The 72,089-nt window shown below is 37.2% G+C and overlaps 4 protein-coding genes, 5 long non-coding RNA genes and 1 pseudogene across 11 annotated transcripts; 5 read left to right on the top strand and 5 right to left on the bottom strand.

Annotated features, from left to right (window-relative positions):
• Positions 1-7,653: 7,653 nt before the first annotated feature.
• LOC136254365 (uncharacterized) lies at positions 7,654-9,953 on the bottom strand. The gene is made up of 2 exons (XR_010700446.1): positions 9,488-9,953; positions 7,654-7,713 (listed from the first exon to the last, which is right to left on the bottom strand). It is a non-coding gene; the product is annotated as an uncharacterized lncRNA (long non-coding RNA).
• Positions 9,598-12,587, top strand: LOC136254368 (uncharacterized). Its single transcript, XR_010700450.1, has 3 exons — positions 9,598-9,732; positions 11,129-11,312; positions 12,069-12,587. It is a non-coding gene; the product is annotated as an uncharacterized lncRNA (long non-coding RNA).
• Positions 12,479-15,833, bottom strand: LOC136254364 (uncharacterized). The gene is made up of 2 exons (XR_010700445.1): positions 15,668-15,833; positions 12,479-12,778 (listed from the first exon to the last, which is right to left on the bottom strand). It is a non-coding gene; the product is annotated as an uncharacterized lncRNA (long non-coding RNA).
• On the top strand, positions 15,657-17,264 carry LOC136254366 (uncharacterized). Of its 3 annotated transcripts, none has more exons than XR_010700448.1 (9): positions 15,657-15,879; positions 15,931-16,079; positions 16,127-16,236; positions 16,461-16,516; positions 16,580-16,648; positions 16,702-16,738; positions 16,797-16,925; positions 16,980-17,017; positions 17,069-17,264. It is a non-coding gene; the product is annotated as an uncharacterized lncRNA (long non-coding RNA). The 3 variants fall into 3 exon arrangements; XR_010700447.1 differs by having other exon boundaries at positions 15,658-15,879; positions 16,697-16,738; XR_010700449.1 differs by lacking the exon at positions 16,127-16,236 and having other exon boundaries at positions 16,697-16,738.
• A 3,269-nt stretch (positions 17,265-20,533) lies between these two features.
• Positions 20,534-21,259, bottom strand: LOC136253675 (fibrinogen-like protein A). The gene has a single exon (XM_066046335.1). It carries the CDS (start codon positions 21,257-21,259, stop codon positions 20,534-20,536), a length of 726 nt encoding a protein of 241 aa, XP_065902407.1.
• An 11,772-nt stretch (positions 21,260-33,031) lies between these two features.
• Positions 33,032-33,776, bottom strand: LOC136253102 (uncharacterized). Its single transcript, XR_010699955.1, has 2 exons — positions 33,598-33,776; positions 33,032-33,399 (listed from the first exon to the last, which is right to left on the bottom strand). It is a non-coding gene; the product is annotated as an uncharacterized lncRNA (long non-coding RNA).
• Positions 33,777-35,763: 1,987 nt separating this feature from the next.
• LOC136254361 (uncharacterized) lies at positions 35,764-53,149 on the top strand. The gene is made up of 5 exons (XM_066047041.1): positions 35,764-35,852; positions 36,034-36,228; positions 36,689-36,802; positions 37,557-37,817; positions 52,385-53,149. Exons 1-5 carry the CDS (start codon positions 35,777-35,779, stop codon positions 52,984-52,986), a joined length of 1,248 nt encoding a protein of 415 aa, XP_065903113.1. The 5' UTR covers positions 35,764-35,776; the 3' UTR covers positions 52,987-53,149.
• On the top strand, positions 45,122-47,951 carry LOC136254445 (uncharacterized protein KIAA1958-like). The gene has a single exon (XM_066047134.1). It carries the CDS (start codon positions 45,451-45,453, stop codon positions 46,219-46,221), a length of 771 nt encoding a protein of 256 aa, XP_065903206.1. The 5' UTR covers positions 45,122-45,450; the 3' UTR covers positions 46,222-47,951.
• A 7,325-nt stretch (positions 53,150-60,474) lies between the features above and the next one.
• On the bottom strand, positions 60,475-61,662 carry LOC136254359 (protein AAR2 homolog; annotated as a pseudogene).
• Positions 61,663-61,704: 42 nt separating this feature from the next.
• LOC136254358 (uncharacterized) lies at positions 61,705-62,908 on the top strand. Its single transcript, XM_066047038.1, has 2 exons — positions 61,705-62,102; positions 62,158-62,908. Exons 1-2 carry the CDS (start codon positions 62,065-62,067, stop codon positions 62,906-62,908), a joined length of 789 nt encoding a protein of 262 aa, XP_065903110.1. The 5' UTR covers positions 61,705-62,064.
• Positions 62,909-72,089: the final 9,181 nt, after the last annotated feature.

Raw genomic sequence — 72,089 nt, 5'->3', positions numbered from 1 at the left:
AGCAATGTACATGCACTGCTTGAAGTATCTTACAGTGGTATATCCCCAGTATATGGAACAGTTAATTGTTTGTTATTTTAGTAGTTTTTCAGTAAACCCGCATTCACTGATGTTTTACTGAGAGTTTAAAACTTAGTAAAATAATTATGTTCCATATACTTAAGTTTACTAACACTTTACTATCAGTATAACTACAGTAAGGCATCTTAACAAATTAGTAAACTAAGAACCTTCAAGCAGTGGTAGCAATACTTGGAAAAGAGTAACAAAAGCTTTATTTTCTCTAGTTTGTAAGTTATTTACTACTGGAAACTTAGCTAGAGATGGTTTAATAAAAGTGGTGAGTGTCTACTGGTCATATCTGTACCTTTGCAATAGCTACCGAGTACCAATACCAATACCACTGGTATCAGCATCGATACTGATACTGGTATTGGTATCGGTTCACCTTTAAAAATATAAGAAACACATTGCTACTCATAAAATAGAGCTGGGCAATAAATCAATATTTCGATATGATTATAAGGTATTAATACACACCGAATGGTATTTTTGGTATTGTGATAATTGAAATACCGCAATATATTGCAAATACCAAGAATAATTGCAGGATACCATTGGCATAAACATTACATGTGAGCCATCCCAAAGCATTTTATCTGATTTGTAATTTCTAAATACTACAATTTTCCACTGAATATTGATATTCTAGTTTTACATACCTCCTTGCTTCAGTTTAATGTCCAAACTGTCCATTTAGATGAACATAATCACAAATGCCAATTGCAAAAATTATTGAATGACTTCAATTATTTCATTAATACTGTATTGGTTCTTAGAATTCTCAATACGGCTCATCACTAAAAAATATCAGCAGCTATTTAACAATTTTTAAATTATATCAATAAAACTGAAGCAACTACAGTATTATGACTTTCTGATACAGCTCAGAGGCATAGGAAGATATTTCGGGCAGGGGTGCTGAGATGGGAGGCGGACTCACCCGCAGGGGGTCTGGGGGCACAGCCTCCAGACGCTGACGACATTTTCAGAATTGTATGGCTCAAATCATTGTAAATTACATATTTATGGACAAAACAATGATTACATACATGCACATAGTACAGTAGCTACCTAAATTAAAAATTTGGATTAAAGCCCTATAACATTGTATTACAATAATTTACATGCAATTGTACTGGTATAAATGTCTCACTATGTATTATTATAGTGTGTATGTATTCTCTAGAATGGAAGAATGGCCTTGGCCGAATTATATAAAAATCGTCATTTATATAGGGACATACCAGTTATATTTATTGATTTATTTCCTAATGTTAAATGTAAATGCTTTAACAATTAAATCATCAAATCTGCTCTGAAGCAACAAGTTGTTCAGTTAGCATGCACCCCCAGACTACTTAATTAACATCTCTCTGTTGTAACTCAGTAACAGCTACCATCAATAAACAGGTAAGAAGGGTATACCCAACACACGTACTTGGGTAGTCTACTGACACACAAGTACACACCTTCTTGTTCAATATTATCCACATTATTACTGCTACTAACGGTGTTCTCACCTTCGTCGCTTCCGTAACCTTTATAACTGGAATAATTATGTTAACTATGATTGGAATCTTGTACTCCAATCCTATTTATCTCTGCACATGGAGATCGACACGTGACATCGTGTTGGATTGTGAATCCATCGTTTTCTATACTTCTTCTGAATCACAAATAATCGCGCTAGTGTTAAACAGCTAGAGCTGCAACATCGGAATCGTCATCGTGACGTCAGAATCCTATTAGCCTGATCATGTGATCTATTAATTACTTAGCGGCGCGCAGACAAATTTGTGGGGGTGCTCCAACATCCGTGCTTCCTACGCCACTGCAGCTAGGAGCTAGCTAGCTATTCATTGAGGCTGGAAGACGGAATCTGGCTAAAGGCTGGAATTACCATGAGAAAACATGGCACAACAAGCAGGGTTATGAACTATAGTAGGATCCGCAAACCAAAAAATCGATATCTTCAAATCGACTTACAAACTATAGTTATGTGTAGGGGTAGGTCTAATCAAGAAAACACTAGAGTGGCAGCAAATTTAACCAGAAATACCTTGAATTCGATCGATTTTTCGCTGTCGTAATATACATACAATGTTATTCTTTTGGGCCAAAACTCTCTCTCAAGCTTTGAGAGGTTGTCCACTCTTACTTTGGAGCACAGGTAGTTTAATATAATTAATTAATATTTGGTAGTGGCGTCGCGCGCATCGCCGATCGGCGAAAAAAAAAAGACGTTTCGTGATCTGGAGCACAGCAGACTTGCAGGAAATACTGCAACATTTACTGCAGGGATCACCTCCAAGTCAAGTACCTGTGTGCAGAATATGGTGTGGATTGAAGTTTGTTGACCATCTGGCTGAGACCAGCCTCGCCTGATTTAGCAAAATTCCTCCACGATCCAACAAATACTGCAGTCTCGTGCACATAAGTACCTTTAAGTGTGTTGAATTATGGAAATGATTACTCAGTACAAGTACAAACTTCCAGCGAAGGCTAGATTACGAATACTTTAATCAATTACGGCATGCGAAACGCGATTTATTGCACAAAACCAAGGTTCTCGTACCTAATATAATTTTACAAAAATATTGTGAAATATACTTGACAACTATATGTACTTTGAGTGCAGTTAAATAAACATGTTTGTGATTGTTAATTAATTTCAGTGACATTATGTATAAAAATCAATTTCTGACTGCATGTTCTATAGGAATATCTGACTGCTCAATTGGATAGTTTCCTTCATGCAAGTTATACCTATTACAGCTACGTGGCGTTGGTGTAAATTGACCTATATAATTAATTTTAATGTTGGCATATTGCATGCTGTAGTAAAATCATTGTGCCTTTTTCTGAAAATCTTCCTCCTCATACTCAACAAGGCTAAAAGGTATAGTCTAGACATAACATCTGCATTTTCATTTTGATATTTATTATTATTATTATTATTCTTATTAAATACAGAGAAAAAGGCATTATGCCTGTGAGTCCTGCTCATTACAATAAACAATTACATTAAGAATAAAAGTTATCAATCAAAATTTTAAAGTTGTCAGTAGAATTAGACGACACTACATAATTGGGTAAATTATTCCATGAATTGATGGTTCTTACTGAAAAGAATTTACTTCGAACATTCTTTTGGGCATGAGGTTTAAAAAGTTTGAAGTCATGTCCCCTTGTGGCACTTAACAAATTCAGGTGGAAAAATAATTCAGGTTGAAGATTAACATTCCCTTGTAAGATTATGATATTGTATACCATAATCATGTCAGCACGATGCCTTCGATATGACAATGTAGGAAGCTTGAGGGTAACCAGACGTTCATCGTACTCCAAACTGGACAGATCCTGAACACATTTAGTGGCTCTTCTTTGCACTCTCTCCATCCTGTCACAATCTCCAATATAATTGGGTCCCCATACAACATTAGCATATTCAAGGTGAGGTCTTACCAGAGCCTTGTAGAGTATTGGAAGGGTCTTTCTATTTAGAGTGTTAAATGATTTTTTGATGAATCCCAATACACGATTGGCTTTGTTTATAGTAGAGGTTGCTTGGCTATGGAACTTTAAGCTAGAATCTACTATTATTCCTAAGTCTTGATGTTCTGATACTACCTGTAGGGGTTGTCCATCCATATAGTATATATGACATGGGTTAGAGTTACCCAGATGCATAACAAATGTCTTAACAATGTTGAAATTCAGCAACCACTTCATTGACCACTCTTTTAGTAATAAGAGATCTTGTTCCAATTGAAAGTTACTCTGCTGGTTTACAATTGGGCAAAACAACTTAACATCATCAGCAAACAACAACACTTGGGATGATACTACACTGGGAAGATCATTAACATAAATTGAAAACAAAAGAGGGCCAATCACAGATCCTTGAGGCACACCACTGATCACATTACTTGTAGCTGATTTAACACCATTAATCACAACAGTCTGTTTCCTTTGAGAGAGAAAAGATCTAATCCACTGCAGAACTTTGCCCTGTATGCCATAAGCTTCAAGTTTTAAAAGTAATCTTTCATGTGGGACAGAGTCAAAGGCCTTACTGAAGTCCAAATACAGTACATCAACAGGGACGCCTTTCTCAAGAGATTCAGTCTAGTAATGTAGTGCAGTTAAAAGTTGTGTAACACAGGAGCGTCTTGGCATAAAACCATGCTGTTCATTAGCTAATAGATTATTCCTAAATAGATAGTCAAACATTTTATCTCTGATCACTGATTCCAATACCTTGCAAATCAGTGGAGTCAAACTAATCGGTCTGTAATTAGATGGGAGTTTACGGTCACCCTTCTTAAACACTGGAGCCACGTCTGCTAGTTTCCAATCATTAGGAACTATACCTGTGTCCAAGGATTTCTGAAACAATACCGCTAAAGGTTTTGACAATTCAAGAGCTGCTTCTTTGAAAAAACGGGGATGCCAACCATCTGGACCGGGTGATTTATTAGCATCTAAGTGACATAGCTTGTCATAAATATTGTTATCAGAGATCTGAATATCAGCCATTGGTACATCATTAAATACATCAGGTAAAGAAGGCATATTTCTTAAATCATCCTGGGTAAAAACACTTGCAAAATACTCATTAAGAACATTAGCTTTATCTAGATTTGAAACAGCTTCTCCATTATCACTATAGTCCTTAAAGTATCCACAGGTAATCTAGTCTTCATTTTAGAATTGACATATTTCCAAAATACTTTTGGATTTGTTTTGATGTTTGAAACAAGGTTTTCTTCATAATCAGACTTCAGCCTTCGAGTCAAACTACGAAGATCATTACGTACTTTAGCAAATCTATTGTAATCCAAAGTGCTGAGAGTACTACAATACTCATTCCAAAGTGACCTTTTCTTTTTACTTAATCGTATAACATCTTTATTTGTGTAAACATTCTTAAATTTAGGCTTGATATGTAATGTACTATTTGGTATGTATAATACTGATCCTACTTATGCATGGGGGCAGTATTAGCAATAATTATAGTAACTATCAAAAGCAGAAACCAAGGGTTTGCTCCAACTCCATAGTTGATGGTATAGGGAAGAGTGGCTCTGCTGACTACTAGCTGTAAGGATATGTAAAATAAAATCAAAAGTTGAGATATACGCCTAAAAGCAAGCTTCAAGACAACAATTTAATGTATGTACATATTTGTATATCCTATCTGTGTGGGCCATTCTTATACATTCCATGTAATGTTCCAAGCTACTAAAATTATACTTCAAAAAGTTCAAAATTAGGACCCAGTGCAGGACAAATTTTCAACTATTTGAATTCTGTGAACAGATCTATATTAGTATGACAAAGTCATTGTGATAGTTACTCTAAATTCAGTGACATGTGACTACTGCTCTTATTAAAATTAAGGTTGATCTAATCCATTATAACTATGTCGATTTTTAAGTTCCAGTAAATCATCCAATTGACATCTCATTATAACAATTAAAATCAAAATTTCTTCCAAATCACAAAATAATAAACTTCATTTTTAGAGATTTTGCATGTGTCGTCATGGAAGTAACACTATGTTTTTAATGTCTTGTACAGGATAGACATTATTGAGACTGAATAAGTTGCAATTGGTACTTTGGTACAAAATTAGCTACCAGGAAATATCACGGCTTTGTATGATAGTTTTCCATGCAGATGTGATTTCAAGGCATGTAAAAACTTGTCTGGGGAGCATACCATTTGACCTTGCATGCTACTGCATCTGAGTATCACATAAAAATAGATGATCAGATAATTATAAGCTCTAATTTAACTATCAAAAAGGTGTGCATGATTATAACTATGCTGCATGGCCTGCATAGCTATTATACTGTAAAAATTTAGTAGTGAATTGCTCTGCCACAATACTCACTATTTTTAAGTAGTGACGCTCACTACTTTTTGTAGTGAACGTCACTACTTTTTGAAGTGAACGTCACTACTTGGTGGTCAATGTAGTGACGTTCACTACAAAATTAGTAGTGAACGTCACTACACAAAAATAGTGAGTATTGTGGCAGACATTAGTAGTGACGTTCACTACATTTAGTAGTGACGTTCACTAGTTTGTTTTTACTGTGAATTATAGGGATGCGGCGATTATGCCGGCATAATTTCAAGCATAATGGGTATGTGTGGGAATCAGGAATTATGCTAGCATTTTGAGGTGATTATAAAGCTTTAACACACAGTAAAAACAAAGTAGTGAACGTCACTACTTTATGTAGTGACGTTCACTACTTTTAGATTCACTACAACGTAGTGAATTATCAAAGTAGTGAAGGTCACTACCAATGTAGTGACGTTCACTACATTTTAATTCACTACGTTGTAGTGAAATCATAATGTAGTGACGTTCACTACAAAACGTAGTGACGTTCACTACATTTTAATTCACTACATTGTAGTGAAATCATAATGTAGTGACGTTCACTACAAAAAGTAGTGACGTTCACTACATTTTAATTCACTACATTGTAGTGAAATCATAATGTAGTGACGTTCACTACAAAAAGTAGTGACGTTCACTACATTTTAATTCACTACATTGTAGTGAAATCATAATGTAGTGACGGTCACTACAAAAAGTAGTGACCTTCACTACATTAAAAATTTTACTATACATCAATATAACAGCATGTCAAGAACACTGTTACTGTCAAGAACACTGTTACTGTCAGTAACATTTAACATTGGTATATAAAGGACAGTTTCTGAGGTATCATAACAGACTATAAACCAAAATTGCAGGTTGATAGACTTCTTTAAATAAAATGTTACCTCTGAAAAATGACAACCTCTTTATAACAGTATGGTCACAAAGTGTCCACTAGAAGTATCATCTGCATATTTCACCACAACTATGTAAACTTGCTGTGTATTCACAGTAGTATAGGCTAAATGTAGCAAAACCAAACAAAATATCCGATTGTACATATGTGAGTGTGGGTGTGTGTGCACATGTGTGTGTATGTGATAACACTGGAAAACAGCAGTCATGTATTGTAGCCTCAGATTTTCTATTGGTAGGGACTATACAGTACATTTGATAAATTTCTAATTTGAAGATTAAGATTCCCACCCGAAGCCATTTATTGATGTGAAAAGGATGCTTATAAGAAGATACTAAGAGTTTGCACATGAAAGATCACGACAACCTTTAGAAATTTGCAGGGGATATGGTATGGGATGCTGCTGTCAATGCTAAGGAGCTGGGATTTACTTCACAAAGGACTTTCATTCATTGATTAGGTTCAATATGCACTTCTGCAGGAACGTCAATGAAGTCTTTGCAGACATTCTACTAGGCTGTAGTAAACCAAGTAAAAAAGTTTTGACTACTTTTCTGGACATGGGGAAACTAGGCAAATCTGATGTCAAACTGTACTCATAAATTTTAGTATGTAAATGCTATAAATACCTGCATTTATGAAACCACTAAACTTTCACATTCATGTAATCAAAATGGTAAATGTAAAATATTATATAACATCAACTATACGTACTGTTAAGTTTAACAATGGAATATATGTATACGTATAATGTACATACGTAACAAAAACACATCTTTGACCAGCTTCTGCTTTTCTTTTCATCTTTCATCCAGCAGCGGGCAGAACGAGCCTGTAAATGAAAAACAATATATCATGTACATGTATCTGGAAACATAGACATTTTGTGAAATGTGCCTTGTTCTGTATTTATTAGGGATGAAAAAATTACTCGCTAAGGAAATTCACTTAGACAGTAAAGATGTGTGCTTTCTAGAATCCACTCAAATTAGCTCATTATGTCACACGACCATACAAATCCCCTTCTAGCCTGAGTATTTCTAGGGTTTGCAGGTCGAGACATGGTCGGGGTTTACATTGTCAGTACTTACCCGGTAGGTGGGGAACTATAATCTTCAGTGATGCAAATCCCCACCTTGGCCAGGCAATAAGAATGTAAAGCTTCTCTAATTGCAAGTCCTGATTTTGACTTGAAAGGCAAGCCATGCAAATGGTAACCCAGAACCTTTGCATTATGCAATGTTTCAGAGTCTAACTGTTATGCTTTAATTTATAATACAAATACTGTATTGCCTTGAGTTATGCACCTATCAGTGTAATCCCCGACTACCACTGATACGGGGTGAGGTGGGGGCAAACAGGCTGTGTAAAATAGTTCACTTGTGAAGGTGGGTTGATATTTCCCTGGTTGAGAATATGTAGCTGACACAGATAGATAGTCTGGGCATGTGAAACTATGTTGGGTGGAGGTGCATGTGTGTGGAGTATTTTCTGTCCAGCTTTAGACTATAGAACAAGTGCCCGCAAACAACATATATGTGACCAGATTTGCGAAAAGGGGTCTTCTACACACATCTATTTTACCAAATTTAATGACTCATAACCAGACCTCTTAACTATCACAATTTGGTCATGAGACGTACGATTCCAGCCTTCATATCACGACCACTTGTTGATCTCACAATTTCCAATAAAATTTTCTAAGGCACACTAAATCTCCTTGATTTAAGCCCCAAAAGGTATCACGTGATCAGTTAATTAGAATAGTGGGGCGCCTCTGTATTTTGAGCTGAAAATTTTGGCGGTTTCCCATACTTTTGAATATGTCACGATCAAGTCACTTTGCTGCCAAACTCAATGAACTGAGCCCTATTTAAAGGTGAAATCCTTTGAGACTCAGCACACTGAAGAATTAGGTGAAATCCTACCAGTTGTGTTATTACAAATGTTTATTGCTTAATTTCGGTTGTTGTGAGGTGTACTTGTGTGGAAAATCTGTGCTGAACACTAAATCCACAGCTGGATACTGATTACTCAAGAAATGGGTGGTGATTTCAACAATGAATCACTGGTGAACCAGTACATCAGCTGAGTTGAAAGACTGATATCACGTGATTCAACGATGGAGCAAAATAGTAGGTTCTTCTCATACAGTAGGCTACACTATAGTACAGAGATATTATAAGCTGCGGTAAACAGCAGTACTGCACTCACATAGCTAGCTAGTTGTGCCTTTTAAAACATTTTTTTGTTAAAACAAATGTAGCTATGTGCATGAGCCCCAGCACAAAGATGGTAGGATTCACAGCTGCATGGGGATGGGTGGCTGGCTTTCTCACAACCAGATCTGCTTCCAGGTTGAGAGGTCTGTCATAACTTTAGACTGAAAAGGCTATTGATTACAAAATTGGACAGTAGTGAGCACTAACATAGTTTAGTGGATGGACAAATTTTCAAGTTAATACATTCCTTGAGCAGTGAGTTATGGACTTCTGAGTTCATAGAATTGGATGTGTGTGGAAGACCCCTTTTCATAAACCCATGCATGGCCAGTCACATACCGAGTAACCATTAATTATCTATGAAGGAACACACCTAACACTCACACTTAAGTTTCATGATGATTCTGTATAAGGCCACCCCATGTAGTTTCCCATCATCCGTCCAGCATCGTGTCTGGGCTCCACATATGTCCCAAAGTCAGCAATTGCGCCCTGAACTATTAGAATAGTAAAGTTGTACGAAAGTATTAGAATACTCGTACAGGATCCATGTATCAACAGATCAGTGAATCTCTAGACGTAGACTCGTATGAACCGAGAAGTTTATTACCATCACTAAACTGGCAAGCGTGAGTTACGTGTGCAGTTTGCTCAGTAACTTACATAGCACGGTAAATGTAACTGTATCGTCCCAGGACTGGGCAGAGTTTGCCTCTCTGCCCACTGTTTAAGTGTTTATTTATATTATTATCATTGTCAAAACTGTATCGTTGCCATTTCTAAGCTTTATAGTTAACACATTGATTCGAGACAATATAAAGTCAACTCATAAACTGTTGCATGGTATGACTGATCATTTTTTTCTCGGGCTAAATGGATTGTGGTACGTGCGGTGCCAGCAGCTGATCGAAGAGCGAACTTGTACATGTACCTGAAAGCCCATCCTTGGAGAGACATCATCTGATCAGCAAAATAAATACCTGTGGATGTTTTTCAGTATTAGCTCCTACTGTTTATCAGCTGAAACTTATAACAGCCCATTGCTTTTCAACTCCTTCTAGACAACAAAATCCATTTAACAGAGCCCGGTTGGGGGTAATGCATTACGTTATATTACTTTCTGCAGTAATTATGTATGTGCTGCATGACAAAGCAATGAGTAATGTAATTTATAATGGACATTACATCCGGAAATTGTAATGCATTACTTCTAATGTGCATTGTATCCAGCACATGATTGATTACATTTGGGCCTGACAACACTGATATAGTGTATGGGGAGTGTCCTTCTATAACAAAGAAGTTTTTATGGCTGAACTATACCAGAGAAAGTGTGGTTCACTGGTGTCACTTGTAGTTATAGGTGTCAGAAGGTTGCACTTAGTTTAAAGCTTATAGTGAACAAGTGTATAATGTGTAATAATAGTTACTGAGTGGACCCCTGTTTACAAATTACAACTACTATAGTATGTTCACGTTGAGCTGAACCCTCAAAAACATTTAATAACTCATGGATGTAATTACACACGATCTTGAAATTTGGCTCATTTGTAGTACTGCTTGACCCGCTAAAAATATTTCAAAATCTTGTTGTTCAAATGTTAGACATAATATTTACAGTCAATCAAAATTTTCACAATACATTTCCTATGGGGAAGCCATATAAGTACAGTGTCCAATACAGCCCTTTCCCAAACTTGTAATGGAACCAAATCGTACGTGTCTGTTGTTGACACCTTTGCTGTTACCAAAAATCATCTAGTTGGCTGAAATGTTAACTCTGTTGAGAAAAAATCCACTTTTAATTTTTAGGCGTTTTTCAGGATTTAGCTCAACGTGAACATACTATAGTTGTAGCCCTCAGAGTAATGACTTTTTCTGAGAGTAAACTTTACTATAATGTGTTCTACTGTTGTTGTCATAGTTGTTGTATATACGTGTAATATTTTGAATATGTGTGTTCACAACTAGTTGTCAAATACATGATATTTCAAACAGATCATTGTTTTGCGTTGCATTCCATAGGGCTTTGATACTGCCAACGAATGATAAGTGCTGAGTGTTTGTTGTCGCCGAACTGTTATTTCAGATGTACCAAGGACTTCATAGCCATGAAAATGATGATGATACATGACTGTATGCAAAGCTGATGTAACAAATAATACTTCTTCACATGTTACGATGATCTCCATTATCTTCCCAAAGGACGGTAAGTTATTGTCAAATTCAAGTATAACAGCCATATCTTTGTGATATCTTACTCCATCAGTTGTAATTTTGGTATTTCTGTAAAAACATGTACGTACATGTCTAGTGAGTTTGTGAAACAGTATTAATCAGTTTTGCCTTTCCTTTACTATGTACAGTATGCCTTAGCAATACAGTCTCATATAGCCAGGTCACTGTACTTTTCTTTTGTGTGTGGATAGGAAAAATGGGACTAAACCTATAGCGGACTAATTGTATATTGGGATGGGGTGCATTATATAGACATACTAGAATATCTATAGACTTGAAATGTTGTACAACAAAACTAAATGGTTGTCTTTGGTTTTCCAGAATTTAGTTAGGCTTATTGTTGATCCAGAGTGCTAATAAGGACCTATGAGTTGCAACCCACAGCTGAACAAATAGCTGGTCCTTTACAAGCAGTTAAGCCTTCAAAGCTGCTTTTAATATAGAAATGTAATAAAACAAGGTTGTTAATTTTTTTCTTTTATATGACCATGGCAAATTATTTGATCGGTGGCATACTAGTTGATGTAAGTCAAATTATATACACAAGCAATAATACTGCATGTGATGACATACAATCAAGATTTCATGCAATCATAATTTTGGAATTTTAATTAATACTTAGAGCACATGTCTTACAACAAATACATTGGAATGCATTCCCTCAGTATTTTGTATGTGCATAAGTACGCTAGACCAACTTATTGACATTTTTTGTTGCATTTGAAAGGATGGAAGCACAGAAGATGTGGTAAAACAGTTGCCCATGGCACAACCATGTATTGTTGTAAAGAGGGATGAGGAGAACAAACTACAACCTGCTCTTGTGGTTGAGAGATCAATTCTTTATGTGGTGCCACCAGAGCTGGCTGCCATCCATCTATTGGGTGCATTTTACATATTTTATATGCACTACACAGAGGGCTGCAGCAACTTCTACGCAGCCCTTGAATCCATTTTCCTTGGCTGCAATAAGCCAGGTAGAAAGACTCGTTTGGCTGCTTTTCTGGGGAGACTAGGCTACTCCAATGAAGAATGATACTAAACTCTATAAACAAACATGCAGTACTGTGTACTCATGGCAATGCTCATATTGTGTGTATGTACTCATAGCATACTTATATGCACTCTCATAGCGTATTCATTTACATGTACTTTCATAGTGTATTCATATTAGTAATAATGTACAGTACTCATGTAAACTTCATACTAACGTATTCTAAGGAATATACAGTATTTTATGCTCCATAGTATATACTACGTAAATAAACCACATATAGTCTAAAATTATAGTACCTTAACATCTAAGATAATATAATACTGAGTATCTAGTTTTGTTTTTAAATGCAACGTAGCCACCCTGAAGACACATCCTTTGCCAGCTTCTTTCCAAGTTACAACTTCTTTTTTATCTTTCATCATGCAGTGGCCATTACAGATCTGCAATAGAAAACAATACTTAAAACTGAAAAGATATAATGAAATAATTACAAATATTTTGTGACTGCGTATGTGATTGGCTGAGCAAAGACCGGTTATTTTCGCCCATTCCTTGGATTCTATTTTATTGCTTCTCCGTTATCTATAGTAACAAAGGAGTGGACAAAGAAGAAGACCATTCCAACAATGAAGTGACCATGGTAAACTTAATTTTTACCGCATCACCCATAACTCATATGGCTTCTGATGTATATACATGAAATAAAGATTGTCTTACTCCCCATGAAAAGGCAAATCTGATGGTTTATATAGGTTTTATTGATTCGTGCTTTGTTTCAGTACATAAAAACTAAAACATGCATAATTTTTTACGTAGCATGCATATTTTTATACTCAATACTTTTTTACTGCAAAATAGAACCACCATATAAAAACAGCTGGTTTTCGCTCACTATTATAACTGTGGATAATTGACTCTGCTATATCTGATTACTAGAGTTCCATTAGCTACAGTATTAAGTAACTCTTGGTACCTCCGAGTTTACCCTTAAAGCTTCTGAGAAAGCTGGTAATGTCTCAGTGACACTATCATTTGGCAGTGTTTCATGTAGGGCTGGTGGTGAGAGTATTCACGGCAGCAGGCAATCACATATTATATGTATGATTCAATTTGTGAATGGTTATCGCTATCATACAGAAGCGATCATGGAATTGAATTGAATAAAAAAGCCGATAGCATATAACAGGTTTAGCATCATCCTGTTTCTTGCAGTATTGAAATGTTAAATATTTGCTCAGCACTTGCATTTACTGGAAGTGATACAATACAGACTGGAAATACGGCTGGTCAAATATAAACACAGGGGCAGATCCAGGGAGTTCAAAGGGTTCCATGGAACCTCATTCTGGAAATTCCCCATGCTAAATCCGCCATTGCCTTGGTTCCATTCCAAGATGCCAAAATGCTCCAAATGGCTCTCTATAAATTCTCTCTTGAAAAGCACCCTAGTGATATGACTATGGTTGACAGTCTCACAGTAAACAATGAAGGTGCAAGATACTCTAATAGAGCATACCAATACTACAAGAACAATGGCTGGTCTCCGTAGTCAAGCGATGAATAGATGTTTGGTTCCCCTTTTGCATTGGTCCCATCAGCAGCATATGGAGAATATAGTAATTGTTTAAACAGAACGACTTCTGAATTTATTTCTGGAGGCCGCACAATGTAAAAATGTAAGGATTCCACCCATACCCTACTAGAAAGAGTACTACCCTGACAGCACCCACTCCTTCACAAAAAGAGGAAGGGTCTGGTCACTCTCACTATAACATTACAGAGTTGCAACTATGGAAGATAATTAAACAATGAGATCACAATGGCAGCAAGAATGGCATGTTTAACAACCATACGAAGTAAGCATAGTTATAGGTTAAACAAACTCAACCAAAAAGCACAACCAAAAAAATAGTTTTTATATTGATTAGGCATCACGAGTACATCAGCTCCAACTACATGGCCCTCTACCTCCATCTTTTGTTCTTTTAAAGAACACCCTATTGTTGACTACAAGCAGCCATTACATCTTCACAAAACATATTACATAATTCCAAGAGCTATTATTAACTCTTGATAATTCTATAGTATCAATGCATGGTAACTTAAAAAAAAAATTGTGATTACCAACAACATAATCTGATTGGCACAGCCTGTTTTCTGTAACATGCTACTGATTTGAATGCTAGAGTAACCGGACCAGGATGGGCACCGGCACATACAGTAACTGAATTAAAATAACTCGACCAGAAATGAAAATCTTCTAGCACTTGCAAAGTCGAGGCTTCATATTCTGGGAATGGCATTACAGGACCAGTGAGCTCTTTAGGATGTCTTCGGAGTGAGCTCCATAAAAGGTTATCACAAAATGATCTCAGTAGTATTTCTGACCCTTTAAAGAACTCTTAGATAACAAGGGAAGAACAAAAATTTTGGTCTCAACAGTTATGGTTAATACATTTTTTACCTCTGAAAGAGGAAAACCTGCAAAAAATGGATAAAAATTCTGGGTCCCAAAATGTCCAAAATAGCACATGAATAAATAGTACATGAAATCAGTCAATAGTGAGGACAAACCTTTCCATAAATATTAATTGAGGTCTGGCTGACATTGACCACAGTTGCAGGTCGCACAGTGGACTGGCAGCTAGTATCCTAATTAATGCCTGCACATCCACAAACTTTGGCACAGTCGCAACGTGTCATTGGGTTCAGAAAAGAAAAGAATGCCATAAATTCATTTTCCAGGTCAGTAGTCTGGCCATGTAAGTATATATATATATATATAATAATAATAATAGTGAGAGACTATTGACCACGGGCCATCAATAATAATGTCAGTAGCATATAGACCCTTTTGCAGGTGAGCTGCTGCCATAGCAACATTTACCATTTTGAAGTACAACCTGATTTGCAACCCTGATAGCATAGGGGAGAGTGTACGTTTCACCTACATGGTCAACCTTTGCTGTGGAATGCAGGAGAAGCAGCCCTAGGTATTGTTTTACTCTTATGAAAAGCAATGCTATCAGGTTTGCAAAACTGGTTGTACTCCAAGATGGCGGATGCTGCTATGGCAGCAGCTCACCTGCGAAGGGTCTATAGCCATACCAGGGATGGCGATGACCAGGGTTAGAGCCCTGGTAATCAGTCAAAGCACCGGTAATTTGTCAGTTTAAAGTGCTATTAGCCCTGGTAATAACATCTTAAAACCTTCGTAATTATGAAAGGCTGGCCATAGACAGTATATTGTACGTAGAATATACTATCTATGGGCTGGCTAACGCCGATTAATTCAATTATGTGTTTACAGTTACAGCTTGTTTACTTACGATTTTAAACAGACTAATCAGGAACGGTTGATTACAGACGATAAACACTATAGATCTTCAGATACAGAGTGCATAGCACTAAGCAGTAGCACCAGAGGTAGCACCTCGAGTAGCATCATGTCAAGGAAACTCTAAATAATGCCACATATAATTGATGACGTCATCTACTTGGTAACATCGTTGCTCACTTAGTTACGTGCTGTAGAAGTCGTGTAAGTGGAAGACTAATAATTGTTCTTTTACTTCTGTTTTCTATTCACTAGAGACTGTTTCGTAACTGTGACGTGCGGTCAGGTGGCCGCAGAGTGGTCTCCCGAGTCAACTGAGTAGGCTAGGCAGCTTAGCACTGCGTACCTCTCGGCGTACCTAGTAGCTGTTGCATGATTTAGCAAGTGGTTAACAATTCAGAAAAGTAAGTCTTAAATTGTAATTATTTGTTTTACACTTTTGCACACGTAGACTACCCCAGCCAGCAAAGTTGGCTGCCCGCCAATTTCCCGGCGCCGGCACTGTAGTACCAGAGCCGAGAGGTGATGAAGTTTGGGGCTTTCATTTTAATATACCATAAGGTATAGCACATAGTAACTGAATTGAGTGATGGAGTACTGACACTTATGGTGTGACTGGCGGTTGCTTACAAACTGGATCAGTTGTGTACACTGACGTATTTTAGCTTTCTGACATATCTGAGCTTCACATTTTTACCACTACTAGCTAATCACTTTTTTTGTTTTCTGTATGTATGCATGTTTGTCAGTTTTGTTCTTGTATTTACCTTGCCGTGCCCACACAGATCTTTTACTACGATCTGATTGTGGTTGCACGAGACTGAGCTAGGTCGCACATACTGTAAGTTATCTCTACTTATTATGTTTTCTCATTTATAATAATGATGGTTCTCTCTCCATGCAGTAGTCGATTGATATTCATTGCAGTGGTGTATACCTGTGGGGTACTGCTGTGTGTCTGCAAGTGTTTAAGGTTTGTAGCTTTAAACAACCATTCTGCAGTTAAAATGTTGTTTGGCAGTTTAGGTAATAATGACTTTCCATTGGTAGCAGTTTTAAACAGGTAAATGCTTTAGCTTATTACATTGGAGATTGTTTACGATCTTTGTATTTTGATATAGCGAATACTGTAAGACTAGCAAATGAAACAATTTGCTACCACTATACTGTGGTTACTAATAGGAACTGATCTAACATATCAGATGGTTATACCATGCACCCATCCCTTACGCACAGTTGTGCAATAGTTGGTAAGTGCATATATGTTTATCTCATATTACATATCAACAATTATTTTATCACAGCATAAATCATGTACATCTGCTCTATTGTAGCTATCCTGGTAAGTTTTATTTAGCTACCATAGTTTGTATTATATTGTTATATCTTGCAGTTCAATGAGAAAACTTGCAATATACACTGCACAGTATCTGATGCATCTTTGCTGCTACAGAATCTTCTCACAAGAAATTTCTGGACTAACATGTATGCACCTATACAAAAAAAAACTGACATTTTGTATACATGTATTTTTACTTGTATGCAGTATTATTTTTAATGGAATTCTATGGTGCATGAATGCATAAACTGGATGCAAATGCGATGTAGTGAAATCACCGCAAATAAGCAGTGACGTTCACTGTAAAACAGTAGTGAAGTTCACTACTAATGGCACTGCAAGTAGTGACGTTCACTACAGTTAGTAGTGACGTTCACTACAGTTGGTAGTGACGTTCACTACTTTTTTGTAGTGACGTTCACTACAAAAAAGTAGTGAACGTCACTACACAAAAATAGTGAGTATTGTGGCAGAGGTTTCACTACTAATTAGTAGTGACGTTCACTACTTTGTTTTTACTGTGCAGTAGGAAAATCTACAGACTGCACATTCCGTTAGAAAAGATCGAGATATACTCTAATAGAGCAGTCAGAAAGTCTAATAGAACAGTCACTGAATATTATTTACTGTAATAAAGCAGTCACGTTGACATGAATACTCTAATACAGCAACCAGCTAAAGAATTCAAGACTATTTGAAGCTTAAGGCCACTCCAAATAAATTCTCTGTTTCCCGTCCACCGCCCGCGCATCTGGTTACTGTCAGCTCTAAAACTTCCATTATTCCGTATTTTTCCATTATTTTCCGGTTATTCTTGCATACTTACAGGCTCAGTAAAAGCTATCTCGAAGCGGTGTCAGCAGTGCTATCAAGTTGGCCCACACTTCACGCTTGTGTTATTTTTGCAACTTAAAAAGGAAGGATAATGCTTAATAGACTCTTTGTTCCTAGAGTAAACAACAATTATGGGAAAAGAAGTTTTTATTACAGGGGAGCTATGATATGGAACAGTTTACCATCAACTGTTACTGAAGCAACCAACTTATCTAAATTTGTACGGTTATATCATGATAAATTTAGTTGATTGTATCTGTGTAGTTTTGTGTACTGTTCTTTGTATACCCTTTTGTGTTGTATGTTTATGTATGTATGTATGTATGTATGTATGTATATATGTATTTGTGTATGTATGTATGTATGCTTGTTTCGCAGGGCTCCACTGAAAATCAGTGTTTTTCACTGAGTGGAATCCCTGTTTAAATATTACAATTACAATACAATTACAATACATCCTTTTATGCAGCTTTTATGGTTGTGCCAGGCAAATAATGGCTTGAAAAGCTGCCAATCTTATAATGAAATAATGGAAATGGACCGCCCTCCCGCATGTAAATATGCTTGAGTCCAGGACGGGAAACAGAGAATTTATTTGGAGTGGCCTAAACATCAATGAAAATGGTCTGATACAGCAATAAACTGGTATTATTAGCCAATTATGGTGGCATAATTTTGGGAATAATGGGTAATTCTCCAAAGCATAATAGGTGATTTTTTTAGCACTGCTCAAAAGCATAATGCTCAATTTTTGGAGCATAATAGTCTCATGCCTAATAGCTATAGCTATATAGATCTGGCCATGCACTCAAGACCTCTGGACTCCATCCTTGCTACAGAAATGATCATCCTACTGCATGTGCTCACAGTGATTTATAATCATATCAAGTCAGTAACATTATGCTGAATTCCGTAGAACTTTCATTACAGGAGTTTTAGTTTTGCACCGGAAATAAATTGCATTATCGGCTAACTGTAAAATTTTCCATCAGTAATCAAGCCATTGCTGTTAGTTTATGCTAGCTCTGAGCAATCATTTCCATACTTCAGCACACCTAAAGGTGTTAATTTGCACGAAACTGCAGTATTTGTTGGATCGTGGAGGAAATTTTCGCTAAATCGGGCGAGGCTGCATGGTCTCAGCCAGATGGTCAACAAACTTCAATCCACCATATTCTGCACACAGGTACTTGACTTGGAGGTGATCACTGCAGTAAATGTTGCAGTATTTCCTGCAAGTCTGCTGTGCTCCAGATTACGAAATGTATTTTTTTCGCCGATCGGCGATGCGCGCGACGCCACTACCAAATATTAATTAATTATATTTAACTACCTGTACTCTATAGTAAGAGTGAACAACCTCTCAAAGTTTGAGACAGAGTTTGTATTGAAATTATAAGGATTCAGTAATCATAAAAGACGCGTACATACTGAAAACTATACAACATAGTATACTACTACTTATTACCTAACTATATATACTTATTACTACCTATACGTATACTTAACTTAACCTACGACAGCGAAAAATCGAACGAATTCAAGGTATTTCGCGTTATTTTCACTAGAAGAGATGGACGAAATTTGCTGCCATGCACTCTAGTGTTTTCTTGATTAGACCTATGCTACCCCTACACATGACTATAGTTTGTAAGTCGATTTGAAGATGTCGATTTTTTGGTTTGCGGACCCTAACTATATATATAGCTATAGATTTTTACGAAACTATACGCTGTACAAATCTTTTGTTCGTCCCATATTAGAAGATGGAAATATTATATGGGGTCCACACAGTTCATACTTGATCAGCAGTCAGTTGAAAAAATTCAAAGAAGAGCTACCAAGTTAGTGAGCGAAATTAAAGACTTGCAATATGTTGACAGATTAAACTTACCATCTCTCACTGAGATATCGACGTCGTAGAGGGGACTTAATTTACACATACAGACTATTTCATAACATGCTGGACATGGATAGCTCATCTTTATTTACCTTTCGATCAACACACTATCTTCTATAACAAGAGATCATGATTTAAAGATCTACAAACCACACGCTACCTGTTTGCCACGCCGTCACTTTTATTCAGTAAGAATTATAAATGATTGGAATGGACTCCCATATGACTCAGTTAATGTTCATTCAACCAATTTGTTTAAGACACACCTAGATAGATGTTATTATGATTACTACCATGCAGTATGATATTGTATAGTTATTTTTGTAGTAGTTTGATTGTTTAGATCAGGTTTTTACAGGCTTTGCCTCCTTACCTGTACCCCCAATAATAAATAAGTTCTATACTGTAGTGACTGCTCTATTATAGAGAATTTGACTTGCTAGAGCTACACATGTTTAAGTTGCATCAAAAGAAATGGGCGATCTTGCTTTTTTTTGTTAATTATGAAACTAAATGTACTGTAGCATATAGGCTTAATTTTCTATGATTCAAATTTGAGAAGGGATGTTCCAGACCTAGGGGCTAGGGCTATTTTTGGTATCCTTGTGCCCTACACTGTAACCTGTAGTGTTGAACTACATGAATTTATCCCAATATACCAGTCAAATCATATCATTCTCATCCATAAATAATGCATGTAATAAAGATTTATATATGTATAATGACATAGTAAGCATTCCCTATAATGTACTAGCTGTAAGTTCTGTCATGCCTCCTGAAAAGTCTCACGCACAATTCCTGGGACGGATTTTCATCTCCACAAATGATGCAGCTTGTTGGACACGTGGTGGTTGAGAGTTAAGGTTAACTATACCACAATTATTGTACCACCATCCACTACTCCCAATCCTTGCACAGTTCTCGGTTGATGCATCATTGTCATTGTCTGCTGTGCTAAACCTTCGACCATGACTAGTACTAAGGAAGTTGGTTCCTATCCCGGTAAATCCAACAGCAGCGAGTAGATATCTTGTAGCAGCAATGTTGACACTGAATGTGTTGTAATGAAGAAATGATGTAACTCCAGTAGCAAGCTGATAGTCTATCCTCATCTCCCATACACCCCTTTGAGTGAAACAGTGCAATGCTTCAAGCCCATACCAGAAGTCTCCCGATAGATTTCCAAATCCTTGTTCATATTCTGTGTAGTTCCTGCTGAAATCAGTGGTGCTGTTGATTCTATTTCTTTGTATGACCATCCATCCTCCATCAGTAGTGTTCATGTCACAGTAGACATCAGCAGTATCAAATTGTGTCTTTCTTATCCTGTACATACCAGATGGAGCTTGGAACGGTTGTAGGTCACAGCAGCTGTTGAGTACAAAACTCCCCACACTACATTCTGATCTGAATCTAGTGTACTGGTCAACATAACTCCTGCAAAATTCATTAGCATTGACAGATGATAGAAATACCACCAGAGCTGCAATTTGCATGGAGATGATCTTCATTATTGTATAGGACCACACTGACTTTCTTGCTATACAAAAAGTTGTTAATTTTTCTTGTTGGATCAACTTTACTGCTGGCAATTTATACACATTTTGTTTTGTGATATTAAAGGTATTCTTCCTCACCTACTAACTCACATAGTTTCAGTTGATGCTGCTATTAACTCACTAGTAGGAGTTTGTGTGAGATCAGTAAATTTAGGATACTGATCACACACAAACTCCTACTAGTGTAGCTTGATCATGACTTATCAACTGATGAAACATTTATTCATGATTGAATAGCACAATTATTGTCAGGTACAGAATGAAATCATGGAATTTGTGTACAGTTCTACTAGCTTTAATAAGCTGTTTTAACTTCAAACTAGCATAGCAGACCTGCAATTCTAAAATTAGGACATAATAAATATAAAGCATAAACTCAGGCCTATGTATGTAGCCCAGTACCTTCATAATGGACTTGGTATAATATATATGTACAAGTTGAGCCGGGTCAGCTAAAAAGATTTTTGCTCAAGAGGGTAGCCAATCAAATGATTATTGGTGACAGCAAAGGTGTCAACAACAGACATGTATGGTTTGGTTCCATTACAAGTTCAGGGAAGGGCTGTAATGGACACTACACAGCAAAAACACTATTCTTATTTTCAACATGTTGGTTACTTAGTTCTAGTATAAATACTGAATATATGCTAGATACAAGAAAAGCATACTAAAAACTGGTACCACTGCACCTAAAGTTAGTAGGTTAAGTGTATTTAGAATTTGGTTACTAAATATAAGTCAGTAGAGTACTAATAGTACGAATTGCTATGCTAAATTTTGTCATGTCATTTAATTATTACTTTTTTATGCTTAAGGCTAGAATGAATACCTGAAATAAGTATACCAAATTGCTAGAAATAAGAACCACTTTTCTAAGTGTAAATCATAACTTGGTCCTTTTACAATTCTTGCAAACACCCTAAAAACAGGTAAGTACGTAGATCTGATAGTTTAAATTAACAACTACTAATTCTTAGAATGTTGCATGAGTGCATGAACTAATCCCACAGTAAAATGTTACCCTTGCTGACCAAGATTTTAAATACATTTTACAAACATGTATTAATGAAGATTAAAGAAAACAGGTTTAACTTAGCTGGTTAACATATTTACTGTATACATATTAGAATGCAATTACATTAATTATACAGTAATATAATTATGCATAATTAATTGCATTCTTAGCATGCCACAATATAAGAGCACTGCAATACTAATATAATTTCTAGCAGTAGGTTGCTTAATCTAAAAGGATCTTGGCTTAAATCAAGTGATGTGATTGTCTAGTGGTGCAGTCACTCTAATTTTGAAACTTTACTCTAAATTTAAAGCATTACATATAAATTTAAGAAGATACCTCTAAAAATACATGTTCGTTATCACCACAGTGATCCTTGGTTACTTCTAAATTTAAGAGAATTATACTGAAATTTAGTTCTGTTTCTTCAAAAATTAGAAAGTTTCATTCTAACCACAGTGAATGCCAATTTATTCTAACTTTAAGAAAAATTATACTTAAATCTAGTACTTCTGTATTAATTTTGTTGCGTACACTTTATGGCTTCCCTCATAGAAAATTTATGGTGAATCTTTTGATTGGCCATAAATTTTGATTGGCCAATTGATTGTCAGACATTTGAACAAAAGGATTTTGAAATATTTTTAGTGGGTCAAGCAGAAGTTTAAGATCATGTGTAATTGCATCCATGAGTTATTAAATGTTTTTGAGGATTCAGCTCAACACATACATGTACTATAGTTGATTGCTTTGGTTCTACTTATTGTCAAATTCTAACTTTTGCTGAGAAAAAATATAACCAGTGTAAGGTATACTATTAAATGCTCAGTATACCACTGCTTTCTTTTTGAACCCCACACAGATGCTGCAAATGATCTCAAATAATATACCTTGCCTGGATACTTTGAACTAGTAGGTATAATTATATAGTGCAAATTGCATAGATGCTTACGTGCCCTGAAGCCTGCATGGCTACAAAGTGTGAATAGCATGTAACTAGGTGTGAATACATTGAACTGTTTAATTCAATTACCACTTGGTGGAGCTCTCAGGGATTGTTACTACACAAGTGGGTCACCGGCTATATCATCATTTCCCCCCTCAGTATACCATCACCGGGGACACTACTATAAGTATTACTACCACCACTACCCACTACTATCCGATGTACAAGTGATACAATTATATTATTAACATTATTAAGTGTGTATATATATATTACATGCACATATCCTGGTCTATATCATCACCACTGTATGTTACGTAGCTAATTGCATTACCTAGTATACATGTGATCATGAACACACCACATATCAAAGCTACAGTGTGTAGTTACACACTACATGTATAAAATGTATGGTCATTAATATCAATGAAACATTACTGCCAGTTAGAGAATCACTGCATGTACTATAGCTGCATGAGTTACAGGGAATACAAGTACACCATCAAAGGATAGCAATAACCCCCACAATGACATGTGTCACACAGAATGTGAAAGCTTAACAATGCTAACACTAATAAGGTATAGGTACAACCAAGAGTAAATAATTTACTCTTGGTACAACTGGTGACCATTTAGTTTGGGAAAGTAGTATAGGACTTCAGTATGAATTCCTGTACCCATGTAGTGTAAAGGAAGCTATACTGTCTATTGTAGCTATAGCTACAGGATAAATTGTTTGCAACTGAACTCTCTATAATTTTATACATGGTGACTTCTTTATAATTATACGTATTACTTATAATTAATATATAATATTATGACTAGTAACATTCCATCCCATCCCTAACTAGTTACAACTGTCCAAAAAGTAACTACACAGTAACTACTAGTAGGTACAATGTAGTAACATTTATCTTGCATATATAAGCCCTAGGATATAACCCATGTCTGCATGAGATATATTTAGCTGAGACTGACTAAAATGGCAAAAATATATTGCTATAATTATAGTAATATCATTATTTCTGGTGCAATTTAATATGTTTTACCACTTACACATACTTTCAAATTGCACCATAAGAGTAGTTACTATCCTAGCTAGACATAAACACTCTGGTGAAGATGCTTTATAGAATGGTATTACACTATATAGGACTTACCAGTTATAATTTCTTGCATCTCATTGAGCTGCACATACATGTTATAAGAATACAATAATAGGGTAAAATTATTGATTACATCAAAGGTCTGTCAGTGCTGTCATAAGATGGTATAACCATGATGACAATTTTATGTATTTTATATGTTGATGATTAAAATTACTTTCAGGTGGTCTTCTGAGGTGACTTGAAGAACATAATGTAATGTACATGCAGGGTTCAACTTGGGATGATTTATGCTGAATGCAAGGCTATAGTCTTAAGTTTCAGTCAGAATCCTTCAAGTATCTCAAAAACACATCCTGCTGCATATATAGTCAATGCTTCTTTATTGAAGTTCGTGCATGTATCCTGTCAGAAGCCGGTGTAGAGTTCTAAAGCTGTATGTGTGTATTGTGACTTCACTGATTTGTGTAAGTAGAGGAGACATATACTTTACAGCATTTAACTGTAGCTATACTGAAATAGAAAACAACTCACATACAATATATTCCAAAGTCAATTTCATTAATTTATGTGCTTTGCACACAAAACAGAAAAACTATGTCATGGAGTACACATTGGGCCTAACACTGTTAGGTCCAAAGTGTGCTCCATGACATTGTTTTTGTGTGCAAAGCACACTTCATTTTTTAGAGTGTGGACCTTGCAGACACTGATGACACAAAACAAGAGCAAAGTAAGACTATGTTGATAAGCACTTGCTGTAATATATGTAGTTGAGCTATGTCAACCATTCACCTATTAATAAAAGCGCTTTTTCTATATGTATATTGTTTGCAAAATGGTGGAGTTGGAGGGTGGTATCAGTGGCTTGGAATATTACATCAACCTGTGAACTCTGTCCATTTCCATCTAAATATCTTAAAAGTTTCATAAGTGGGTAAGAATTAAGGTATCTAAGTGATGATCAAGTAAGATGGTGGTACGTAGTATGGTTGGGTTGAACCATTCTATATCCATGTTTATTTGTTTATTTATTCAATGGACAAGAAACAAAAAATAACAACATTAATTAAGTTAATAGGCCATTAGTCTCTCATTATGTCCACATTATACCAAATTAATTAAAGGTTGTTGGATCACTTCTGTATAATTACTATACAACAGGAAATTTTGATGAAAGGGAAAATTGAAGCATTTGATGAATCAGTGAAGGCCACATGAACTAAAGTGTTAGTTTCTCATCCCTACCTGCATCGCCTTTTCTAGGATTGTTTTGTGCTACTGGTGGCTAAGGGAGACCAATTAGCACCTTTTATAGTTGGTACCTTGCTAGAGCAGTCTACGAAAATTGCTCTACTGTCTAGTTAGTAAAAAATAAAATAAAAATCCACTCTCCTGCACTGCTATTTTATTTGAGGATGAGAAACTAATAATCATGTTTATGTGGTATAATTTGTACATTTTATTCACCAGATGTCCATGTGCTCCTTTAAAAGTACATGTTTGATGATTTCTTGAATTTTACCACATTTAATTCATCAAAGCTATCTGTTAAGTGTGGATTTGTTAAATTTTCCTTCTGTCAAAATTTGGCTGTCATTGATTGCTTATAAGCAAATCATTTAGTAAATTTCATTGCTAGTTACTGCTATCAGAAAACCAAAAACAACTTGATTTCAAGTCTATAAGGATTATTTGAGTACAGAAGTATCAGGTTATTACAAAGCTGTTAGCGAATTACAACTTGGCTGGTTTAGAGAGATTCTAGATTACTGTAGCTATACAGTAGGTGGTTTGATTGCATGTATTCAGGTACATAGCCTACAGCACAAATTAAAGATAAGTCCTTGATTGTTAATCTCTGTTACGATCTCTGGGATGTGGAATGAATATAATTATATAGATCACTGTCAGAATGGCGTTCACGTTGAACTGATTCCCCAATAAAATAGTTTTAAAACAAGTTTTTTTTCTTCTTAAGGGAACAAAATTTTAGTCAACTACTGCATAATAATCAAGAATGACATTATGGGTGTGAAGACTAGATTGTGTGTTTTATGGCTTCCTATGATGATAACTTTTATGGTTGTAAAAAATGTATATTGGAATAAATAGATTTTAAAATTATTTTAGTGGGTCAAGTAGCTACTGTAGTACTACAAATGAGCCAAACTTCAAGATCTGTGTAATTCAATGTACTGACTATGAGCAAATATTTAACAAATGAAACAACAAAAAAATAATTAATTAATCATCATATCTGTGTAATTCTATCCATGAGCTTTTAAAGAGTTTTGAGGAATTAGAGCAATATCAATGTAGTCCAGTAGTTAGTGTCTCAAATGGCTTATGAACAATTGCCATCTGTGGAAATGGCTAAAGCCTACATTTAAGCAGATTGTTCACAGCAGTTAAATCCATAGCTATGTGGATGAGTCTTTGCCAAACAATCAAGACCATTTAAAACTCCATTTATCTATACATATCTTGTTTATACATGCAGTTTAGTGGATAAAAGCATATCAGATGGACTTGAGTTTTGCAACATTTAACTGCATCCTTATATTTGCAGTAAGACACTACCACTTTCCATGCATTTTTGAACTACTGCATGCAACTATTATGCTGATCTCAGTTCTTCTACTCATGATCAACACACACCCTTGCATGTAACATTCTTTTTATCACAGCAACAGACTGCATGTATATGTGTTCTCAAGTCTCCTTATCCAGATCAGTATTATACAATTCAATTTCCTCAAATGCATAGCTGTGATGCCTGTAACTAGGCACCTCTTTTTGTGACTGGATTCTGTTGCATCAATTAGTCCACTTGAAAACTGCCAAAGCCACACTACATATAGGTGACAGGAAGTAGCTATAGGGTAGTAAAGTTTGTCATGGGAAATGAAGCCTTAAGATCTGTTGGCTGCATGGGAAAGTTACAAGTATATATGTACACTGTAAAATTCTTCAAAAAGAAAATAGCTAGCTACTGTAGCTACATGTTTGTAATTCTACTGTAAAAGTATATAAAATTATAATATATGTAGTTTAGTGTAGTGAAGTGAAAATAGAACATGTGAACTGAAATGTAGTATAGTAGTTTAGTGTAGTGAAAATAAGACATGCGAACTGAAATAAAACAAAAACGAAGACAGTGAAGAAAGATGAAGGAATGCAGGAGTGGTGAAATGGACATAGTGCAGTGTGCTAACACACACAGTGTGCTAACACACACAGTGTGCTGACACACAATAATATAATACTTAAATATTGATGTATAGAACTTAAAAATGAATTTTTGTCCACAACGGCATTCCATATATAGACTGTATAGACAGGTTAGTCACTATAGACTATATAGACAGGTTAGCCACTGTAGACTGTATAGACAGGTTAGTCACTATAGACTGTATAGACAGGTTAGTCACGATAGACTGTATAGACAGATTAGTCACTATAGACTATATAGACAGGTTAGTCACTGTAGACTATATAGACAGGTTATAGTCACCGTAGACTATATAGACAGGTTACTCACTATAAACTATATAGACAGGTTAGTCACTGTAAACTATATAGCCAGGTTAGTCACCATAGAGTATATATAGACAGGTTAGTCACTATGACTATATAGACAGGTTAGTCACTATGGACTATATAGACAGGTTAGTCACTGTAGACTATATAGACAGGTTATAGTCACCGTAGACTATATAGACAGGTTAGTCACTATAGACTATATAGACAGGTTAGTCACTGTAAACTATATAGACAGGTTAGTCACCATAGAGTACATAGACAGGTTAGTCACTAGTGACTATATAGACAGGTTAGTCACTATAGACTATATAGACAGGTTAGTCACTATAGACTATATAGACAGGTTAGTCACTGTAGACTATATAGACAGGTTAGTCACTATAGACTGTATAGACAGGTTAGTCACTATGGACTATATAGACAGGTTAGTCACTGTAGACTGTACAGGTTAGTCACTAGTGACTATATAGACAGGTTAGTCACTATAGACTGTATAGACAGGTTAGTCACTATGGACTATATAGACAGGTTAGTCACTGTAGACTGTACAGGTTAGTCACTAGTGACTATATAGACAGGTTAGTCACTATAGACTATATAGACAGGTTAGTCACTATAGACTATATAGACAGGTTAGTCACTGTAGACTATATAGACAGGTTAGTCACTATAGACTGTATAGACAGGTTAGCCACTGTAGACTGTATAGACAGGTTAGTCACTATAGACTGTATAGACAGGTTAGTCACGATAGACTGTATAGACAGGTTAGTCACTATAGACTATATAGACAGGTTAGTCACTGTAAACTATATAGACAGGTTAGTCACCATAGAGTACATAGACAGGTTAGTCACTAGTGACTATATAGACAGGTTAGTCACTATAGACTATATAGACAGGTTAGTCACTTTAGACTTTATAGACAGGTTAGTCACTATAGACTATATAGACAGGTTAGTCACTAGACTGTATAGACAGGTTAGTCACTATAGACTACATAGACAGGGTAGTCACTATAGACTGTATAGACAGGTTAGTCACTATAGACTATATAGACAGGTTAGTCACTATAGACTGTATAGACAGGTTAGCCACTGTAGACTGTATGGACAGGTTAGTCACTATAGACTGTATAGACAGGTTAGTCACGATAGACTGTATAGACAGGTTAGTCACTATAGACTATATAGACAGGTTAGTCACTGTAAACTATATAGACAGGTTAGTCACCATAGAGTACATAGACAGGTTAGTCAATAGTGACTATATAGACAGGTTAGTCACTATAGACTATATAGACAGGTTAGTCACTTTAGACTTTATAGACAGGTTAGTCACTATAGACTATATAGACAGGTTAGTCACTAGACTGTATAGACAGGTTAGTCACTATAGACTACATAGACAGGGTAGTCACTATAGACTGTATAGACAGGTTAGTCACTATAGACTATATAGACAGGTTAGTCACTGTAGACTGTACAGGTTAGTCACTATAGACTGTATAGACAGGTTAGTCACTGTAGACTATATAGACAGGTTAGTCACTATAGACTTTTCACTATAGACTGTATAGACAGGTTTGTCACCATAGACTGTATAGACAGGTTAGTCACTATAGACTATATAGACAGATTAGTCACTGTAGACTATATAGACAGGTTAGTCACTATAGACTTTTCACTATAGACTGTATAGACAGGTTAGTCAAGATAGACTCTATAGAGAGGCTATAGTCTCTATACACAAGGTGGTTAGAATTATTAGTATACTAGTAAAATCCCATTATCCGTGTTACGGATAACATCCTGTCTCTAATGGCTACTTGTTTTTATTACTTAATTTCGGTTGTTGTGAGGTGTACTTGTGCGAAAAATCTGTGCTGAACATTAAACCCACTGCTGGATATTGATTATGCACTTGTCAATTTCATGCCCCACCCCCGGGCGTCCCCACACCCCAGGTGGGGATTTGACATTGCTTCTTGTCCCCACCCCTGGGGCAATTGACAGTTGTCCAATTCACTAACCAATTTTCGGTAGTTGCATTTCTAAACAATAAAATTGCATTTGCTATAATTTTACTAGCTACAGGGCAGGTTTATTACTAGTCGCATGCATGAAATATGCGCTTAGTCATCCTTGAGGTGTTGTCAAATCCCCTACTATGGGGGTGGGGACATAGTGGGGATTTGACAGCTGATTTTGTCCCAGTAGTGGGGAATTTGACACCACAATTTGTCAAATCCCCTGTATTCCCCCACCCTCCCCGGGGGTGGGGGGGTGGGGCATGAAATTGACAAGTACATTACTCAAGAAATGAGAGGTAATTTCAATGATGGTGAACCAGTACATCAACTGAGTTGAAAGACTGACTGATACTGAATTATGACTGGAATGCCAGTGTGACAGATAATTATGCTGCAACATCTGCAGTGGCAGCCCTTACAAGATAGATGAAATAGCTTCCGTGCCATCACAATGTATAAAATAGCTAACAATTTAATTGACATCAATCCGCCTGAAGGATGCTTACAGCTAACTAACATGCAGTATTACAGGGCCGGTGGAAGCTCTTAGTGGCTGGTCAGGCAACAAGCCAGGTTTTGATTCAGGGATTGTGATGAGTGTGGAAGCACGATGGGTGACTGTGCCATGAAGCACTCAGGGGGTCTGGGGGCATGCCCCCCCCAGGAAAGTTTTGAAATTTTCGTGTTTGTAAACCACATTCTGAAGCAATTTTAGCACTTTACAAGAGTTGATTTTAAGATATTGCTTCATACATACAGTATTACACTGACTTTTGTAACTTCCCTAGCTGTCACACTACCTTTTTATATGTTGTAAAGTCTAATTTCATTTATATAATTGATCAGGTTTTTACAGGCTTTGCCTTCTTACCTGTACCCCCAATAATAATAATAACCTACCTTTCAGCAGAGCTGGAAGAACGTCCACCGCACTGGTCATCATGTCCTTCGATCATTAGGAATATAATAGAGGATAAGCAAGTGGTAACGTGAAGTGGGTTGCACATCCTTTTATTGCATTAACGGTTAGAATGGTTGATGTCTGTCAAGAAACATATAAATTAGTGTATGTCATGACGACGTAACTACCATACAGAGCTACCTTATTGGTGTGTAGCTATATTAGCTTAGCTAGGCATGCACTCACGTGACTGGCTTGGGCTGTGAACATCTGCTACGGCAGTGGCCGTAGTGGCCGTAGTGCTTACACCGGCCCTGTTTTACTAGGGGTCATCCGCTCTGATTCACACAGTTGCAAACTCATGTTGCAGCTTGCCAACCAATGCAGCAACATCAACTAGCCTTGAAACTTTTAAAAGTAAATTGAACATGTAACTACCTTAATTACTTAGCTAACTACTTTTTTTTGTACAATTATAGACCTACTCAATTTTGAGTTTGTACAGAAATAATGATAATAAATAAATAAATAGACTGATATCATGTGATTCAACAATGGAGCAAAGATAGTAGGTTCTTGTCATATTATAGTATAGGCTACACTGTAGCATAGAGATATTATAAACTGCGGTAAACAGCAGTATTGCACCCACATAGCTAGCTATAGTTGTGCCTTTTAAAACAAATGTATATGTATATTAGTGAGCCCCATCACAAAGATGGTAGGCTTCACAGCTGTATGGAGTATGGGTAGGTGGCTTTCTCACGACCAGGTCTACTTCCAGGTTGAGAGGTCTGATGTAGTTGTATCAAGAGTCCATAATAAGAGACTCTTGATTGTATATAGAAGGAGTGAGCTGATGAACAATTTTATGGAATGTGGTCAGTACAGGAGCCCTGGCAATACTCGCAGACTCACACCATTACAAAAAAAATTTAACTGCGTAGCTAGAAAATGTTCTGCTCAAGTCAATATTCGGCCAGTTCGAGGAGTTTCTCGGGAGCTCGAATTTAACTACTCAGGTGGCCGGGAAAACCCCCAAAAAGGAAGCTGTTACCCTCAACCAAATTCACCAAGCTTGATTCTACATGTCAACACTTAAGAATCTACCCAAAATAAGCCGTGCCCCAGTTTACACAGAGCTGATTTTACATTATGTGTGTTTCCCGGTATAGACCCTTTGCAGGTGAGCTGCTGCCATAGTAACATCTGCCATCTTGAAGTACAATGCGTTTGCAACCCTGTAGCGTAGGGAGAGCATACGTTTAACCTGGTCAACCTTTGCTGTGGAATGCAGGAGAAGCAGCTCTACTTCCTGGGTATTGTTTTACTCTTATAGAAAACAACGCTATCAGGGTTGCAAAACGGGTTGTACTCCAAGATGGCGGATGTTGCTATGGCAGCAGCTCACCTGCAAAGGTCTATATGTACCTGAATACATAGTGACTGGCGATACAAGGCTCTAAATATTCTGCTTTTTCTCTTAAATCATCAAGGATTCTGATAAGCCATATTGGATCTCCATGAATTGAAGCATAGATATACTATACACATAGGGATTGGAAACGGAACTCACGCACTATAACATCCTTGTTTCGGTTTGCGTCATAGTGCGGTTGCTAAGAATGATGATGCCAGTGAGCAAGTGTGTCCGTAGTTTATCTGTTTGTCATTAACTTCACTTCAGGATGAAGCAGTTAAGTCTCCCAGGACAATAACAAAAGTTTGAAGAGTTTGCAAGAGCCGTATTTCGGCGAATTTTCGGTAGTGACACATTGGACGCTGGTGATTTATCCAGTTGTTTATTGACTGATTTCAGCGACCCGTGATCTTGTACTAAGTCGTATATTTGAAAGAATGGACTTTAGATGTATTCCATACCATACTGTACTGCAAGTGTGTCTGCAACTAGCTAATAGAACACTTGGTCCACCAGGCCACATTCTTCAATTCCCAGTCCAGGTCATTCTATGCTTTCATAGATTTGCAGGAGGTCTGTATGGAAGCTTTAGTACTTTACGTGGCATTTTACTACAAAGTGGATAAACATGATTGATTGGTCCCAGTATGACTTCAGTTAATTACACAAGCTATTCACCATTGCTACAGAGTTGGCTAAAGGTAGCCCCACCAGTACAGCCAGAATGTGTTAAGTCGACAATCTCTCACACTAACTAACGAAGAAACCATACACTTTGAATATTTTAAATGTACAATGTAATATGTGTACGTTGATTATGAATTACGTGTGCAATGTAGCTATAAGTGTTTTATGTCACTTCTTTTGAAAGTACGCATACTGTTTAAACATATAATTTGGTAGTGCATCTTGAGCTCTTGCTTGTTGGTCATCAGTACACTGTCATTTGGTGGATGTCTAATCATGTGGGTTGGATGATTTCAAAATTTTGGGAGATTCTGTCTTTCATCCCCATGCCATATAGCTTTGGTTTCAGAGCAATCCAACACACACTTTACACCCCCCAAGTGTGGTAGTAGTTGATGGTATGGTAAATTGATATCTAGCATTCGTCATGGGCCTACTAAAAGTCCACAAGTGTAAAGTGGTAAGCAGTAATTTTATACAATATGACAATTGATACAATAAATCCAAGTTGCCTATTACACTACACACTTGATATAGATTTCAAAACAAAACTACCTGAGCTGCTTCCCAACACATAGAATTTGTGAAAAGTCTACAAAAATGAGACGGTGTAGCCATAACATAATTCGCTTACCTCTCGACATACTGGTGGCTTGTTTATTACAAACAACAGCCTCTGGTGGTTGCACACGCATTCCTGTTATTGTGTACAAGGCTAGGTTAACCAATTCGTCAAGTTAAAAGCCGACAAATTGCTAATAGTTGGCAAATAAAGCCATAAGAAATAAATATCGTGCTCGTAACTACGGACAGTATCTATGGCGACTAACTAGCGCAAGCGAAACACGGATGTTTTTTCGAGCTCGTTACGTCACATTGGGAATTTGTACAGAGACGTCATGTGAGTTACTTCCGTTTCCAATCCAGTTGTAAAGTTTAGTGTATCTATGATTGAAGTATGTGGAAGTTATGGCTCCGTGTTTAATGGCTCAGTATATTTATACAATAGATGGTGTCATTCAGTTTCACAAATTTTTATAATATACGGTTATGGTGGTTAAGTTAAATGTTTTGATATGTTCTATTGCTCCTTGCCCTTTCCATGCATTTCACTCCCTATTTAAAATAAAAGTACGGTATATTTCTAATACAAGTACGTCGTTGAGTTCTGTAACTTTCCGGTACTGTTTCCTAGCTAGCTATAGTTTTTGCCATCAGATGGAGATGTAATAAAAGTACCACAAGCACTACAGCCTCTGGTTTGGGTTTTCCTACCAAAAACAAGGCGGTGACACACAGGCACTCACTGTAGGTAGATCTGCGACTGCAATAAAAGTCTAAGTCAAAGGTCAAGGCTACCAAATCCGTGCCAAGTGAAGGGTAAAAATTTTCAACCCACAATAGAAAAGTGCTTAAATATAGTCACTAAGTCACCGGTCAAAGATTGACAAAGGCTCTTAGTCACAAGTCAAAGCAAAATTTTGGCCGGTAAAGACTTTGACCACGGTTGCAGATCTCCCTTCAGCGCATACCTACATGACACCCCCTTGCAAGAATGTCAACCAGGATCTCGGTCACAATCTCCTTCATTGTGCTTGGCAGTGCTGATTGGGTGCAGGGGTAGATCTAGAAATTTTCAGAGGGGATTTCCACTCTGGAATTGCTACTTCAGCCTAGCTGCAAGTCGAAGACCAAAAAAAAAGGTCACCACATGCTGTTGAATGCCATAATGGTGATTTCAAAGACAAAGGTATGAAGTTTCACCAGTAGAAAAAGTCCTATTATAATACAGTATCTATAACTCTTTGTGATTTTTTATTACCCACACGAATCGTAGGGGTACACACTATTTTCAGAGGGGATTTCTGGAAACCTCATGAAGAAACCCCCTAAAACTACCCCTGGGATGCCTCACTGGAGTATACTAAAATTTAATGTGTCCTGTTTTGCAGTGGATCCCCAGACCCTATAGCTTCCAATACATGAGGTTATTAAACCCTATAGCTTCCAATACAGTTAGCTGAGCATCTTTGTAATCTTTTTTTCAGGTTTACTAGACACGTAACTACCCTATAGTTCCACAGCTGTGTTGTAGATAGCTAAGCATAGAAATCAGATATAGCTATCACAGCATGTAGAAAAATTGTGTCTGAACACCTACGCTACTCTGTTGCACGTACACATGGCTGTGTCTTTGTTATTATGAAAACACACACAGTCACACACACACCTACTTATATATGACCGGATTTGTGAAAAGGGTATTACATACACATCCAATTTACCAAATTTGACAAGTAATAATTGCAAAAATGCTACTATATTGCCTTGAAATTTGGTCAGTAGTGAGCACCAACATATATAGCTTAATGGATGGAGAAATGTTCAGCATCTTGAATACTAAGTTGGGCCAGGAAAAGTAGATTGTTAGTTTTTCATCAGCCACTTCCTCAGTTTTGATGCAGGCATGCAGTCATTTTTCATTGAGAAAGTAACCATAACTACTGCAACAGCAGGCTATATGTCAGTAGTCACTACAAGGATTTTCTTCTTACCTTTCTGAAGCTGGAAGAAAGGTTTCCCATAGCTAAAAATGATGGTTAAATTGAAATGCTGGCGCAAGTGATGATTTATAGCAGTAATGAATTTAGAGGTGGCAGGGTGGAAGGTGATGCTGAGAAATTATAAATCAACTTGTGGTCTTCTGAGTTCATAGAATTGAATGTGTGTGGAAGACCCCTTTTCACAAATCCGGTCACAGGATATGAAAAGTGAAAGTTGATGTACGTATATTCAGTGAACACTACTATCACATGTACACAGTTGAAGTCTGTTTTACTTCACCTGAAGGAGTCACCATGATGATGTCAAATACACTATATATGTTGGGTTTGTTAACAGTATATGTGAAGCATTATGTAACTAGTAGAAAATTAGAGATTGTTTAATTGATTAATACTTACATATGACTATATCAGTATTGTTGATTTCTACTAAATTAAATGCATGCATGTAGCTATTACATACTACAGAAGTACATACAGAAGTTATAAATAATTATAAAATCTAGGGTGGATCATTTTAATACCAGCTACCAGCAGTGATGCTGCTTTAATGATGGTTCCAGAATCTCAACAATATGATAGCAGTACAGACTTTGTATCATTTGCTTGTTTTGAAAGTGACTACAGTGAGATACCAGTGGAATGGCTTGATCCAAACAGGAATGTGATGACTCCTACTACAGAAACTGCTAGAATATGTGGTAATCTATGAAGATTTTATGTATACTAGTGAAATAAAATAAAATAAATTAGTAGAGTTCCAGTAATAAAACAAGAGATGATAGGAAAATCCTTACTTGGCATTGTAGCAATGTGGGAAATCCCTAAGTTTACTTAGCAGGGCCTGCTGGGGAATAGGTGCTAATGTGTACAGAACAGAAATAGTGATTGTATAATGATTGTTTGAAGCTGTCACTAGTTGGTTGGTTGACAATGTCTAGTTGTAGTCCATTCCATTCAGGTACTGTTTCTAGGGAAAATTAGTTGTCTATTTATTGATGTATGGTAGTGTAGGATTTTTGGTCATGATTAGATCTTGTACTGGTGACAGGTGACACTGTTGATAAGTAGCTGTTAGGTGTTTCAGTTAGGATATGAATAATCTTGAATGTATAACAGAGTTAATCTAGCACTGGTAATTACACAATCTTTATGTTGCAGTTGACGGCAGTTTCTTAACTTTTGATCCACCTGTGAAGTCTGATGCTGGAAGGTATTTGTGCAGGAGTAAAACTGATCATAGTACTGCAGCTGAAGGAGTATTAATATACTTGGGTATGTAAACATCACTAATAAGCAAACACACTATTATACAGAGATTTTGGTATTCATTTATTTCATGAATTTTCACATTTTATTAAAAAAAGTTGATAGAATCTGTTAGAATCGTTATTCAATATTCCAAGTTGGGCAAGCAACTTGATCCAAGATCAATTTCTGTCACTGATGTCTGTGTTGTGCAAAGCACAGTCATCAACTCATCATGCATGTAGGATGAAGGCATGCTTGAGCAAAAATGAAAAAAAAACATGACTTTTCTGAGAGTAAATCTCTGAAGACACTTTGAATTGCCTTATATATAAATCACTGGCTGTGGAGTAGACATTTGCCTACCCTGCCTAACCAGTTCCCCCACCGCTGTTATCACAATTAAAGATCATTTACAAATAATTATTATTATTATGTCAATACTTTCGACATGGTTTGTTCCTTTGTGAATGACAATAGTTGTTTATTTGACCTTTACACATTTAAATTACCTAGCTATACAATAATTGTTGTTGTTGTGCTATATTATGTTAGTACATTGTTCTCCTGCATATTAGAAAATGTTCATCTACATGTATACATGTATATTGCTGTAGCTCTTTTGTAATACTAACAAATTTCTTACTGCCATGTGATACTTCTTTAACAACATTGTATTATAGTGATCTGATATTTCAAACTTGTAATAGTACTGATGTGTACATAGCTAACCAGTACTGTTTATGCATTGAGTATTTACACATATAATTATTATATATAGGCCCTCCAGAATTGCTATTTGAAAAGAGCCAGACAGTGATTGTGCCTCATGGTGAACAAGTGGTACTCAATTGTACTGTGTCATCTTCACCAGATCCAGTGTACAACTGGTCCATCCCAGACACTTGTTCATCTTGTCCACATACCAACAGTGATAGTGTTATGATCTTCACTGCTGATATTACTGATAGTGGGGAATATGTCTGTGAAGCTGGAAATGAATACGGTGGAATCTACATGTTTTTTACAGTTATTCTTGCTAGTAAGTATACCGCTATATATGTATATGCATTTCATTGTTATACATAGATAATCTCCATATTACCTTTAGCTTTTCATTGATTGTATCATATCAAAAGTTTCACAATAATAATGGTGCAAAACAAACAGTACAGTGTGTCATGCAGCCAAGAAAGCTGGTGCTGAGTATATTGACAGGAAGAAATAAAACAGCTTTTTCACACATGCATAGCTCCATGGTCCTTTTCCAAAGCACACCATTTTTGTATTATAGCTGTCTGCCAGGTAGGGTAGACCATACAGCAAATTTGATCAAGTTCACAAAAGCCATTTGCGAGATAAGGGTGTTCAAAGTTTCTTTGGGTTTTTTTCTTATGCCGTATGGGGGCTACGGGGGCTTTGATTTATTTCGCACACTTTGCAAAAATTGCTAAACATGTACTTTGATTGTCTTGATCTTTGGCACAAATGAAGAAGTATAGTGGTGAATCCAAGTGAATCTGATGAATATCCAAGGAGTTATGAGTGTTTATTCATGTAAAAAATCAAACTTCTGTCATGGCTACAGGTAAATCGAGTATGGGAATAACTTGAAAATTGGTGTGTACATAGGCCGATCATCATAGCAGTGCCTTTTGATGGTTTGAAAAGCAATAATATGGAGTTGCAGCTATTAAACAAAAACCAAACAAGTGTAAAATTGTATAGCAGTCACTGTGGGGTAAATAAGGTGCACAAAATATGCTGAAAAAAATTACCAGAGCTTGAACCAGGGACCTCCATACCTAACACTAGCATCCTTAACCACTGAACCACTACTATCTTGGCTGTTCACCTCACGTAATTTCTGCTTTATGGATGAAAATTCTAGTTTGTAAATAAATAACTGTTTTTAATTTTATAGGTCTATCAATAGAAGTACTAGATTGTTCTAGAGCATTCCATGTACAGTGGAACCTCAGTTATCCGAATCCCTTGGGACCAGGCCATAAGTCTGAAAAGTCCATATCTCTGAAACCGTGCATAAATGTAGCATAGAGAACATTTTTAAATTTCAGTATTATCAACTACCCTAATATAACAGTCACTACTCTAACAGAACAGAACAGCTAGAAAGACTAGGCTCTTCATTGATACAGTAGGTTGTAGTCTGATAGCTACATTTTACTTACATGGAATATTTTTATATGTAACACTTTCACACCTCAGATCAAAGGAACCCACCTGGGCTACAAAATGTAGCCAGCCTACAACTGGGCACTGATTATATAGACGTAGATGCCGAAATCAATTGTGGGATCGAATAATACTAACGTAATTATGATGCACAACTTGGATTTTGCCATGTAAACCACACAGACGGAGAGTGTTTTGTTATCCTCGCCATCCTATGAGTTGAAAAACGTTTGGCTAAGGTGAAAACTAGTGCTATAGCTTATTCATTCGATCATTTCCACACGTTTTCGAATACGGACACACACCCCATCATGAAGCTACCACTCTGCATGGAATAACCACTCTACAAGCAAGCTTACCTGTCTAGGCCTTTAGTGAACTGCGTAGTATTCCCATAAACGATTCAATAGCACTGAAACATTAAACTCGCGTAACGGAAATTCTCCATGATTTTTCTAGGATATGTCCGTTTATCATAAACGAACGTAACCAGAACGTACTAGCTGCTGACCCATAATCGAAAATTTTAGGTATGCATATATATATATTACATCCAGTGGCTGCACTCGTATTGACTTGGGTGATTGATCACCCTGTACAGGCTATCAGCCTAATAAGTGTTACATATTAGCTGTAACATGGGAATTCAGGCTTTGCCTGATATGTATGCGGGCCTACAGCCCTCGGGCAGTCGGGCATACATATCAGGCAAAGCCCTCATGCCCATGTTACAACTATTACATAACACATTCTGTTACCATAGTAGTATCTATGCTGGTACAAACTAAGCAATGATGGTACATGACTTGAGTAAAGTGTGAAAAAAGAGATGATATTGATATGAACCATGAAATACAGTCATGTTTTTGAAGCTTACCAAATATTACCATGTAAATAGGTGGTCTTTATCAAAGGTGACCAAAAAGTGGTCCTTGGCCATCTTTGAGATCTAATTACAATGTGGTCTTTGTACAGGGGTGGTCTTTATAAGAAGGTAGTCTTTCAAAGGTGGCCACTAAACAAGGGTCTTACTCTAAGGTACATTTATATGACGATTTGACCAATTTCCATTTCCAGTTTCCATTTCCACTGTTTCCAATTGCCTGACATAACATGTACTCAACAAGCCTGCTGGAATGTTTAGGGTGGTGCCAAAGTGACCATCAACATCCTGTCTTGCAATAACAGTTATTACAATCACATATTTACACATGCTTTGAGGTTTTGGTATGATGTTAACACTTGTCAGCAGGAATAATTTATGGTTTACCAAGTGGGTGGGCAGGGCCGCCCAGAGAAATTAAGGGGCCCAGGGCAAAGAGTTAAAGTGGAGCCCTTGACCCAAGTTGTTAGGTGAAGACCAAAAAAAAAAAAAAAGGTCACAACCTGCTGGCAATGACAATAACTACCCATCACCAACCATATCTCCTTATCTATAAGCTTGCTATACTGCTCCTCTGAAGAATACTATGACTGCTCTATTAGAGTATTTAAATCTGACTGCTCTATTAGAGTATATCGATCTTTTAAACAGGTATTCAGGGGGCTCTTCATGGGGCCTCCTGGGGCCCCTTTCAGGCTGGGGCCCATTTTGCCCCAGTTGCCCCCCCTGTGGGCGGCTCTGTGGGTGGGCAATAACCAGTTTAAAGGTTTCTTCACTGGTTATTGGCTAACCTAGACAACACTGGTTAATTACCGATTATTTGCATACTGGTGTGCAGCACTAAAACTAGTGCTTAGATACAATTAATAATTATTATGTGCATGAGTTTATGAGCTCAGTATACCCTGGTATATATTGCAAACATAACTCTATAGGGTTGGTCGATTGATCACAGCAATCAGCACATTTGCATTATTTGAAGGCTAAATGACTGGGTTGGCAAAATAGAATAATTATGGTTAGTGTGGTCGTTCACTGTGAAATAATAATAATAACCTTTAGAAACATTATAAATTACTTTAATTTGTCACAGAGTCACCCACTGTTCTCCAGCACCTGCTTCAAGTGTGTTAAGCATCTTTAAAAGTAATTATTGTTTTACATTCTTGTAACATTTAGAGCTGTTTTAAGGCTCTTTCTGTAAAGGTCTGGAATGGTAAGATTGATCCATGAAGCAAGGATGATCTTCACCCATTGCTACCTAGCTAGTGTGTTATATAGGCTGTAGCATAGATAATGTCTTATTCTATTTAATTTTCCAAAAATGTGTAGCCTAAGTTTGAGGATTAATGCACATGTACAACATTACAGTACAATGTAATCATTTTTATATAATAGTTAGACGTCAAGAACCAGGGTTCTACCGGGATTTAGAAAACTCGAAGGCCCTGGGCTGTAGCGCCCTCGCTTCGCTCGGGCGCTACTAAGGGCCTGAGGGTTTTCTAAATCCCGTAGAACCCATTGGTTCTTTACGTCTAACTTATTTAGACCCACCATGGTAACAGAAATTTGAAATTCTGCTTTCACTAAGGTAGGCGGGGGTAACTTCGTGACGGGGGTAACTTCGTGACGGGGGTAACTTCGTGAATTTCGACTTTGATCGGCTGAAACTCTTTAATGGCTTGATCAAACGATTTGATATTTTCTGTGTATATACGCTAGGATATGGTGATTACTTTGAGTCCAAGTATGACACTCTAGCTTCTGTAGTTTTTATGAAATCGTCGTTCAATTGATGATGTGTAACAAAATTTTTGCTAAAAAAACTTTCCGGGTACTGTCACGGAAATATCGGTCCGGGTAAAATCGGTCCGGCCGGACCGATTTTGGATACCAAAACTGGTCCGGCCGGACCAAATTTGGTTGACCAAGTTTAGTCCGGCCGGACCAGTTTTGGCATCCAAAATTGGTCCGGCCTGACTAAAATTGGTCCGGCCCAAACTTTGTTGGCCACATGCACCCCCTGACCACTTGGACCAATTTTGGTTGGTCCGCGGGTGTACCCGGCATTGTGTGGACAGGTCGGTCCGTGCTAAGTATATTGTGATGGATCACTGCAGCCGACTTATAGCCTGGAAACTATATAAATGAGTAGCGTAGTTTAATTTCCCGAGTTCTGTGATTTACGGAAAATGCATATAGTAGCTAGCTAGAAACTAAATTCCATGATCTACACAGTTAAAAATAAAGAGTAACCACCACTCTAAAGAGTTCCCAGTGTAGGGAGGATTTAACACCCCATGGAGAGTAACCAACACTCTGAAGAGAATAGCTACCCATTACTCTGAAGAGTAAGTGACACCACCTTCAGAGCATGTGTTACTCCCCAGTTACTCCTTTAGAGTAATGGTTACTCTCCAGGGGTGTTAAATCCTCCCTACACTGGGAACTCCTTGAGAGTTGTTCATTTTAACAGTGTATATATGCAGCGATGAACACAGTCGCAAAATTAATGCTGTTTTAATTTAAAGCAGTGTGGTATGATAAAAGTCCTGTATTATTCTTCTCCATGTCAATAGCTAGCTGGGAAGTAGAGGTTTTCTTCCGGCATACATCAACTCAAATGCATGGTCAATGCTGGATTCATGCATGGTGGTCAATGTTGCATACAAAAACACAGGTAACAAAATATTCTTCCCAAGTACGTTTTTATATGCATGTTCAACCATGTTTGAATGTGAAAACCTTTTCTTGTATTATTGATATAAATTACCAATTAAATTAAAAAAAAAAATGTTCAATAAACTTCACAAGCATCATCAGCTCTGCAGTGTTTGGTTGAATCTTTCATCCAGCCTGTTTGTGTTGATTATGACAAACAACTATAGCAACATGATGGAAATCACCAGCCTATGCTGGATCACTTATACTTGAGGATGGTAGACAATATATAAAATCTACCACTAAAACATGTCTTATCTTCAACTTCTGCATAATTATATAGCTCAGAATTTAATTTGTTAATTCTGACCCTTGGTCAGTTTTTTATTAATCTGGGAATACCCATGCATGCACGCATTGTCATAAACAGATACACATATTATTTCAGGGACTGATCCAGAGGGGTGGATGAGGTGGCTAGCCACCCACCATGCATGGCCTTGCAGCCACTCAGACATGCATTATTTAATAATGAATATTACTGATCATGAACACTCTTTTGTTATATCAATATGAACTAAATCCCTACATTGCATCAGATTCCAATGCTAGCTGGCTATAACCTTACAGTAGATGGTAGCAGTATACATGAATTTATCTATGATCATGGGCAGTATATTAACTATTACCAGGCAGAGAACTTCTTGAAGGAAGATATGGGGTCTGCTTTAGGATTGAGTCGATTTTACTTTTATGTCTGCAACAACTCACCCTAAGGCTGTGGAATAATGTGACAGCATGCCTCAAAATTTTAAGTTGGCTAAGTAGTAAAAAACATACTGAGAATATTATAGCTATAACCTTTATAAGGTGATGTTTCTTCCTGTGGGGCATGTCATTAGTAGGAGATGATAGTTCACATTTAGTTATTAGTTATTCAATGGAGTAAACCTAAACTATCATCTCCTACATATAATCACATATGACAGAGAGGAATGTGCAGTATGTGCACAGGTGTTACATAGCAGGTGTATTACAATTTGTTTTAACCACTGGTGTTAACTCATGATCAGCCTGTATACTGGGATTACAAAATACATTAGGCCAGGAAACTTGATTACTAGTTTCTCATCCACAAAAATTCAGATTTCCATGCAGGCGGGAGGTCATTTTTCATTATTCATTAGTAAAGAAAATACTCCAAATCAGGCAAGTCTGTTATAAAGGTTAACTATAAAACCTTTTAAGAACTGTTACTTACTTATTAGCTACCACCGTTTCTGAGGTGCAAGTGACATTTGCTGTGCTGTAAAATGATAACCAGCCTTCCTAACATCAAAATACGTGTGCACATGATTGATAACAGCAATAATGAAATTAGAGGCGGTGGGGTAAAAAGGGATGTGGGCAGGGATGCGAATCAATTAATCAACTTTGTCTGGCCTTATTATGTTCACAAGGGCATGCTACTATAGCTATGTGCTACAAGCTAGATGATAATATTTCAGCCCTTCTTCCCTGATGTAACTATCAAGACATTCAAGACTCTCATCTTAAAATCTGGGCCAACCACCCACCTTGGTTTATTTCTGGATCAGTGCTTGCATCTCCTACTGGTATATGTGCACAGGCGAAAATTAGTAAAATTTTAAAAGTTGGTTAAGTAGTGAAAAGTATACAGGGAATATTATATAGCTATAACTTTTAAGGAAATGTTTATACCAGTATATAGGAACATGTGATCAGTAGGAGATGATAGTTCACATTTAATAATTTAATGGAGCAAACCTAAGCTATCATCTCCTACATATCACATACAAGAGAGGAATGTGCAGTATGTACACATTCAGGTGTTACAGATGTATTGTTCTAACCATTGGTGTTAACTCATGGTCAGACATTATATGTGCATAAGAGCACAGTACACATGCTACTGTGTATGCACTTCACTGTACAAGCCAAACAATAACAGCGTCAGCTTTTCCTGATGTATATATAAATATTAAGACATTTAGGACTCTCAACTTAAAATCTGGGCTAGGCTGGGTAGCCACCTACCTTCATTTATTTCTGGATCAGTGCCTGGTGATGAATGTTATAGGTGACTGCTCTATTAGAGTATCTCGATCTTAAGCACCTCCAATGCGGCTAGCTGATCCCGTGCATGCAATGATCCGTGCCCTTGTTGGATAACCTTTTAAGCACAAATCCATGCAGTGATAATGCCTGCAATGGTCATTATTCGAGATTGATAAATGAGAATAGCTATAGCTAAGTCGGCTACAGTGTTCCGTCACAAACAACTTATAGCTATGCATGCATCATTGGCTGCATGCGTTAGTGGTCCACCCGGACCCATTTTGGTCGACCAATATTGGTCCGAGTGGTCAGGAGTGCATGTGGCCAACTAGGTTTGGGCCGGACCAATTTTGGTCAGGTCGGACCAATTTCGGATGCTAAAGATGGTCCGGGCGGACTAAATTTGGTCGACTGAAAATGGTCCGGCCGGACCGATTTTTGCCCCGGACCAAAATTTTCGTTACAGTACTACAAAACTTGCTCTTAACCACTTAGAGGACCATGTACATTGTTCTATTCGACTCTTTTAACTTGGAGAAGTAGATAAAGTGTCTAGTGTAACTCTTTTCTGGCAACAATCCATGTTTCAGCCATGGCTATAGGCAGTGAAACAGGAGAATTCGTAAATTCACGAAGTTACCCCCATTGCGTGTTTTTTGACACTATCGGCTATTTCCTGCCATATCTCTCTAACCGATTACTCAAATCTATTGTAACTTGGCAAACTTAGACTACATAAACACATGTTGATTGTAGCCAAGTTTCGTATTTATTGGTTTTGTATATCTAAAGTTATAAACAAAAACGCAAACTTTTCACGAAGTTACCCCCATTTACCTTACATGACAATTCAATAATGGCTACTATTGCTGACTCTCAGGTGCAAGAACTAAAGGACTTCCTTGACAACGAACTGTTTCTATTTGTTTCGGACAGCAAAGCGGACACACCTACCAGCAACAACGTTACTCGTGTTGGTTTCTCCGCTCAGACCAACTTAACAGAGACAGAGATAGATGAAATGTTTCTTCAAGCCTTTGAGGAACTCGATGACAAGAGCATGTCAAAGTTACAAGAAACTGTTGTGCCCGCCACCAAGAAAGACCGTCACGCTGCGGCTGTTTCACAGTTAATCGACCAGTCAGCCATGGCCGGCAACAGGCCTTTTGCAAAACCCGTTACTAGCAAGGATATCGAACAAGTTATGAAGAGTGCAGTACCAAAGAAAACGCATCAAGACAACAAGTATTGTGCCAAGTTGTGGCATGACTGGGTATCCTATCGAAGGAAAGAAACTAATGTTATTATACCTTCCTTACACAATATTACGAGTACAGAATTGCAACACTGGATGTGTCCATTTATATTAGAAGTAAGAAAGAAAGATGGTTCTGTATTTCTTCCTAACACATTGCACCACATCTGTTGTGGAATCATGAGATTCGTTAGAGCCAATGGAATACCTACAATTGATATTTTTAAGGACAAGGAGTTTGCTCAATTTAGAAAGGTGTTAGACTCAGAGATGAAAAGGTTGCAGTCAGCTGGAATAGGAACTACACAACAACAAACAGAGCCAATTACATTTGCTGAAGAGGAAATACTATGGGAGAAGGGAATTTTATGAGACAGCACTCCACAGTGCTTGGTAGATACCATGCTGTATATGAATGGGCTCTATTTCTCTCTTCGTGGTGGTAAGGAGCACAGAGATCTTCGACACAGACCATCACAAATTCAGTTGATAGAAAATGCTGGAGAGAGACCATATCTAACTTACAAGGAGGATATTTCAAAGAATCATCCTGGTGGACTACGAGGCAGGAAAATCAAACCCAAGGTAGTGATACATCACGCAAACATAGAGAAACCAGAACGTTGCTTTGTGCGACTTTATAAATTGTATAACAGCTTGTGTCCCTCAGATCGTCCTGATAATGCATATTATTTAAAACCACTACAGAAGCCTTTGCCTGGATGTTGGTATTCAAGTCAACCTATAGGGTGTACAAAACTGGGTACTACAATTAACAGGATGTGTCAAAATGGTGGCATTCTTGGTTATCGTACCAATCATTCTTTAAGGGCTACAGCTGCTACTAGACTACATCAATCTGGGTGTATAGACGAACAACGAATCATGGAAAGAACTGGCCACAGAAGTGTTGAAGCAGTACACTACAAACAAGCCTCCAAACATCAGCAAGAGCAGGTATCTGATATATTAAACAATGGATGCATTGTCAGTGCAACAAAACCAAAACGGCCTCATTGTGATGATATCAATACTGAAAATACTATTGCACAAGTGAATTCCAAATCTGTACATGGTTCATTGTCTTTGGAATATTCATCTTCCTGTACTCCTGTGTTCAATATATCTTCTTGCTCATCTGTCACTATCAACTATGGGTGTAACTAATCACTGGACTGGACTACTGGACTGGAACACTGGACTGGACTACTGGACTGACATACTTTTGGTTTTTACACATTCTGAGATTGGTTTTATTGAGTCTAGCTAGCCAAGGGTCTTCAAAAAACTTGCAGCCTGCTACAGGAGTAAGCAAAAACTGAATTCTCACTACTTGTTGTGTTCTACAGCATTTATACACTTCTTAGTATTGTGTTTTGGAGATTGTAATACCTAGCAGTAGCTAACCAAAAATCATTTTACTATATTTGTGCTCCCTATCTTACACTGTATCCTTGAACTAAATAGCTCAGACCCCTGGGACACAACCTATCCTTCCTAGGATAATCTATTGTAGCTAAATTTGTTCCTACATGTAATATACAAACTCATTACACAACTGTAGAGTTTTTTCTGCTATCATGATTAGTTCTTACATGTGCTGGTTGGCGTACTATAATATGTGACCAAATTTATTAGCATTGTACAAGCTTGCTACTATCTCCAATTGGTTAACTATAACTAGCATATTCCCTGTAGCATACTGATAAGTAGTATAGGTGTATGTACTGTAGAAGAACATAATAAATAGAAGTGAAATCACTAGAAGTCAGTTTTTGCTTACTCCCACTCCTCATACTCATCATTTTAGTAACAGACTGCAAGTTTTCTGAAGGCCCTTGGTTAGCAGGAATCAATAAAACCAACCTCAGAATGTGTAAAAACCCAAAATATGTCAGTCCAGTAGTCCAGTCCAATGTTCCAGTCCAGTAATCCAGTCCAGTGATTAGTTACACCCATCAACTATGCTGGAAATAAATGAGACATTTATCATGACGTTATTGTTATTTAAGCTAGCTATATTATTGTATATACATGTCCATGTAGTGCACATAACCAGCATAATGATTTAGACTTCAACTCATTGTACCTTGACAGGTACTTTATAACAAGCCTCCCTCTAATTCAGTACCGTTCCAATTTAAACGCCCATGTGTTGCCAATGTAACAGGCACGCTTAATTGCATTTCGAAGCAGACTACAATTTGCTTGACAACTTGTTTTTGGATGTTGACAGCTGCTTGTTTAAACAAGAAATGTGGTGTTATGTAGTAGAAAGGAGCGTGTTACACCTCCCTCTTGTTGTGTACGGCTGTTACTAGCTATTTAAACGTCTGTGAGCTGCTAATGTTACAGGCGCATAATTTCCGTGTTTCGTATCGCCTCAGAGCGTGGTCTCTATTGGACATGAGCGTGGCTCTACGGGATTTAGAGACCACGTTTTCAGCCAATCAAATTTCAGTATCAAACTTGTTGAAGTCTAAGGGGTAATAGTTGGGGATACTAATGACAACTCCGATTGGTACTGGGTGGTGGATTGGAGCAGGTGGTAGACACAGTCTGATCTTGGGAAGAATGTTGCTGTATTATATTGACCTTGCATAAATATGACAAAATCCTTGGTCATGACCTCTGGTGTTACAAGCGATAAGGATCAAGACATACGGTAGTGTGTCGTGCAGCCCAAAAAGCCGGCATGCCACACCATGAATATAACAGGAAGAAAGAAAACATGATTTTCACACATATGTTATCTGATTGGAACTATAAATTTGTTACAGAAGTGCCTGCCAGATAGGGAGTCTACCTATCAAATTTGAAGTCAAGCCATTTCCGAGATATAAGTGGCCAAATTTTAATTTCTTCATTTTTTCTTCATTTCACACACTCTGGAAAATCTGCAAATGTGTACTCCAATCAAGCTGAAATTTGGCACACTTAAAGGGCTCATTAAAGTGAATCTTAGTACGAAGTTTGGTGGGAATCCCATGAACAACCTTGGAGTTCTGACCGACAATAAGATTGAACTGCTGTCACGCACACAGGGTAAACCCCTTGAAGGATTGAGTTCAAAATTGCTATGTGGATGGAGTAACCTATGTAGGGGTGCCTTTTGTGGTTTGAAATGAATCAAGATAAAGGCCATGGAGATATGACATAAAACCCAACCTGTGTCACAATTGACACAATCAAATTGTGAATAAAAAAACTTATGTTTTCATGCCTACCAGATATCCACTAAGAATAGCGCCAGTTTGTAGATGGAATAATCATCATAGAAGTCCTTGCAGTGGTATAGAAGAATCGGATTCAATGCCACTGAGTTATAATGTGAAATCCAACTATTTGTAGCAAGTGTGCAATCAGTCACCCTAATAGAACATTCAGTTTGTATACAGTTCAAATTACTTACATAATGTAAATAGCTAGTTTATTTTTAAATGACAGATTTTATTCATTTGATGCTGTTTCTGTTGTTCTTGTAAAAAAGAAAAAAGCACAGGAAAAGAAGTGATATCCACAGCTACCAGCAAACTAGATAAACTGCATAGATGCTGCCTGGAGAGTTCAACTACAAAAAAATCATCCTGTGGAGAGTTCAGCTACAAACAAATCATCCTGTAGAGACTTCAGCTACAAACAAGTCACCCTGTAGAGAATTCAGCTATAAACAAGTTACCTACAAACAAATCATCTGTAGAGAGAACAATTATAAATCACCATGTGGAGAGTTCAGTTACAAACAAGTCATCCTGTATATAGAAAGGTAGCTAGAAACATGTCACTTGTAGAGTTCAGCTACAAATAAGTCACCCTGTAGAGAGTTCAAGCCATCCAGTAGAGATATCAGCTAGAAAAAAACCATAAAAGTGCTCTGGGCTGGCTCAATAGTGAATATACTGAGACTTTGCATCTGAATAGACAAACAAGGGATGGTCATATCCAAAAGCTGATCAAGGGAGGTGCCCGTCCATGTCATTAGCTTACTATGTTACAAAGCGCAGGTCATGGTATATGAAGCCATATGTGTGCAATATATTATTTGTATTGGGTCATACATGTACTTTTAACACTGAAATATTGGCTCTGTTAGAAGTGTTTAAAAGCATGTTATTTTACCACATTTTGAAGTGATTACACCTGTAAATTTGAGATACATTCATGCTGCAAAAACAGATTTTGAATGCACTTGTATGGTTCCTGACCAGTTAGAAATGGGCTTATAACCTAGTTTAAGAAGTTTCAAAACATGCCCTAAGGCAATGATTTTGACGTGGCATTGTATCTCAAATGATTTAGTATACCTTACTCAACTTCCACAGAAAATGTGGTGCTTTTATCACAAAGTGAACAATTTCATCAAAATTTGTTGCTTTGCCACTCTACTATTACTAACTGTCCCTTTGATGCTCCTTTCCAGACAAAACATAACTGTAGCAGTTAGACTTGTAATGTAGCAGTTGTTGACTATATACTACCCCACACTCAGCATGTTCATGTGTAATAAAGTAATTGTCACTGTCGGGCAGTTTGCCATGAATAGCTTTGTAGACAGAGACAGTTCTTTATTACAACCACATACAATGTGAAGACATCGCAAATTATCAAAGTACATGTTTGGTACACTATGATTATACACATGCTATTGCATAATGTAGCCCATGAATCTGGGTTGGAAATTTTCTTCTGGATTCAGCAGCCAAGATTCTGACTTCCTGTATTGTCAGGCTTTAACTTTCTGGTGGATCTCCAGTGGGATAGCAACTCATATAATCTTCATGTATAGTTACACAATAACACATGCTCATCTCCTTAATAGTACTTATTACATAACTGATCATGCAAACTCTTATTATCTACCATGGTTGCAAATTATTGAGCATCATTGAATAGTACATTACATATGTTACTAGATATGCTTCTAACACACCTTGACATGTTATAAAATTACAATCAACTCTTGCGAATGATTATTAACAATTGGATCTACCAGTCTAAGATATATTATTCATCTCTAAACGATCACAAGACAAAAAATTATATTGAAAGTGGTAAAAAAATCACCAGTATCTAAAAAGACTTTTTGGCTGTCTAGACTACTTGATTCAATTTAATTCATTTAAGAAAAGACCAATGAGCTCATTTGGAGGCTTTGGCTATGAATTTGACAAACAGTAGTAAGTTTTTTGTTTTTTCAAGCACATGCAAGTCACAGTTGAAGGCATCACGTCCTGACAACTAAGACTATTATATCATCATATGACTCAAGAATTTAAAATGGGTATATACTTAATAATACCAATTTGGAAATACCCTGATAGAAGAAATCAGCATGAAGAAACAGGAGATCTAGTTATGGACAGAGGTGCTTTAAATTTAAATATGTGTGGTGTTACCTCCCAACAGTACAGCTACATTGAAAAGAGAATATATTTTTATTATTACCAGGGGTCAGAGTTTTTGTGTATGTAACTTTATTCCTGCCCTTGTGTGGGTGATGGGCATCCTGTGTGTGGCCCCATGGGTGTGTGGCTTCTTTATGTGTGTTCCCCCATCCATTAGATTATTATAGTAATATGAGTTGTTGTGAAATCGATATCCTCTGACATGAAGAAAGCCATCAATATTGTTATGTCTGACATCTGTGTTATAAACATCTGGAATCTGGCACACATACACCCCATGTACTGATGGTATTTTGAAGGAAAAGTATATCCCACTCCATACGAGTCAGGTTTAGATGAATCCTGGCTTCCAGGTAAAAAGCTAACCATTTACTACAAGTGTCTGTGTGATTATATGCAGTTCATGTAACAATTAGTATATAGTTGTAGTGCAATCATGCCTCCTGAATTATGCACCAGAAAGTACAGAATAATATGAACTCCTTCTTCCCTTATAATATTAATTGCATATTTTCTACCCCATCAGTGCACCCTCCCCATTCAACAGTACATCATTGTTATATTTGTATTCAGTGCTACCTCATTGAGTTGTGAACTCAATCAATTTTTACCACTCAGTTAAGGCAGACAATCTCAGTGTACGTACATGGAATGGACCACTAGTGATGCTTCCTTTATTGCTGAGACTACTATCTGTCTGTCATGTGCTAACTACTACACTGACAGGTATCAAAGCAAATGTTTTTTACTGGTGACGTGCTGCTGACAATTGACCAAGATCTGTCCATTGTGTTATCTATGTGTAAATGTACTGACACAGTCACTACTGTATATTATTCGTAGCTGAAGTGACTGCAATTCATAATAAACCACTTAAGTTCTATGCTGTGTAGCTAGTGTTATCAGAAAATAACAGGAAATACATTGAGCTTGCAGGAAATGGTTTCACTCTGCAAATGTACAAATACATAATCACATGATCTCAGCAGTGAACACCTATATAAGGCTCAAAAATAATGCTACGACTGCATTTAGCAGTAAGACTTGTGCGTCAGTTTTGTTCTTCAACAAAATGTGCACTGGGTTGTTGTTAATAATAGTGCTACTTAATGCTGGAACCTGTTTTTCAGGTTATGTAGGTGCTGGAGCTTGTTATGTACTGAAAACTGTGCAGGATGTTTGGTTAGAAGATCCAAATAACAACAACTATGGTAGACAATGGTTAATTGTTAGTAAGGCTACTGGATTTTCCAAGAAACGTTCTCTGATACAGTTTGAAGACATACCAAACTCTTGCCAAACTGTTAATCATGCAATGATGTACCTCTACTATGACACCTCTGCCAAGGCTAGCTGGCAAACTAATGATCAAGCTCCTTTCATCACCCGGACCATACAAGCCCATAGAGTACTCCAGGAATGGGATGAAACTCAAGCAACTACCACAAAGAGAACTTCAACAAGTTTATGGAATACACCATACCTTGGCTTGGATGACATTGATGCTCGTAGCTGTCCAACTGGCCATACTACCATATATGCAGTTAGGCCACAAAGTTTTGTTGAGATTGAAATAACCTCTGCAGCAAAAGAATGGAAAGCTGGGGATGCAAATTATGGAGTAGTGATCTGGGCTACTAATGAAGATCAGAATGGTCGTGATACACGCTTTGCAAGTACATCAGATAGTGATCCTTCAAAGCATCCATATGTTGTACTGAACTGTGACTAGTAATGTAACATGATCCATGCAATTGTTTGACTGTTAAGCATACAGATTAGCATGGCCATAGGATATATACATAGCTTGTAGCTACATCAATGCACAATTTTTGTAAATCCTGCATAAAACTTAGATTTCATATTTCAGGATCAAGCGGCCATGTATTACTACACATTATTGTATTAAATGCATGCATAATATAATTAACAGCATCCGCAATATGGGGTCCTATAAAACACACATGCTGAAAGACCCCATTATTAAGGTTTTACAGCACATGTGCTGAAGGTCTGTAGGACACCTGGTCCTACAGCCTGTTTCAAGTTGTTACATAAAGTGTATTTGAAAAGGTGAAAAATCCATGACAACCTAGGCAGCCTCAAACATGCAGCCATCTGATTAATGCTCGAATGCTTACAGGAGTCTGCCAGGCGGTCAGGATGTATTCTCCTCAACAATTTCATGTATATGTATTCATAGGAACTCTAGAGAGTGTCTCAAAGTACCCCATGTGGAACCAAATGGATTAGGGTCACTTATGCATAAAGCAAAAGTATGATCTCAATAATGAGCAAGTCTTATCGGTGTGGTCACAAGTACACTATACACAGTGCAGTGCAATAGCTGTGTTTTACTCTGTCAGTATCTAATAGGTTACAAGTACATGAAAAAATTTGGAATTTTCAACTAGAGTAGGGACCATAGCACATCGATAAAAAGTACTGAAACAAGTTGGAGTAGTCCATGATATTAAATCACAGTGAAACAATAAGAAGTGTTATATCCCTACTGTGCTCAAGATACCATAACGGAAATGCACAGTAGGGATATAACACTTCTTATTGTTTTACTGTGATTTAATATCATGGACTACTCCAACTTGTTTCAGTACTTTTTATTGATGTGCTATGGTCCCTACTCTAGTCGAAAATTCCAAATTTTTTCGTGTACTTGTTTGTTAACTTTTTTTGTAAATAATTTTATTATGACTGGTGAACCCACGCATACTGCATCCAGCTATATCAATTATCGTCTGAAAAGTGAAGTATCCATTATGCTTCGTTTTCAGCTATGTTCAACTCGATACACAGCAATACGAATCAAGAACTTTTCTGAAAGAACCTCTACAATCTACGCATACCAAAAGAAATGGTGCCGCTCCCCAATTGTATTAATTATCATCTGAAAAGTGAAGTATCCAATATGCTTCACTGTCGGCTATGTTCAACCTGTTACACAGCAATACGAATCAAGAACTGCTTGAAAAGCACCTTTGCAATCAACATAGCCACTATGAAAAATATGGACTTTTTCCGTTTCGAAGGGAAGCCATCATGTGCTCGCGCCAAATTGACACCTTTCCCTGTCAGCAAAGATGAATGGGACACAAAGGAGGACATTGATAAGTCCATGAAGAACGCATTGTACGTACTGTGGTATGCCAAAAGGCACCTGTCGGGCCGAAGCAACTTCGAACAATGAAAAAATCAAGCCCGTAGCTTTAGCCGTTATCGAGTTACGCTTGTCTGAAGGCATCAGTCAGTTGCTTACTTACTCAGTCAGTAGAAAATTCCGTCAAATAAAAATTTAAAAAATTTTTGTAGCTAGCAACTTGTTGAAAGCGTTTCGAGTCGATCTGAAAGCTTGTTTGGGCTTAGTTTTACCTCACCAATACTGCCTCATCGTTGTCAGGGAAAATTGAGGCTGGTTTTTGGGTGATTTTATTTCGTGGGCCACACCTACTGCTTTGTGGTCCCTACTATACAGTTACTATCGTACTGTATGATACTGTATCATCTACATAAGCAGAAAGATAAATGTCAATTAATCCATTTGTTCTCCATCATACTACAATATGCATTGTGCAGTCTTTCACTATAAACTACAAACATTCATAGTTTGCCTGGCATACTACGTGTATCAGGTTATAAGATTCTGCAAGGGTAGCCACAGAAGTTATTTTGTGGTGTGTGTCTGCAGATATACATATGCATCATAAAGTTTCTCTAAAACAGATTATCAACTAGAAATGCACAGACAATTGAGTCAACATAATATAAAAATTACTACTTCATTGATAGTGCTTGTATAACAGGAAATGTATAGAAATAGTGTAGGATAGAATTTTAAATAATTAGACAGCAATTAATCAGGGCTAGTCATGGTTAATCATTGTAATTACACACATACACAAAATACTACCACTCAATAAAGATTTTTATGGATTAGCTACATACACAACAGGAAGTTATAGATACAATTGATCTTGATATTTATAGTATGCTCGTTTTTAATGTATACTGCCTACCTCCTGTAAACAGGCACCAAAACCTTGATGGTTCATTGCAAATTCTGTTGTGTGATGCATTATTAGCTACACACATCAATTAGATGTGTTTGTGTTTCACTTCACATGCCACAATAGAGCTTCTGTTGTCACAAACACCCACACACAGATCTACACAGTGTATAGCATGGTTAGCAATATAGTGCATGGCATAAACAGTCCAGCATTTCAACATTACATGTATACAATAGCTAAAGATTATCTACATTGGTTTTGTTTCAAAGTTCGCAACCTCTAAAAGTTGATGTGACACAAGGGTTATACATATCATGCTATGCAAACCAAAATATTTTCAAGCTATACAAATACTCTACTTACCGTATTAGTATTTTGATAATCAGCCCTCTACAGTAAATCTGTTATTATGCCTCACAACACTCAACAAAATATTCATTCTGATGTGGACTTACTTAGTGTAAAGACAGACAAAAGAAAACTGCCAGTACATAATTATTTCATCACATCTTCACTAGATCAAACATGTAAGGCACCATTCATATATAGTACAAGAGATGCAAAAGATGAACAATGGATATCCATATGCCACTTCCATCAATACATGGGGTCCTCCCATATGTAGGCAATAATATCCTTGGGAATTAATTTTGAAGACTAGATGTTGCTAAGCTGACCGTGATTTTAGCATTACTGCAAATGTACAGGATGTTTACATGGTCACATGTGAGAAGAACATGCACACTTTGCATCACATGGAGACTGTGAATTTTATAATTTTTCACTCTAAAGCATACCCACATGATTTAGGCCAGCTATTATCCTCGCATAAATAATTATCAACACACATGCTGCCTCATAGTTAAGCCTCACCCAATGAAATAAACATTCCAGTCCATGTAGATTTAACGTAAGTAGGTAATGTCTGTGGTAAAACTTGCATGGATTTCTTTAAAATACACCACGTCTGCATTAGCCCTTATATGACTTGAAAGTTCTAGCAGTGTGAATTTTGTGAGCATTATAAAGCAATGTGTAATCTTTGTTCAGTGTTAATGGCTTATACCCTGTAAAATTACTAATAATAATAATAATAATAATTTTGACAGCATAAAATAGATTTCGCATGGATACACTTGTAAACCTACTGATATGGTTTACAACTGACCTTTCAAGGTAATAAATGGTTGATGCAAAATGAATGTGTTACATTGCCATGAGTGCTATATGGAAAATAAAAGGCATTAGGTGGGAGATTGAGATGCTGATAAAGTATGAGACAAATATGTTACTTTCCTGGACATCAGCAGTTGATCTGTTACCAGTCGAATATTTTCATGGGTAGGCGACCTCCCTTCTTTTATTTCTATGATCCCTAATCAAACTTAAAATTTCTAATTTTTCTTTCTACCTGTTTTTATAGTGCTAAGTGCTTGTATAAAATGAGCAAGGCAATGCTTTAATATCTATGAAACTTTTCTTGTGGACTGAAGCCAGTACAAAGTGTGCTAACATGGTGATTGTTAATAGGTGACGCCAAGAGCTCATAATATTGTAGTGGGGGAGTATCCTACTTCAGTATAGCCTGTACAAACACATAGTGTGAAGTTATGATGAGTCACCTTTAATGTTATAACTCTGGTCACATTGGTTTATATACACTTACACATGTTAACAGAACTATTCCAGTTGTGAGATATCACCAGTGGTCCAGCCTACTTGTAGTGAACAACAATAAGTACAATCTTCATAAACTTTAGCATTTTCTGTCACACCTCAACTGTAGCTACTTTATGGAATATATGAAGTATACTTTTCTGCTTGATTTCACTCATGCAAAGTTTTATAATTAAGTGATTCCATGACTTGTACGTAAAAACCTCAGTCAGATGCTCCAAGATTTTTGTGATGTGTAAAGTTTTTTTTATAGCAGCAAACATACTGAGAATGGCTTTCCCACCTATATATCTCTACCTGAAAGACTCTAATAGTTTATAATTGGTGTTAAAGGTAAGTTGTTTGTGTAATGCTAGGCCGGAAAAAGATAGAAAAACAGGTATGGCCAACAGATTCATTGTCATTCATTAGTAACTATCTCTCTAGGGACCTGCGCAGGAAGCCTGTGTGTAGCAGAGAGTCAGAAACTTGAAAGTAAGTATACCACCTGAATGCAGAAAAAGTCCCATACCAGGTGGTAATTTAATCCAGACAACTTGCAGTCTATATAAACAAGCCAACTCAGGATTTCCTCCTCAGGCACTTGCCTAGACTGCAAGCTGTCTGTGGATCAGTGGTCTGGAATTTTTCAACATTCAGCATAGTTTTCAGTTTTAACTGTCTGACTCAAAGATTTCTGTAGCATCTTTGCTGGCCACTATATACCTAATAAAGTTCAGTCTATAACCATTAGAAATTAAATGTCCACTAGTAATACTAGTATATCTGCAGCTATAGTGTAGGTGACCTCCCTTGTTTCACTACTTTATATTTCTTTGATCCCTAACTCATTAATAAAAGTGTTCAGATAAGTGAATTTGTTCAGATAACTAAAGTCCATTCATTTATATATAGAGTTCCACTCGATTACTCTAATAAAACGTTCACTTAATAGCAAAATTCTCTAATAGAGCTACTGTTTGGATAATTGAGGGTTCAGATAATCAAAGTTCTACCATCCTACTGTATATCCTGTTAATTTTAACTTCAATTCATATGTGAATGTTTTTTTATGTGAGAATTATACCCTTGGAATACTACGCTATGGCAGTTGGTAAGTAGATATACATGTATTTGAATGCATGCAATGGTATTTTGCAGCTCTGTAAAGTATTATTACTGTGGAAACTATGTAACATGGACACATTGCTGAAGTATTCACGCTGTCCTAGTCATCTTGTGTAGCATAAGAGATACATTATGACCTTAAGTGATTGAGTTGTGCAGGTGTCCTCATTAACATACAATTTCCAGTGTACATCCAGTACATTTAGAGTAAAATTTCCAGACATCACATAATACTGGACTATGTCAACTTATGGATAGAAAGCCTACCATTAAATATAATCATGACCCTAATTTTTATGTCTAGGGTGTATGTAATTTCATAAAGAGAATAGCTTCTCAGATTCTTTTTATTTTAATTGAAACTATATTGTGTTGTCATTGGGTTATTAAGCAGTTGTAAATCACTTTTGGCTCATTGTAAATGGTAGTTAAGTCAGGCTAAAATAGCATAGAAAGTATAAAGTCTATGGTCAAAGTTACATATATGTGTAATGCATCTTATCTCTCTACAAGGATTCATTTGACCAAAAGTACCTCAAGATTCAAATCAATATTGGGATGATCACTTTCAAAAATTTTCCATTTAATGGTTCACTTTTTGATTAATAATTGTCTTACAATCCGACTTGTGGTAATGGTTCTAATTTTCTTTTTATTGTGACTATTGTCCACTATCATACAGTATGATAGTACTGGTCCATGAAAAAATCACCCAAAAACCAGCCTCAATTTCCCTGATGATGATGAGGCAGTTAGGTAAAACTAAGCCCAAACAAGCTTTCAGATTGACCCGAAACACTTTCAATAAGCTGCTACGGAGATTTTTAAAAATATATATTAAACAGAATTGTTCTATTGACTGACTGACTGACTGACTGAAAGGCACCTATCAGGCCAAAGCAATGTTGAACAGTAAAAAAAAATCAAGCCCGTAGCCTTAGCCATTATTGAGATATGCTTGTGTGAAGGCATTGTTGGCATCAGTGTTGGGAGTAACGCGTTACGTAATATTATTACTTTTGTGGTAACAAAGTAATATAACGAAATACGCTATGAAAACAGGTAATATAGCGCAAGATACTTTACTTACAAACGTAACGCGTTACCTAAGTAATATAATTACTGTAACGAGTCTGATATGACGTAATATTATTACTAAAAGTAACGAAGTTACTAATCTCGTTAGTAATCCTCTGAGTAACGCCTAACCACAACGAAGTAACGAGGCCTATTGAATGAAGCTTATTCACTAGCTTCTTACTTATAACCAAGATTTGCACATTGTCCAACAACGCAATAATGTCACGTGATAAGGTGGTAGTTTCACACGTGACAGCTTAAGGCTGTGGACACAAAGTAATATAATATGTAATATTATTACAGTTACTTTATTTTATGGGTAATATGTAACTGTAACTAAATAGTTCTGTTGCAAGTAATATGTAATATGTAACTAGTTACTTTTACAAAGTAGCTTGCCCAACACTGGTTGGCATACCGCAGTACATACAATGCATTCTTCATGGACTTCCTTTGTGTCCCATTAACCTTTGCTGACAGTAAAAAGGATCGACTTGGCGATAGCACGTGATTGCTTCCCTTCCGATAACGGAAATTGTCTGTATTTTTCATAGTGGCTACTTTGATTGTAGGGGTGCTTTTCAAACAGATCTTGATTCATACTGCTGTGTAATGAGTTGAACATAGCTGACAACAAAGCATAAAACAAGCTGGAGTAGTGCATGATAGTAAAACAATATGAAGTGTTATATCCCTACTGTGCATTTCCGTTATAGTATCTTAAGCACAGTAGGGATATAACACTTCTTATAGTTGTACTGTGATTTAATATCATGCACTACTCCAACTTGTTTCAGTACTTTTTATCGATGTGCTATGGACCCTACTCTAGTTGAAAACTCAAAAATTTTTGTATACTTCTTTAAATAAAATTGCCTTAAAGTTTAATATTTTATTATTTTTATATAAAGAACATTTTACTCTAAAAAAATGGCTTGTACGTAACTATTGCATATGTATATAGTTCACTAGTTCCTGTTTTTAATTTTGCATAAATTACTTTCAGGTTGTAGTCATTTCTCTCAAATTGCTTCCAGATTCAATCTTGTCACAGCTGTGTTTCAAAATTTTCCTGGGGGAGTATGCCCCCAGACCCCCTATAGTTAGATATCATTTCAGTCTTGTACTATGCAACACAAGCCCTCTTCTCACTTTAACTATTTGGATAATCAATACAGAGCTCAAAATACATAGCTACTTCATACACAAAAGCAAATTTTGTTTAGTTTGGACCATATGTAACAACTCGCCCCCCTCTCAGGTTAAGGGTAGTTGCAAAAAATAGTATTTTAGTCTGCTATTAAATAAATACAAATGAAGTCACCCTGATTATATACTTCTCAATTGCACACCATATCACATGCACATGTATTTACAATAGGAAAGTTGACACATTTAACTAATTATTGTTGGAGCAAATTTATCTATCTCACCACTGAAATTCCATGAATGTTTTTTAGCCAGGTAATCACGAAACTGTAGCCCTTTTCTTGCCAGATCCTTGCTTACTCTTGTACCCTCTTCTAAATTGTCAAAGAAATTTTTTAGAACAATGGCAAGAAAATTGTTCTCTAACATGGAATCAACAAACAAATCTTCTGGAGAATAGTCCAGTTGGAAATGTAGTACACTAATAAAATGTTCATACAGCTCAGCACGTTCTATAATTGCTTCCTCACATGAACACAATAAAATGATTAGTTTCTTCCATTGGACAAATGCTTCATACATGTGACCTAGTAAGAAATAGACAAATGCAAACTGAATTTCTCCAAGCAGGTCATCAATTCTGCTATCGTAACAACCAGTTAACAGTGAGGATAGAGTGTAGCTTTGGTCCATGTGATGTAGTGTGATCTCACTAGGGGAACTACTCTGGGGATATTTTGGCTTAGGAACAGATGTGAACGTGACAATACCTTGTTGTAGTCTTTTCAGAAGTGGTTTGCTAATGTGTCTGGTCAAAGAGAGCCATGCTTTTAGTGATTCAAACGGCTAGGCACGTAATTGTCTGTCAAGATCTTTTATCCCTAAGGTGATCCTTTCAACCGTTTCTGCAGCAATACCGTCTGTTGTAAAATCTTCATTAGCCATGTCCCATCTATACACTAGCACTTCTTCTTTTCTAATGATACGGAAGAAACCGATTCTTGGAGCAAGCTGTCCTTTACTGTTTACAGCATTACAGTAAATGAAGTGAAGTCCAGGAGGGATCATTTTTATCCCCATGAAGTTTGGACCACTTCTCCAGCAGTTGCAGTCAATCCCAATCTCGGTGTTCTCTGGTACATCGAGTGTTACGAGAAATGCTCCATTGAGAAAAAGTTTCTTTGCAGTGTCCTGGTCCATTCTAAACCTTCTGTGCTAGCTAATGGCGGATGCTGATCACTAGTCTCGCGTGCCAGACGGTTTGTGTGGGGGCGGCAAATAAACCGTCTGGTCACTGTTGCACACATTCCGGGACCACTGCCGGAATGTTGGCAGAGCCAATCAGATCGCTTCGCGGACTCTGTGACGAAACAAACACTGACAACACAGAAACAGAATAGCACGTGACGCGAGTGTGGCTAGGGTCTTCCTCTTCTTCCCTTGAAGAGTTTAAGACCCGGGAACTGCGTCTTTTTGTGTTTATTTTGTGTTACTCTACCCGTCCCAGTCGAATTATCGACTGGGATAGTCGCCAGCCTCGCCAGAAGACATTTTTAGACGTAAACTTTTGGAGTGGAAACTATGGCAACCCCTCGAAAACCCAAGAGGAAGCTGGCAGGAAGCTCTCCGCCCAAAAGAAAATCTAAAAACGTCAAGAACAGTGAAGCCGACTGCATAGTCTGCGAAGAAGCGATCTTGGAGCCTGGCGAAAATTCTGATGGTGATGAAGCCGTATTCTGTGAAGGTGACTGTCAAGGCTGGATCCACAGAAAATGCGCGGGCCTGACCCGTCCAGCATTTCTCAAACTAGGTGAGTCTGACTCTCAGTACTTATGCTCTCATTGTATGCTGGTTAACCAAAACAGTGAAATAAACAAATTAATGAATACCATTAAAGACCTAAACGCCAGCATAGTTTCACTTACAGAAACAATCACCCTACTACAGTCATCTGTCAACAACACAAATCAATCAGACCAGACAGCAGGCAACACATCGACATCTCTTAACATCTCATCAGAAGCCAGTGTCAATACTTCTGCAAATATAACCAATACCAAAGCCAGAAATACTGACAGAAACCACAACATTGTCATCTATGGTATCCAGGAGTGCCCTCCAAATATGCCAAGAGTCGCCAGATCTAAACTTGACTTGGAGAAAGTTCTCCCGATCCTTAACACCATCGACACTAGTATTGGTGATACTTCAATCAATGACATTCACCGTTTGGGAAAATTCTCAGCTGATAACAATCGTCCAAGACCAATACTAGTTAAATTTCTCCGTACACTTGATGCCAGCACTGTCTTATTCAACAGAAGCAAAACCAAAAAACCTATCCTGATTAAACCTGACATGACACCTGAAGAGAGAAAGATAGAATCAATCCTTCTTCATGAACGTTGGAACCTTATTCAACAAGGAATAGACCGTAAGGCTATAAAACTTCGCAACGGTCAGATTCTTATCAACAACAGACTTCATGGCATAGTTACAGACTTCAAATTTGTTAATTCCTCCAGTGGTTCATCTACTACAAGCTCTACATCTGCTAGTATTGCACCCGACTCTGTCCCTAATCAACAACCCTCTGTTCCTAATCAAAATCAATGACTACCTAATTGTTTCTACATAAACACTAGAAGTATTATTAATAAGTTAACACAATTCCAATCCTTAGTTTACTCTCATGAATATGACTTGGTTGCTATTACAGAAACCTGGTTAACCAGCAATGTATTTAACAATGAAATTCTACCAAATCAATACATTATCTATCGCAATGATCGTAGGTCTAGAGGTGGAGGGGTCCTAATTGCCGTTCGAACTCATATCATCAGTAAACTCTTACCCTCCCCCACCAATCTTGAGATGTTGACTGTTGAACTAAAGCTACCCAAACGCCTAATCTTATGTGTGGTATACCTTCCTCCTGATCCAACATCATCTCAAATTCGATCCCTATCAGATCACATATCACAGTTCCAGCAGTCACACAGTGTTGTTCTTCTAGGTGATTTTAATCTACCACATATAAACTGGGAAACAATGTGTGGTAATTGTCGAGCCTCTGAAGACTTATGCGACATGACCTTTGAATTGAATCTTGTCCAACTTATAACCTACCCAACACACATTCATGGCAACATACTTGACCTCATTCTTACCAATGACGAAGACCTCATCACAAATGTCTCAGTTAATTCTCCAGAATGTTCTCAGATTTCATCTGACCATTTCCCAATTTCCTTCAGTATTAACCAAAACTGTCTACCACTTCACAATACTACTACATTACAAGCTTATGATTATTCAAAAGCTGACTTTACGAGTATGAATGACTTTATTTTAAATTCTAACATTGCTGACTGCTTAACCTGTGATGATGTTGAAAGCACTTGGTCTACCATCAAATCGGTCATCTCAGAAGCAATGTCCTTGTTTATACCCAAGTTTCAGTTGCGATCTAATCAGTATCCAAAGTGGTTTAGTCGTGATATAAGGCATCAGTTGAAGTGCCTTCACACTCTCAGAAGAACTCATAAACGTTCACCCACTCCCCATAATACTGCTAAACTTCGTCTAGCTGATGAACATTTTCAACAAAGTGTAGCTTTGGCCAAATCTAATTATGAGTCTTCCCTCATAAACAGTTATGCCGAATCCTCTAATCCTGCTATCTATCACTATATTAGAAGTTATACTAAATCTGGCACAATACCACCTACTGTACATCTCGATGACACTACAGCTTCAAGTGATGCTTCCCGAGCTAGTCTGTTCAATCGATACTTCCACTCAGTTTTTACAGCTCCAACATCTTCTGAACAAACCATTCCATCACTCCATCCAGATCAAATAAATTCTCTAACATTCACTGAGGATGAAGTATACTATGTTCTGTGCCAACTTGACCCTAACAAAGCTACTGGTATCGACAAAATTAGTCCCAAGGTCCTCAAAAACTGTGCTTTCTCACTAACCCGTCCATTATGCCATCTTTTTAATCTCAGTCTGTCAACTGGGTCAATTCCTGAGGAGTGGAAGATTCATTTAATTGTACCTGTATACAAATCAGAAGATAGATCTTCAGTAAAGAACTATCGTCCGATCTCCCTCCTCAGCAACACGTCTAAAGTCCTTGAAACTTTAGTTTATAACAACATAATCAATCACACACTCAGCCATATCACAAATTGTCAATTTGGGTTCCTTCCTGGTAGATCAACTACCCAACAACTGTTGCTATACTTGAACAGCATTCATCAAGTCACCACTCAAGGCCATCAAATAGACTCTATTTATTTGGATTTTCGCAAGGCCTTCGACAGTGTTCCACATATGAAACTGCTAAATAAATTGAAGTCTTGTGGAATCTCCGGTAATCTCCATAAGTGGTTCAGCAGTTATCTACATAATCGTCTACAATGTGTAAGAATCTGTAATTCCATTTCCAACTTACTTCCTGTCCTGTCTGGGGTGCCTCAAGGTAGCACCCTTGGCCCACTGCTCTTCCTGCTATACATCAATGACCTACCATCTGTCATAAAATTCTCAAGTATATTCCAGTTTGCTGATGATACCAAACTATCTAAAAGTATTGCTGTTTCTTCTGACCAACTGTGCTTACAAGAAGATCTCAACCATTTATTCACCTGGAGTGTTAACAATGATTTTAGATTCAGTGTACCCAAATGCATCCACCTGAGTTTCAACAGTAAATTCACTACCACATATTCTATTGATGGCTGCCCACTCCCACAGCTTCTTTCTCATCGTGACTTAGGTTTGCAGCTTTCATCAGATATGTCCTGGTTCAAGCACTATCAAATCATAACTGCTAAAGCCTATAAATATTTAGGACTGCTGAGGCGTGTCTTCCATAGCTGCCATTCTATCAGAGCCAGAAAACTTCTCTATTTAACTCTAGTGAGATCTCAGTTAACTTATTGCTCACAATTGTGGAATCCTTATATGATCAAAGATACCACTATTCTTGAAAAAGTACAAAGACGAGCCACCAAGTTCATTCTAGCTGATTATGTCAGTGACTATAAAACACGCTTACTCCGGTTAGGTATCTTACCTCTAATGTATATGCTCGATCTCTATGATATTATGTTCCTTGTCAAAGCTTTACAACAGCCATCTTCTCAATTTAACATATACAACTACATATCATTTAGCTCTTCCAACACCAGGTCTTCGTCTACTAACAAACTAAATCATGTCCGCACTAATAGTAACTATGCCAGAAACTTTTACTTTAATAGAATTCCCAGGATATGGAACCAATTACCTTGCATTGACATCAACCAGTCCCTACCAGTCATCAAAGCTACTATTCAGAACTATTTATGGCAACACTTCACCACAAATTTCTCTCCTGACAATCCCTGCACCTATCATTACTGCTGTAGATGCAGCAAGTGCTATGATTCTGGACTGACAATTAACTTTACTACATAAGTTTAATTAACTCCCGGCTGCCAGCACAGGTTGCTGGCAGACCATCAATGCAACTTTTTCTTCATCTATACCCACCTACACATGTATAATTGTAATTGTATGTTGCATTGTAAAGCATTAATAATAATAATAAATAATAATAATAATAATTCAAATTCTTAGTGTAATAAAGAACTGAATCTTGGCTACACAGATTACTTTTTCGAAAGTTTAACAACGCCATGGGTTTAGGATCTTTGTTTCTCTAGTACAGGGCTCTAAAAGCGTTGGTATAAGAACGATTATGGTTCACTACGGATTTGTGAAACGGCGGAATTGTAGAGGAAGACGTTCAGCCATAGATATTAGAGTACAGGGATTAGAAACTAGCGCACGCCCTGAAACACTCCGCCGTTGGTGAATTCATGAGGCCAAAATGGTGTCTTCTGCTCTGGACTACTTTCTACGGGCGTGGAGTATTTCATGACAATCTCTTTATGTTTTACAAGTACTAGGCAAACTCCTATTGTAAGTCTTGTTGTGAGTTTTTGCCGCCATCAATCATTTTAATCTCAGTCGACACGATTTTTTTGTGTACCTGTTGTGTCATCGAGGGGTCCTTCACTTCCAGAAATGTCGTCGATCAGCTCAGAAATTTAGACTTTTTGGTTAGAAATTTAGAAATTTAATTGGAAATTTAGAAATTTGTAATTGAAATTTTAGTTCGTACGAATAGGAATTCATGATGTGTTTTGTACAGAAATTTGTTTATTGTATCATTTCATTGTACTGTATACATGAACATAAGTATAGTACGAAGTGAGAAGCAAGGTTTATGGAAGGTATAAAAGATTTATAGCGCCGTCTAGATTATACGCGCATTGACTTATCCGTGAATGTGTCCGTAATCTGCTTGTATACTTCCGAACTAATTTCGCTTGTGTTTGAAGTTTCAACTAAAACATTAACGCAATTAAACCAGTTGCAAACTTTGGTAAGTAAGCTACTGTCTGTAGCATGATATGCTGCTCGTCTACATTATCATGACTTAGCTGCCTCCTCATCATAGCTTGAACGTGATTCAGCTGCAGCTTGAACTTGCAGTTCATGAAGCGTTGTCTAATCCTTTTGGGTCGCTAAAGGTATGTGCAAATACTAGGGATATAATGGCACGCATAATGGCATGTGTGAAGTAGCTGCAGCTGCAGCCTGTATATCAGTAGCTATAGCAGCTGGGATGGCAGCTGTATAGCTACATAATGCGTTTACATGTTCTCATATACTAAAAGCTAGTTGCTGCATGGCTTTCTTTATGCTTTCAGCTACAAACCATATCCAGTGTAGGGAAACAATAGAAATGTAATGAAGTTCACACCATGCATAGATGTTCTGCAGAAACTAAATGTTTAGCCTACACCAGTATAGTGAGACCACTGTTGGAGTATGGATCGGCAGTATGGGACCCCTACTTGCAGAAGGAGATACAAAGTATAGAAATGGTACAACGACGTGCTGCTCGTTGGGTCAAGTCAGACTACCGATATAACAGTAGTGTTACATCTATGTTAGCAGATCTACAATGGCCATCACTTCAACACCGACGATATGTGACTAGATTAAAAGTATTCTACAACATTGTTTACTCCTCATCAGTCTTAACAGTCCCAAATTATTTCACTAACACCACATATCCCACCCGCCACCACCACCCCTTCCATTTTGAGATTCCGTTTGCTAGAACAGATCATTATAAATTCAGCTATTACCCCAAATCTATCCGCGATTGGAACAATTTACCAACTGACACAATAGAATCCCAATCTCTACAAGTATTTTTAGATAAATTATAACTGACTCTCATCTATGTGATTTGCAATGTTTTTTCCTTACCTGAACATATCAGTTTGTAACTGTGTTTTCAGTAATCATAATCATAATCATAATCATAAATAATGGCTTGAATAGCTAGCCAATCTTATAATGGAAATGGACCGCCCGCCCGCATGCAAATATGCCTGAGTCCAGGACGGGAAACAGACAATTTATTTGGAGTGGCCTAATATTAGCTTTTCTGTAAAATTGCCATGACTTTCATAAATATAATTTAAATCCGAGTGAAATAGTTGGCATTAGCACAATACGTGTAATTATACAAGTGAGAAACATCAGTTGGATTGTAAAAGCATGGAAATGTGGGAGTGCCAATGGCGGATCCAGGATGGGGCAAATGCCCCCCCTCCCCCCTTCAAGAAATTGCATACAAGATCGAGATACTCTAATAGAGCAGTCAATTACTCTAATAAAGCAGTCACAATGTTCATGAGGCAGTGCAGCTTACTTATGAAGCTATAAATAGGATTTTATTTTACATAACATACGTGATATAATATATTTGGTAAAGGTTAACTAGCTATTATTGTTGTGACCTTTTTTTTTTTTTTTTTTTGCTCTTCAACTTTTTATCACCAAGGTGCCCCTCCCCCCTCTTTCCAGACTCTGGATCCGCCCCTGAGTGCCAATTGTCAATACCTTCATAGGTACTGCTAGTGTATCTGATAGTTTAAGTAACAACACGCAGTGCAGCACTACAATTTTGATTTACTCTGTTGAGGGCTGTAAATTTCAGGTGTTGCATTTATATAGCTTTAGCTATACTTTTATCCACACTAACTAAAAAACAGTTTCACTATTGCACTAATTTAGCTACAGGTATACTGGTATTACACAGCACATCAAATATCAATGGAACTGTTGCAATTCAATCCTTTGAAATTTGAACTGTTGAACTGCTGTAGCCAGATGGAGACTGTACCCCCATTATGTTGCCTATTGGAACTTTTCTTTAAAAATGTGGTTACACCCAACAATTACAATAATTATCAAAAATTGATCTAGCTACGCAGTAGATACCAGTCTGGCAGCAAGGTGTGAGCATTATAGTGGTCCAGCTACCAACTACCATGGCTACTTTTATTTTGCATTAATTTGAATAATATGTTTCAGCAGCATCAACTCTACCTGATTAAATGGTTACAGATCCAAGGTATATTCAATATCCTCGGAGAATAACCGTCAAGATTTCATGGTGTCTCTGTGACCATGTCAGTAAACTCATCCAGGAGACTGAAGGCATACAAGTCCTCGTGGTTTCTACTTATGGAAAGAAAATATCAAAAGCTAGTTTATATGCATATAAACTTGTTTATAATTATATTATATTGTGTTGTTACAGTGAGTATAAATTGAAGACTAAAGAGGAACTCTAGATTTGTAAAGACACTTAGAATTCTGGTAGATTCTGACAATGATATTGTCAATAGTCAGGTAACTAAGAACTTTATAATTTCCAATTTCTATTATCACTAATTAATGAAAATTAGATGATATCAATTACTTCCATTCTGCTAATAAAATAATCATGATTGTCATGATAACCAAATAATTACCCATTGTAGTACAGTGGATCCTCACTTTGTTCCCAAAGTTTTTATATCTTGGCAACAGCCATCCGTTTTATGCTCGAATGCTTGTAGACGTCTGCCAGGCAATCAGGATGTTTTCTCAGGATGTAATCAGAACAGATGTTTGCCAGATTTCATGTATTTGTATTCATAAGAACCCTAGTGACTTTATTACATCTCAAAATATTCAGAGCTCCATTGAATTACTCTAATACAACATGCATTTACTATGATAGCCGGAATGTAGCAATGAAGTACTCTAATTGAACAGTTCACTTATTAGCATTGATAGTCACACTGTATGTGTGTGCTCCTCTGTTGTGTGCAAATGTGTACTTTATGCTTCAGTTTGTACATACGTAAATTATGACATTGAATTTTAGAAACAAATGCTATACATAATTACATCTTTTTATTCGTGTATATCTGTGTACTGCTATATTATGTAGATCAGCTTTAGACAATAAAAGAAGAAAAGACAAAATTGTACCAACAGAAAAGAGTTCAAAATACATTGTGTAAAAAATGCATGCTGCAAAAATAAATTTACGCACATTTTAATTGCTTTAGTAAACAGTGAAAAATACTTGGATTGGTGATTTGCCTTTTCATGGAGAGTAAGAATATCTTTGTTTCATTTCTGTACCATGATGCAGTTTGTGTGAGTTATTTGTGTTTGTTTGTAATGAGATTGTAACTTTATCATTGCCGTTTCTAAAATTGAACAGCCTCCTTGCTTGAAACATGGGTGGATATAGGCCAAAAACTGTACCTTGATGAATTCCACAGTTCATCATGATCACATAGCCTCATGATTATGATCAATTAAATGAGTGCCTTTATTTTCAGTATATGTATAATCGCTGTACAAATCAACTGTTTTGTTCTTCCTGCTGTCGATTGCTGTAACTCCAAACATATTCACCAGATAAGACTAAATCTTTAGCAGCCCACTGGTTTTTCCTTCAAGACAGCAGAGAAGCCATTCAAAAATGCAAACTAGTTGGGGTTTTGCTCAGTGAGTCACATATTTGTATATTTTTTACATTAAAAAAAAGTTATGCACATACCAACTATGAAAGTATACGCCCCCCCCCCCCCCCCCCCACATCATACGTACCTTGTCTTTCTCAGTTTTACTGGACTGTGATGTTGCAGTAGGCTCATTCCCACTGATAAACAATACAACAATTGTACATAACAATTACATGTACAATATGTGACTGTCTCTGGGAAAACCGGTCTTATCGCCCATTCAAAAGTATCGAGAAACGTCGGTTTTAAATATTCAGTGTGTTGTAGCTGGCCAATGGTGGTAGCTACGCATACCAAATTTTCACACGTTTCACAACAAATTCTTATCTTTCTGATCATCCACTGAAGAAGTAGCCAACAGCTAAGTTTCCCGCCATTTTAGATAGTTTTTAAACCGAGGTTGTCTGTATCAGGCGAGCTCCAGAAGGGTGGAAGGCGGGGGCCGTGGAAGGCGGGCAAGATGGTGTTCAAAAATTGAAAAGAAACGTGCTGGGATGAATTAGGCCAAGTTATAGGCCATTCAGGGATCAGAACTGGCTAAAATGAAAGGAAATATACAGCACAGGCCATTGTCCAACACCACGGAGCTGTACAGCCACACACAGCCATCTCCTGGTTGGCCAGGGCTCCATCAAGACCCCAGACCACTCGTACGGCTCGCCAATGTGCTCTAGAAAAGCAGCCAGCAAAAGCAGATCACTTTACTCTGGTAGACTGTGGCAGTGGCGATTCTAGACCTGACCTACAGGGGGGGACAAGTAGGGAACATCATAACTATATATTGTTGTTTGGCTATAGTATAAAGTAGAATTTTCAGGGGGGTCTGGGGGTGCAACCCCCAGAAGCTGCAGGATTTTTGCAATTTAAAGGCTTGAAAACAGCCTAAAATTTGTTCTAAAAACATGAAAAATGCTAAAAATAACAATGCCAATCTATACAGCAACTTTTCCCCAAGATTTTTAAAAAGTTATTTTTTAACAGGGGGGGCCATGGCCCCCCCTTAGAATCGCCTATGGACTGTGGCAGTGAAACTTGATAGTGCATTCATCAAGCTTTGCGTTTGTGTGAAAAAAATCTAACTTCCTGTCTTGGGCGATAAGAACGGTTTTCATAGATCCAGTCACATTTATGATGTACTGAGAGTTGAATTTATGATGGAAGCTCGTGAATACAAATTTAGAGAGGTTAAGTGACAGATGATTGTTAATAATCCAATTAAATAAAGAGGTAAGGTCTTCTTGAAGCTGCTGTATGTCCAGTATGGAAATGATTTGCCGAAAGCACTTTGTATCATCTGCAAATTCAAGTAGTTGAGATATGATGGTAGATGGCAGATCATTTATAAAGATCAGGAAAAGCAAAGAACCCAGCATGCTTCCCTGGGGAACACCAGAGATTACAGGTAGGCAATCTGACAGGCGGTTTTCAACAGAGACACACTGGGATCTGTTACTTAAGTAGCTGTTAAACCAATTCCATAGAGTGCCTGTGATTCCTATATTCCATAATTTAACCAATAATTCATTGTGTGGCACACTATCAAAGGCTTTCCTGAAGTCAATGTAGATGGTGTCTATTTCTTCCCTTGAAGTGATTAGCTGATGAAAGTAGATGAGAAGTTGTTGTTGAGTTGAAGTGTTACTTTGAAAGCCAAATTGATGCGGAGTGATGGAGGGAACTATTGTACCTATATCACTTTGTAATAAACTAATCTTTCTAGCACTTTAGAGATGACACAAAGGAGTGAAATTGGTCGATAGTTGGCAACAGAAGTTTTGTCTCCAGATTTGAACACAGGAATTATTTGTGTGTTTTCCATTCAGAGGGTAAGTTTCCGCTAGGTAAGCTGG

The sequence above is a fragment of the Dysidea avara genome, chromosome 4 (assembly GCF_963678975.1).
Source record: "Dysidea avara chromosome 4, odDysAvar1.4, whole genome shotgun sequence".
Classification (NCBI taxonomy): domain Eukaryota; kingdom Metazoa; phylum Porifera; class Demospongiae; order Dictyoceratida; family Dysideidae; genus Dysidea; species Dysidea avara.
This window is presented reverse-complemented; position numbering and strand designations above follow the sequence as displayed.

Bases quoted from the DNA above. Each gene is read 5' to 3' on its own strand.
- LOC136253675 (XM_066046335.1), bottom strand. From the start codon at position 21,259: ATGAAGATCATCTCCATGCAAATTGCAGCTCTGGTGGTATTTCTATCA.
- LOC136254361 (XM_066047041.1), top strand. From the start codon at position 35,777: ATGTACACAGTTGAAGTCTGTTTTACTTCACCTGAAGGAGTCACCATG. The intron at 35,853-36,033 runs GTTTGTTAACAG...TATAAAATCTAG, and splicing joins AAATACACTATATATGTTGG to GGTGGATCATTTTAATACCA. The intron at 36,229-36,688 runs GTAATCTATGAA...TTTATGTTGCAG, and splicing joins AGAAACTGCTAGAATATGTG to TTGACGGCAGTTTCTTAACT.
- LOC136254445 (XM_066047134.1), top strand. From the start codon at position 45,451: ATGGCTACTATTGCTGACTCTCAGGTGCAAGAACTAAAGGACTTCCTT.
- LOC136254358 (XM_066047038.1), top strand. From the start codon at position 62,065: ATGCGCGGGCCTGACCCGTCCAGCATTTCTCAAACTAG. The intron at 62,103-62,157 runs GTGAGTCTGACT...TAACCAAAACAG, and splicing joins TCCAGCATTTCTCAAACTAG to TGAAATAAACAAATTAATGA.